This window comes from Lissotriton helveticus, chromosome 12, assembly GCF_964261635.1.
Source record: "Lissotriton helveticus chromosome 12, aLisHel1.1, whole genome shotgun sequence".
In the NCBI taxonomy this organism is placed as follows: domain Eukaryota; kingdom Metazoa; phylum Chordata; class Amphibia; order Caudata; family Salamandridae; genus Lissotriton; species Lissotriton helveticus.
Window position 1 is genome coordinate 242,195,666 of NC_136073.1, and position 72,089 is coordinate 242,267,754.

Below are 72,089 nucleotides of genomic sequence, written 5' to 3' on the forward strand. Positions count from 1 at the left end.
TCCAGGATACGTGATAAGTGCACCGAGATAGGAAAATAAGGAAATGCGGGAACACCCATTGTCAGAATGAAGTTACGGTTTGAAAGAAAAAACGGCGAAACTTCCACCTAAATCTAGAAAAGACAAGATGTAAAAAACGTACCCATCACCAAAGAACGGGCATGTGTAGAGAAGGAATAACATCGGTAGGTCCGAGCCATAACCCGGAAGACGCCGAGTAAGCGCACAAGCTCCCGTGAAAAGGAAAATGAATGGAAATAGAGAAAGGACACTTGAACGTGGGGTGTGCACAAAGCCACCGGTGTAGAGAAAAATGAAAAAAGAAATAGGACTGAGGGAGTATTGGGAGAGGTGATGGAAAATATAAATACAAGGAACCACAATCAAGAACCAAAATGAATAGGGTAGAAAAGGCAATTAAATGTACAGCCAATCTTGAAGAAAACGCAATAGAATGTGGCAAGAAACACAATGTAAAATGGAGTACAAACAACCACTGTCGGGAAAATATATGTGAATGTTCATAATGAATCGGGTAAAAAAACAATTGAATGTGCAAACCAATGTTGAAGAAAACACAGTAAAATGTGCAAATTTAGAAGTAAACACAGACAATAAATCAGGGGTTCTGTCATGAGTACAGGTTAAAGAGAGATCATGATGTAAAACAGTACAATATTTTAAAGGTGACAGCTAAGTTCAATTCTGTCATTAAGCCCCTTAGGTTGGAGGGCTTGTAAATAGTAAATCCAGTGAAGTTCACGTTGTAGTAGATACTTGCTATTGTCTCTGTGGGGAACTTTGCTAACCATCTCCAAAATTAGGTACCGGATTTGACTGGGGTTATGAGATTGTGAGATAAAGTGTGCTGCAAGACATGACTTCAAGTTCTTGGTGCGGATGCTGCTGCGATGTTCATTAAGTCTAGTCTTAATTTTACGTTCTGTTTTTCCCACATATGGGAGGCCGCATGGGCATTTCAACATGTATACAACGTTGGTAGAGTCACAAGTTGCACTGACTTGAAGATGAATAGGGGTACCTTTGGTGGGGTGGCACAGTGTGTTTCCAGGTATAATACTGTTGCAATGCCCACAATTATGGCAAGGAAGAGTCCCCTTGTACGTACTCACACTTTGCAAAGTCGGTTGTTTAAGGAGAGTTTGTATGTTTTTGGAGCATTGATATGCAAAAATAGGTGGTTTTTCAAAAATGTTATTGAAATCTTTTTCCAGATTTAGCATAGGCCAGTGTTTGCGAATCACTTCCTTGATCTTTTTGGATTGAATTGAAAATTTAGATACGAAAACAGAACGGTTTTCGTCTTCAGGAGTTATGTTTTTTGGTTTGAGTAGGTCATCCCTGTTGAGACACATGGCTCTCTCTTCTGCAGTTTTAGTTAGTTGAGTAGGGTAACCCCGCTGTTGAAATTTTGTGATGATTTTTTGACTATCCTGTATATATAGGTCATTTGTTGAAGCAATTCTTTTGGCACGTAATAGTTGGGAATACGGTAGATGACGTTTCAAACTGGGTTGATGAAAACTACGATAGTGTAAGTAGTTATTTCGATCAGTTTCTTTGGTGTATATAGATGTTACAAAACAATTATTGACCAATTTTATCTGGACATCGAGAAATGATATTTCAGATCTACTGTGAGTATGAGTAAACTGAATCCGGTCATTGATGTTATTGAGTGAAGCAATGGCATTGATCAATTGTGCTTCAGTACCTTTCCAGATCAGGAAAATGTCATCGATGAAACGATAGTATGAGCACAAGAATGGCTTCCAATTTTTGTCTTTCAAAATGTGTTGACTTTCAAAATGATACATGAACAAGTTCGCATATGCTGGAGCCGCACAGTTGCCCATGGCAACTCCAGACAGTTGCAAAAAATGCTGATTGTTAGAAGTTTTGAAGTAGCTGTGATGTAGAGTGAATTGCATAAGTTCGAGTAAAAAAATCTTTAAATCAATGGGTTTCATAGTTTGCAGAAGTGCTGCTTCCATGGCCTCAAGTCCCAGATTGTGGGGAATAGATGTATAAAGTGAACTCACATCAATAGTTGTCAGAATGATAGATTGGTCTGTGGGGATATTGATTTCATGAAGTTTTCTCAAAAAGTCTGTAGTATCTTGAATGTATGTGGACATAGCTTTTACACTGGGCTGAAGAGGTTTATCAATATAAAGTCCAATTGGTTCATGAATTGAACCACAAGTGCTGACAATCGGCCTGAATGGCGGTTTTGTGGGATGTTTGTGGACTTTCGGTAGCAGATAAATATAGGGCGTCTGTGGATGTTCTTTGATGAGGATTTTTTTGTCTTTTTCTGTGATTGTGTTGGCAAGGATTGCATTGTTCACTATCGTCATCAAGATAGTTTTGAACTCGTTGGTTGGATCCGAATTTATCATCATGTATAGATCTTGGTTGTTAAGATGAGAATCTAAATTTTCAATGTAGTAACTACTATCAAGGGCCACAATGGCGCCACCTTTGTCCGCTTTGGTGATTCTCAACTCTTTGTTGTTTGCTAGCTGTTTCAAAGCTTGTCGTTCATTTTTGGAAAGATTAGATTTTTTTGAAACATTGGACGAAAAAATCCCATGTAATTCACGTTGTATCACAGTTTCAAAGTTATCCAAAACTTTGTGGCTGGTGGGAGGGATAAAAGTACTTTTGGGACGGAGGACATTACGATTGAGACACTTCTTCACTAATGTATGTGTACCTACCAACACAAGTGAAGACAATACTCTCATGGGCCTCCGTCCCAAAAGTACTTTTATCCCTCCCACCAGCCACAAAGTTTTGGATAACTTTGACACTGTGATACAACGTGAATTACATGGGATTTTTTCGTCCAATGTTTCAAAAAAATCTAATCTTTCCAAAAATGAACGACAAGCTTTGAAACAGCTAGCAAACAACAAAGAGTTGAAAATCACCAAAGCGGACAAAGGTGGCGCCATTGTGGCCCTTGATAGTAGTTACTACATTGAAAATTTAGATTCTCATCCTAACAACCAAGATCTATACATGATGATAAATTCGGATCCAACCAACGAGTTCAAAACTATCTTGATGACGATAGTGAACAATGCAATCCTTGCCAACACAATCACAGAAAAAGACAAAAAATTCCTCATCAAAGAACATCCACAGACGCCCTATATTTATCTGCTACCGAAAGTCCACAAACATCCCACAAAACCGCCATTCAGGCCGATTGTCAGCACTTGTGGTTCAATTCATGAACCAATTGGACTTTATATTGATAAACATCTTCAGCCCAGTGTAGAAGCTATGTCCACATACATTCAAGATACTACAGACTTTTTGAGAAAACTTCATGAAATCAATATCCCCACAGACCAATCTATCATTCTGACAACTATTGATGTGAGTTCACTTTATACATCTATTCCCCACAATCTGGGACTTGAGGCCATGGAAGCAGCACTTCTACAAACTATGACACCCATTGATTTACAGATTTTTTTACTCGAACTTATGCAATTCACTCTACATCACAGCTACTTCAAAACTTCTAACAATCAGCATTTTTTGCAACTGTCTGGAGTTGCCATGGGCAACTGTGCTGCTCCAGCATATGCGAACTTGTTCATGTATAATTTTGAAAGTCAACACATTTTGAAAGACAAAAATTGGAAGCCATTCTTGTGCTCATACTATCGTTTCATCTATGACATTTTCCTGATCTGGAAAGGTACTGAAGCACAATTGATCAATGCCATTGCTTCACTCAATAACATCAATGACCGGATTCAGTTTACTCATACTCACAGTAGATCTGAAATATCATTTCTCGATGTCCAGATAAAATTGGTCAATAATTGTTTTGTAACATCTATATACAACAAAGAAACTGATCAAAATAACTACTTACACTATCGTAGTTTTCATCAACCCAGTTTGAAACGTCATCTACCGTATTCCCAACTATTACGTGCCAAAAGAATTGCTTCAACAAATGACCTATATATACAGGATAGTCAAAAAATCATCACAAAATTTCAACAACGGGGTTACCCTACTCAACTAACTAAAACTGCAGAAGAGAGAGCCATGTGTCTCAACAGGGATGACCTACTCAAACCAAAAAACATAACTCCTGAAGACGAAAACCGTTCTGTTTTCGTATCTAAATTTTCAATTCAATCCAAAAAGATCAAGGAAGTGATTTGCAAACACTGGCCTATGCTAAATCTGGAAAAAGATTTCAATAAAATTTTTGGAAAACCACCTATTTTTGCATATCAACGCTCCAAAAACATACAAACTCTCCTTAAACAACCGACTTTGCAAAGTGTGAGTACGTACAAGGAGACTCTTCCTTGCCATAATTGTGGGCATTGCAACAGTATTATACCTGGAAACACACTGTGCCACCCCACCAAAGGTACCCCTATTCATCTTCAAGTCAGTGCAACTTGTGACTCTACCAACGTTGTATACATGTTGAAATGCCCATGCGGCCTCCCATATGTGGGAAAAACAGAACGTAAAATTAAGACTAGACTTAATGAACATCGCAGCAGCATCCGCACCAAGAACTTGAAGTCATGTCTTGCAGCACACTTTGTCTCACAATCTCATAACCCCAGTCAAATCCGGTACCTAATTTTGGAGATGGTTAGCAAAGTTCCCCACAGAGACAATAGCAAGTATCTACTACAACGTGAACTTCATTGGATTTACTATTTACAAGCCCTCCAACCTAAGGGGCTTAATGACAGAATTGAACTTAGCTGTCACCTTTAAAATATTGTACTGTTTTACATCATGATCTCTCTTTAACCTGTACTCATGACAGAACCCCTGATTTATTTTCTGTGTTTACTTCTAAATTTGCACATTTTACTGTGTTTTCTTCAACATTGGTTTGCACATTCAATTGTTTTTTACCCGATTCATTATGAACATTCACATATATTTTCCCGACAGTGGTTGTTTGTACTCCATTTTACATTGTGTTTCTTCCCACATTGTATTGCGTTTTCTTCAAGATTGGCTGTACATTTAATTGCCTTTTCTACCCTAATTATTTTGGTTCTTGATTGTGGTTCCTTGTATTTATATTTTCCATCACCTCTCCCAATACTCCCTCAGTCCTATTTCTTTTTTCATTTTTCTCTACACCGGTGGCTTTGTGCACACCCCACGTTCAAGTGTCCTTTCTCTATTTCCATTCATTTTCCTTTTCACAGGAGCTTGTGCGCATACTCGGCTTCTTCCGGGTTATGGCTCGGACCTACCGATGTTATTCCTTCTCTACACATGCCCGTTCTTTGGTGATGGGTACGTTTTTTACATCTTGTCTTTTCTAGATTTAGGTGGAAGTTTCTCCGTTTTTTCTTTCAAACCGTAACTTCATTCTGACAATGGGTGTTCCCGCATTTCCTTATTTTCCTATCTCGGTGCACTTATCACGTATCCTGGATCTTCCATGGCTAGATTTTTGTATCTCACGAACCTATTAGCCTTTTTTACGAGCACTAAACTTTGCTTCACGTGATATTTTCTTTCTCACTATTTAAAAGCATATCTCTTTCTATTCCTATTCTGATGCCCCTATTAGGGATCCTGTATTTTCTATGGTTAGATTTCTTATCTCTTGAGCTTATTAGCCTTTTCACGAGCACCTAACTTTGTTCCAAGGGACATGAACTTTTCTCTTTCACTTGTTCATAAGTATATGGGGTCTTCCTTTGGCACCCTCTCACAAAACTTGTTTTTGAACACATTTTTGTGCTCTCCGTGTTCCTGTACATCGGCAAAACTACAGAGTGTTTCATTTCTCTTTTTCTCTAGAAATATATCCCCCTGAAGAAGTGCTGGTTCAGCACGAAATGCATTGGGGTTTCCATTGTACCTTATGTTGAATTGTGCCATGATTTGATATGGAGATATCTTTTCTAGAAGTTTAACCAACATATGAAGAAATATGTATTAATGAACTATCGCTTCTGGATTCACTTGAATTACTTTAATGAATAAAACTTTCATGAAGTTTGAAGATCACGTTATTCTACCTCAAGTTTATTTATGATCACGCACTTTTAGTGCATCCAGAGTGCTCAGGGCAGTTCTTACCCGGCGTAAGACTTCTCATTGTTCCTTCGTTATTCACACCTTTTGGAACCAGAAGGTGTTTTTCCTGAGCACCTAAAAAACTGTTATCAAGAATTACTTAATCACCCTTTGTATCCACGTTTGGGAGTGCAGCGGTTCTCCTCCAATTGTGCAATGGCAAATAAGCCATTCAAAAGGTGCACTGATTGTGCACTGCATAGAGGGGGTGGTGGCTCAGAATTAGTGAACCTCACAAAGTTGTCCTATAGAAGAGGTTTGCAGGTTCATTAGGGACCCCCAGAGACCCCCCCCCAAAAGACAGGTGAACTATGACAATACATCTGTATGTGAGGGATCCCTGCTGCCCCTCAAATGTAAGGCACAGTTTGCCTCCATTCAAAGATGGTGCTGCAGTATCAAACCTTAGCCCTGTCTTTCACTAATATGCCCTCCTAGGTCCAAATGTAAACTGTGAGAGTTTGCTAATGAGAACAGGGCATTTATGGTGTAATCAGGCACACCGAGTTAAGTATGCACCACAGCACAAACTCGGACACCGCACCTGATTTTTATCTGGGTCACAGGGCAGAAATCCTTCAAGTCTCACTAGTGACTTGCACCACCCATTAAACAGTTGTAAACTAACTTCCTTGGTTCTGCTGGATGACTTCTCTTTATATGTTAAGAAGCGAGTGCATTATGTGCATGTTGTGCTTGATAAAGAGCTATATTTTTAAAGAGATGGTGATGTAAATTTATGTCTTTTTTTGCAGCGTTTACACATTTGATTTTGGCAAGCATCACATCTGTCATGTACTATTAAATGGGGTATCAATCATGCCCTCTTGATAGTCGTATGTTCTTTTGATACTCTTGATAATAATATGCCTTTGTATAAGCCTTATGCAGTGCATATACTATTAAGTGCCCTTGAAACTCTTGTACCCTCAATACTATCATGCCCTTTTGATTCTTTTATGCCCTCTTGATACAATCATGCTTGTTTGATACTCAATGCCCTCTCGCTGGCAATATGTCCTCATGATACTCCCATACCCCCGGATACTCGAATGGCCTTTTGATACTATCACACCCTTTCGAGAGTCTTATGCACTCTTGACACTGTCTTACCCTGTTGGTACTCTTTTGCGCTCTTCAATGTATCAGGCCCTCTTTATACTCGTATGCCCTCTTGAAATTGTCATGCCTTATTGATTTTACAATGTGCTCTTGAACTCTTTAGCCTTCCTGATACTCCCATGCCCTTTTGATACTCCTATGCCCTATTGATGCTGGCATGCCTCTCTATGATCTTATATCCTATATATTATTAGTTTTTGTCCCCTAATCTGTCCTGATTAAACATGAGGACTCTCAATCTGACAATGAACAAATCCTTCCCTTTGCTTACTCTCATTGCCAAACGAAATACCCATGATTGTGACAATGTGGATCTTTTTACCTACTTTTGATTAGTTTGAGCTAGAATCATTTTTGTTGAAACTGCAATTTATGCCACAGATGGTGGATTGTCTTGACTATGTCATAACTCCATATTAAGCAGAAGACCCTGTGGCTACAGAATGGCACACTACCAGTGGCACAAACTGATACATTTACAGATTGGAACACCTATGTATATGCTGCCTACACTTTCATCTCATGTAAACTCAACCATACATGTGGTACTGCCCATGTAACCTAAGTGACGTCCAAATGTTGTCCCATGTAAATCGCTTTTCAAACATGCCAAGAGATAATGTCTGGGCGATACAAAAATAAAATAAGTAAATACTGTGAAGGTCAGAGATAACTCCATGAGCAAAGGCACTCTATATTAAGACAAACACTAAGCCACCTGTGAAACACTGATAAGGACTGTGCCTGTGTGGGGCAGACGCCTTTTGTCTTTTGTAATAAAGCCTTTCAAACATCATACAAACACAGAAAACCAAAGGAAGTAGCCATTCCTCTTGTCCTGTCTGTGTGTGTGTTTGACCTTGGATATGTACCTGTCCCTGACTTGTGGTTATGACTTTATTAAAGAGGTATCAGGATTTCACAGATATTTACATTTCATTAAGGTTATACAATAATTCAATAAAAAAATCATTTATACATATTAAAACATACCATCATTTTTGGATGTTGGTATAAAACACCGTAGCTTCGGTTACTCGGGTTCTAGCATAAAAACACACATTCCAAATGTTTTACTCAAAGTCTCATAAACCTTTACTGGTAGAAGGAACACTTCAATCAGGAGCGGCCAATTCACTAAGGTAAATATACATCTGTAGTTGAACTCATATGTAGATCTACCCCTACACCCAAGATAAATTGGTACTATTACCATTAGTTGAGGCCAACACAACTTTTGAATTACGTCTTTAGTGAGGTATCATTTTACTCAGGCGAACAAATGGAACGCTGGGTGGTAGGTTTGTGCCGGCATAGTGATCCCAATTAAAAATAGTGGGGAAAAAGTGATTTTTTTCAGCAAAACTTAAGCTTTTCACTGGATTCTGGGTAGGGAATTGGTGGGGGATCCACACAACTCATATCTACCCGGACCCCCCAGGGTGTCTGGGTTTAAGAAATGTGTGGGTTTGGTAGGTTTCCCTAGCTGGCCGCCGAGCCTGGAGCCAAAAACTCAGGTAACCCCCCCCCCTTCAATAACAGGTTGTTTTGTGATAGGTAATTTTGATGTCCCAACAATACTTTTTGGGCCCTAGCCTGTTGCGGGTACTTGGCCCACCCACACAAGTGAGGTACCATTATTATCGGGAGACCTGGGGGAACGCTGGGGGGTAGGAAATTTGTGTCAGCCGGTGATCCCATAACTTTCCCAAAACGGAAATACGAGAACCCAGAATCCCTTGCAAACCTCGAATTTAGCTGGAAAAAAATCACTTTTTTTCTGTGTGAGAAAGTTGTGGGATCATTGGACTGACTCAAATTTCCTACCATCCAGCGTTCCCTCAGGTCTCCCGATACAAATTATACCTCACTTGTGTGAGTGGCCCAAAAAGTGATTTTTGGAGGTAAATGTGATGTTTGCAGGGGATTCTGGGTAGGAAAGTTTTGGGGGTCCACGCAAACCATACCTCACTGGACTCCCGCGGGTGTCTAGTTTTCAGAAATGTGTAGGTTTGTGATGTTTCCCTAGTTGGGCGCTGAACCCTGGGCCAAAAACCCAGGTGATACCCCCCTTGCAAAACCAGGTCATTTTGTGATAGGTAATTGTGATGTTTCCTCAATACGTTTTGGGTCCTTGCCAGCTGTGGGCACTTGGCCCACCTACATGAGTAAGGTACCATTTTTATCAGGAGACATGGGAGAACACTGGGTGGTAGGAAATTTGTGTCAGCCCAGTGATGCCACAACCTTCCCGCACAGGAAATGTGCGAAAAAACTGGGGGTTTTCAGCTAAATTTGAGGTTTGCAGGGGATTCTGGGTAGGAACATTTTTGGGGGGGGCGGTCCATGCAAGCCATACCTCACTAGAATCCCCTGGATGTCTATTTTTCTGAAATGTATGGCTTTGGTAGGTTTCCCTAGATGGCCGCCGAGCCTGGGGCCAAAAACCCAGGTGATCCCTGATAATCGTGATGTCTCCACAATCTGTTTTGTGCCCTTCCCTGTTGCGGGCACTTGGCCCACCCACACAAGTGAGGTACCATTTTTATCTAAAGACTTAGATCACCCATCCTGGATACCCCTGGGTATCTAGTTTTCAAAAATTTATAGGTTTGAGTTTCCTTAGGTGCGCGCAGAGCTAGGGTTCAAAAGCTCCAGCTAGGCACCTTGCTAAAAAAGGTCAGTTTTCACTATAAAAATGTGGTGTGTCCACGTTGTGTTTTGGACCGTTTCCTGTCGCAGGCACTAGGCCTACCCATACAAGTGGGGTACCATTTTTATTGGAAGACTTTGGGGAATGCGGGGTGGGTAGAATTGTGGGGATCCACGCAGATTCCAGAACTTTACATCACAGAAATGTGAGGAAAATGTGTTTTCTTTTTAGAAAGTTTGAGGTTTGCAAGTGATTCTGGGTAACAGAACCTGGTGAGAGCCAGATAAGTCACCCCAACCCGGATTCCCCTCGGTGTCTAGTATTCACAAATGTATAGGTTTGCTATGTTTCCCTAGGTGCCGGCAGAGCTAGGGTTAAAAATCCACAGCTATGCCCTTTGCAAAACAAGGGGCCAGTTTTCACTGTAAAAATGTGGTGTGTCCACGTTGCGTTTTTTTGACTATTTCCTGGCATGGGCACTAGGCCTATCCACACAAGTGAGGTACCATGTTTCTCAGAAGACTTTGCAGAATGCCGGGTGGGAGGAATTTTGTGGATCCACGCAGATTCCAGAACTTTCCATCACAGAAATGTGAGAATTTTTTCTTTTTTCAAAGTTTGAGGGTCGCAAGGGATTCTGGGTAACAGAACCAGGAGAGATCCACTCAAGTCACCCTATCCTAGATTTCTCTGGGTATCTAGTTTTAATAAATGTATAGGTTTGCTAGGTTTCCCTATGTGTCGGCTGAGCTAGGGTTCAAAATCCACAGCTAGGCTCTTTGCAAAAAAAGGGTCTGTTATCTATGTAAAAATGTGGATTGTTCACATTGCGTTTTGGGCCCTTTCCTGTCGCGGACACTAGGCCTACCCACACAAGTGAGGTACCATTTTTTGGGGAGACTTAGAGGAATACAGAATTGTAGAGCAACTGTTATTACCTATTGACTTTGGATGCATTACTGCCTTCCAAATGTAAGACAATGTGTAAAAAAGAAGACACTTTGAAAAATGTCCTATAATTAGGGCTCCCGGTTTTATGGTATTTACTCTTTGGTAATTTCTGTCTGTATTTACCCATATTTATTTTTTGTTAACTTTATCTGTATTTATTCATATTTATTATGGGTTTTGTGAAAAAAGTAAAGCTGAAACTGGTATATTTCCACATTTATTTAACTAATAAATATGCTGTCATGCTTGAATGCCTGCAAGGTTTCAGTGATGTGAACACACACGGAAGATAAATCAATGCACATATGAAAATATGCAAATTTCAGTGTCAGCCTTGTGCATATCTACCTCTGTTTAGTAAAATTCCTTTCTTTTTTAACCCCCTTACCTATTAATCCACACAGTTATTGGCCTGGCAGTCATGGCAAAGTGTATTTAGAATCACTCAAGAAGCACCCAATTTCCGTTTTTATCCACATTTAAAATAAATACAACCAAGAACATAAATGCTTTTCTGTCTGTATTTATCTGTAAAAATCCATAACAATGAAAAATAGGGAGCCTTACCTATAATTCACATGCTAGTATGGGGACCCACAATTTTGGAGATATGCAAATAGCTACTGTTTTTAAACTCTATATTTTGTTTCCATTTCAGAAATACATAGGTGTCGTTCATACTGATTTTTCACTGTTTATATTTTCCCAACTTAATTGCTATATACCAGGGACACAATAAAAAACCATTGCAAAACACTGCTCAGTTATTGGCTCTGGGTTTGTCGGGTTCTTGGTAAACCTACAAGTTCTATATATCCCACAACCAGAAGGGTCCAGCGGATGTAATGGTATATTGCCTTAAAAAATCTGTTTTACTTAAAAGAAGTTACAGGTGAAAATGTTGGCATAAATGACTGTTTTTTTCAACTTATTTTCAATTTTCCTATTTTCAACTGTTAGTTTCTATTAAAAAAACCTTGAAGGATCTACACAAATGTCCCCTTGCTGTATTCAGAATTCTGTCTACTTTTTGTAAATGCATAGTTTTCCAGGATCCATTATTGCATTCCGACCCATTTCTACCATTAACTGGCAGGAGTTTGAAAGCACAAAAAATAGCAAAAATAGGCTATGTCCCAGTAAAATGCCCAGACTGTGTAAAAAATGTAGGTTTTCAGACAAAAGTCTGCCAGTCCCTGAAAGCTGGGAAGATGGTGATATCAGCACCACAAACCCTCCGATTGGTTTATAGGCTTCTTAGTCCTTCCTTATGATGGCCATGTCGTCATTTGTATCCTTCCATGGCTACTGGCCCCTATACTTCGAGTTTTGCACAGTATGTGTTAATTAGATTGTGAGCACTATTTTCTTCCTGTGTCCTGTACCTTCTCCCCACTCCCACAGTCTGTGCCTTCTCGCCCGCGGCACTCCCATTGTTTGTGCCTTCTCGCCCCCCTGCCCCCCGGCCGCACGCACTCCCGATTGCAATGCAATAGGTCTCGCGTAAATGCCAATCCTATTGCATTGCAAATGCTTGTTCAATTCATTTTCTTTTTTACCACAGACGTAAACTCTGTCCTGGTTCCATTATTGCCTTTGGTGCCTCAGAGTAAGAGGCACATTGTAAAGGCAATTACAATGCAATTACACGAAAACAACAAAAACAACAAATACAACACTGTACCCACCCCTCTGATAATGCGCTTCGGGGGCCCTGCAACAGGGTTGAAGTGTTGTGCTACAAATCACAACAGACAATCTTTATATTTTAATGGAGCCTTTAATATGTGCTACTGCCTTTGTCCCCGTCCCTACTCTAACTGCCCCTTTCCTGTCTCTGCTCCTCCTCTTCCTCTGGCCCCCTAGCTCCGCCCACTCCCAACTACTAGAATGCATCACAATCTTACATCTCCCCCCTTGTTAACGAAATGAACTTAACGTCCAACATATTTATAGTTCCTCGATCAGCCACACGGGTCCACGGGCCGTTCATTTGAGCTATGGAGACGCATCTCCGTTTCGTTGTGTGTCTTTCTGTCGCCTTGACGAGAGCATCCTTTACTACATGAGTAAATCTTTGCAATTGCACAACGTCTCGTGTGATCTGCGTATGCTCAGATTCGTGGTGATTTTCAATCAGCTTCTGGGTGATCCACTCACCTTCAGTGTCTGAGGTGAATGTGAAGGGCTCAGCTTGATATCGGCAGTCTGTCTTCCTTTGCAACTCTTGTTCGATTGACGCTCGATCTCCTTTCTGAGGGGATGTTGTTCTGGTTCTCTTCCGAGCACCCGCATGTACTTTTACTTCTTTTTGTCTTGTCCGGTTGAGGGCAACACTGCCCTCCTGTTCAGAGTAATGGATGCCAGACGGTAAGGTACTATCTGAAGAGATTGTCTTGGTATGGTTTGGGGACTCATTTGCTGCCTCTGGTTGTCTCATCCACTCCCGCTTGCGTTTGGGACTGGTGAACCCTTGGAACATCTGGGCATATGTATGTTTCTCTCTCATCCGATAATGATCTGTCTCTATTGACATGTCTGGCTTTCCTTGCAGATTGACGGGCTGGTCCTTTTCCATCCGGTGAGTAATGTCCACTATATCTGTTTTTCTTTTGTAGGCCCTTTGAGTCAGCCTCGCTGACCCCATCAGGGATGATGGTGCATTATTTATGTCTTGATATACTTGTGACTGACATGACAGGTTGTCTTGTGAAGTGATTGAGTATTCAGAGACATTGGTGTGAGGCATGTTGCTCTTGATGGGAAGAATGTCCCTTGGTTCTATGGTGTGTTCGGGTGGTTGACGCCATGGCCGTTGTTGGGACCATGACTCGGTTGAATCGGAAGAGTCTTTTGTCGTTTTCCTTTGAGAAAGTTCCTTTGAGTGTGTCCTGAATGGTAAATTTCTGAAATAGGTAGGCCGTGACGGGCTGCTCCTAGAGTCGGAAGTTTCTTTGGGATATTTCTCTGGGGACCTTTCTCGAATTGGCTTCGGTGTCATCTCACTGAGAGGTTGTTTGATAACCACATGTTTATGTCTTGCGTTTGATCCCAGGGTGCTTCATATCTGCCTCTCTCACATGATGGTAATGACCTCCTCTCAGTTTCCTCGTTGTCTCTGATGTCATGGATGCGTTTGTCTTCCCCTTTCCGGTGTCTGAGTGAATTAGTCCATCTTATGCGGTTGGCTTCTTATTCCCGCTTGCTTTGTGCACTGACATCTATGCTATGGGTGTGATGTGTTCTACTGCTTGATGCTTCCTCGGACGCATCTACAGAATTTGGCGAATAGCGGGATGCTCGGGGGTGCTCGTGTGCCGATTTCCGGTGTTGACATGATTGTTCTCATCTTCTGTAGTTTGTTTTTCTTGCCCGCTTGTTGGGCAGACTGCCATCTTGTCTATGGGTGCGAACTGTCCCACTTGACGCTTCATCCTCTTCAGAATAGTTTGTGCCATGCTTTGAATGACTCCTTGAGGTTGTGTCAGTGAGACTGTCACAGTCCTGGATTGTCCCGGTCTTTTGTATTGTTGACTCGGAGTATTCTATGTCCCTTTGTCTCTCCCGCTGTCTTATCTCTGGTCTGCCTTCACCCTCCCTCTTTCTGGTTTTGTTTGTTTCTTGGGTTTTGTTCCCAGACATGAGGGATGTCTCTTTCCTGGTATCTTTGTGTCTTGCATTCGGGTGCAATTCTTTTGATATGTCTCTTACTTTGACCCGCCCTCCAACTTCGGCCTTTCTGATGATTTCCTTTAGCGACCAATGCCCTCGAAGGATCTTGCGCTTCGTGTTAGAATTTGAGCAGCCTTCGATTATCCGGAGCCAAACTGCCTCCTCACTTGTAAATGTATTGAAATGGCAGCATGGTACCAAACTTTGCAACCGGGTGATGAATTTTGGCAATGATTCTCCTGGTTCCTGCCGTGCTGTGTTGAAGGCGATGCGATCATGATCCACGTCTACCTGTGCGTGTAAATGGACACGTAGCTTCTCTTGGAGTCTTTCGTAGGTCTCTGTGTCCTTTTCAGGAAATGTTCTGATTAGGCGTCGGCCCTCAGGACCTACCAGCTGGAGGAGTAGTATTAGACATTTTCTATCTCTTCGCTCACCAATTGCTTCAAGAAAATCGTCCAGTGATTCCAGCCACCGGTTCCATTCGAGACCCAAACTCCGAGTGTCCATCTGTGTCACTGGGGGCGGCACTTCAATGCAAGGATTGGATCGTTGTGCTGCTTTTCCCACCACCACGAGGGAGGAAGATTCTGATCGGCTATGGTCACAGGACTGTTCACTTTGCTCCCGTCTTCTTCGCTGACTCTTTTCAGCCGAGACCCTTGGTCTGGCCGTTTCCTTTGAGGTTGGTAAGCTTCGCAACTGTCTCGATAGGCGCCAGTGAATAAAACTTGGATTTCTTGAGTTCAGAATGGCCACCACTCAGCTACACTATGCGTGACTCATGGCTCGCTTTCTTTAGAGTCGCATGTTAGCTGCAGGTGATTGTTGGCTCTTCCGCGAAGGTGCCTGGCACACTTGACATCTTGTTCACTCATGTGTCTCTTTCTGGATTGGTGCAGGTTATCCAATCACTTCGTCGATGAGAGAAGGATTCCTTGACATTCATCTACTCACGCTTCTGGATCATTTATTTTCTTAGTTCCCGTTACTTTTAACTGTTTGTCTCCACGTGGTGCTGAACGTTTACTTTGGCACTTGTCTTTGCTCGTGCTCGTTACATTCAGGATCTGCATTTGCTTGTGCTCGTTCTATTGCGCTGTTTTCTTCGCTTTGTCCTTGTATTTGCTTGTGCTTGTTTCATTTGGCTGATGCGTATTCTTTCATTCCGTTTGCCACTTGCGTTTATGAATGTTTGCTCCTTCACGTTTCCTAACATTTGTTTGTTTACATTTGCCAATGCTTGTTCCTCTGAACCTGCCAAGGCTGGTTCCTTATTGTTCACTTGCAGTTATCACTGCTTGTTTTACTTCCTTTACCAAGGCTTGCTTGCTTGATACTTGTTTTGTCTTTGCTAATGCTTGATTGCTTATCTCTTGTTGTTGCCAATGCTTGTTTTGCATTTACCAATGCTCGTTTGCTTGCTTTTCCATTGCTTGTTTTGTGCTTGCAAAGGCTCGTATACTTGCCTCTTGCCTTTGCCACGGCTTGTTCGGTCTTTGCCAATGCTTGTTTGCTTGTTTCTTGCCTTTGCCAATGCTTGTCCTGCATTTACCAATGCTTGATCGCTTGTCTCTTGTCTTCGCCAATGCTTGTTTGGACTTTGCCAATGCTCGTTTGCTTGCTTCTTGCTTTGGCCAAAGCTTATTTTGCATCTACCAGTGCTTGTTTGCTTATATCTTGTCTTCGCTTGCTTCTTGCTTTTGCCAATGCTTGATTTGCATCTACCAATGCTTGCTTGCTTGTCTTCGCCAATGTTTGTTTGTCTTTGCCAATGCTTCTTCGCTTGCTGCTTGCTTTTGCCACTGCTTGTTCTGCATTTACCACTGCTTGTCTGCTTGCTTCTGGTCTTTACCAATGTTTGTTTGTTGTCTTTGCCAATGCTTGTTTCTGCAAGTTCTGCTTAGCCTGTCTCTAAGATGGCCGCCTCCACACTTCACAAGGGGATGTCTCTCCGGCCGCCTGACTTCAAGATGGCCGCCGTTCTGGAAATCTCGTCCTCCACGAGACTTGATGCCATTCACTCTCCAGGCTCACAAGTTTCCTCGGCACTTTTCTTTAGGCAGCACAGCCTCAGCGATTCCTCAGATGCTCCTTGGACACCAGAGCAGCCAGGTAGGATCGGGGTAGGCTCCCGATCTCTTCTCGTTAGGCACGTGCCGTTTTGCACGCATCGGGAGTGAGCAAAGTTTTGGCGCGCACCGGCGCTTCACATAAAACGCTTCCAGCGCTCGACTGCGCTTCGTCCTCAGGGCTCCACGCGACCGGACGATCACGGAGTAGGGGCAAATGCCGCTGGCCTTCTGATCTAGGCGGCGGTCCCAGGGCAGACACACGTGTCACAACAGCGCTTTCTTCTTTTGCGCTACACAGGACGGGACGCTTCTTCTCAGGGGTTTATAGGTGACAGACTGCACCATCCCACCCTCGTCGCCAGCTGTAGTGTCGTGCTACAAATCACAACAGACAATCTTTATATTTTAATGCAGCCTTTAATATGTGCTACTGCCTTCGTCCCCGTCCCTACTCCAACTGCCCCTTCCCTGTCTCTGCTCCTCCTCTTCCTCTGGCTCCCTAGCTCTGCCCACTCCCAACTACTAGAATGCATCACAATCTTACAAGGGTATGCCCTGTAAGTTCAATGATACACTATAACCATGGAATGCTTATAATATAGCGTGTAAACACATTCAGTGTCTGGCTGGTAGACGTACAACAGCGAGCAAGGTTTCAAATATGGACGTTATTTTAAATCTGCCAGGCACTGAGATCCAACCCAATATGTCCCCCACCGAATTCGTTTTTTTTCCTCTTTTAGGGAGGTGTTTAATATGTTAATGCCTTCATCTGTGTGGGGGAGGAGGATGTATGGCCCCTGTCACCTAGCGACGCATCTGTCCCGCTCCCAAAGACACCAGACCAGGCAGGTGCGCTGAGGCGCCACGACTCTGCTTCGCCCATGGCGTGCCCCATCGTCCTCGCCTCCTCCCCGAGCCGGGCTCTGGCTATGGGCTACCGGCTCCAGGGGCTCCCCAAGCTAGCCTCCTCCCACGGCGGGCGGCAGTACACTGTCACCGTGAGTCTAGAAGACAGCGGCGAGTTGTTCTTGGTCCCCGGGTGCAGCCCCCAGAACCGGCTCCGGGAGCGGAAGAAGCAGCTGAAGACCGTGGCAGGGCCCCGGCCGAGCTGCAAAGGCTCATCTACCTGGACAAAGGTAGGATTCAGGGGGGTTCATGGGGTACTGTACAGTGGCATCTGTAGGTAGTAGGGTCACTGAGGTGTGTACTTGGTTAATAATTATGAGATCGCTCAGAATTTTTGAAAGGATTTAAAAGGTGGTTTCAAAACCTTAATGCACTGTAAAGTCATCATCCAGTGTGACAGCAGTCCCCCCTCCTCCCAAGGCATAGTTTCCACTGGATCCAGAGCTCCAGGTTGTTTAGTGCCCGGGGACAGAAGCACATCTGGCCTACCTTCATTCTCTGTGTTCTGGTGCTGTACAAGTCATTACCACTTTATAAATGTAGGCATACAAGCATGTCCAAAAATGCAAAAGAAAAGGGATTGAGTGCGCTGATCTGTTTTCTCTAAACATGGTTCTAGCGCCTCATCAGGGCTAGTAAGTGGTATATGAGTATACCACCACACCATAGTATGCCATACTTGGGGCCCACAAATCTCTGCCAGTGCTCTCCACTGTGTGACCCTGTGCACATCATGATTATTCGCAAAGTTATAGTCCATTGGCACCTGCATACAATAATGGCTTTTGCATAAATACTACACAGTTTATTAATTATGACTGAGATTTGCAGAACTTCAGGCCTGGCCCTGCCCTGGATAAGTTGCCTGTGTTGTAAACTGTGCGTGCACCCAGTGAGGTCTAAGTTATTCTGCACACCAAATCACTTTGTGGAGCTAGTCATCCCCATGTCTAAGCTATTCCAGACACCATCGATGTGTGCAAAAAATTTAAAAAAAGTACTTCTGTAGATCCCAGACCTTCCTTCCTGCGCAGTGAACATTCTGCACAGCATGTAATTCTAGTTTTACTAACTTTATAGCTTGCAAAGGAGGCTACATTCGTTTGAGGTTGTGGTCCCACAGCTAGAGCTGCCAACTTTGGAGCAGGGGAACCAGGGGGCTCATTATGATGGTGGGCGGACATCAGTCCGCCCACCATCATCACGGTGATGGGACCGACCGCCAGACATGCGGCAGTCCCACCGGCCCAATTAGGATGCGCCCGCCATACTGGCGGGTGCATCTGGTATTTTACCATTGCAGATGGTGCTGCTGGCTCCAGCACTGTCCGCAATATTAAAAGGGCATGCACAGCATTTCCATACACCACGTGACAGGCACCACACGGTGCCTGCCACTTGGTGCAGGGAACTGCAGGGGGTACCCCCCAATGCACCCCCCACAAACGTCAGGGGCCCGCAACGAGCCCCCAAAGCCAATCCCCGCCCATCAATCACCCAAATCCTAATATGTTTTAGGTCGAGCCTGGGCAGCGCATACGTTGCTCTGCGAGGCATGCTGTATTCAGGTATGGCATAGAATCTCCGCCCATCTTTTCTATAGGCTCCTTTTACTGTCCTTTCAAAATCGTTGCTTATGATTAATAAATAGGCTTAGTAGTCCCTCCTTGGTGCCACCTTGTCTGCATTTGTAACCTCCCATGAGTACTAGGCTCTTCACTTGTGTTGTTACACAGTCTGCTTTATCGAAGCGGTGAGCATTATTTTCTTTAATGATCTAACACTATTCCACGCACGATGTGCTTTCTTACAAGGCAGCATGCTGCCCGCGTTTATATTTTTAATAGTAATGTATTTATTTCATTTACAGCGCAGTCCGCTTTCACTTTAGGTGCCGCACTTATTTATTTACTTATTTTACAGCGCGGCCCACCTTCACTTTAGCGGCAGCACTCATTTATTTATTTATATTACAGCACGGTCTGCTTTCACTTTAGCGGGAGCGCTAGAGAACCTTTCTTTATTTATTTTTTCTTTTTGAGTGAAAGCGTGCCTTACTTTGCTTGCACTTTAATGTTGGTAGTGCCCCTTTCTTTAGACGCTGCTCACTGTAAACTGAATACAGCGAGCAGCATCTAAAGAAAAGGGCGCGGCCACCATTAACCCCTTGCGGGGGCTCATTCCCCCGCTGTGCTGGGGGTAGGGGGGGTGTACAGCGCCCCGGTGCTCATGACGAGCTCAGCACGTCATGAGCCACGGTGGTCGTGTGCTCATGACGAGCTGAGCTCGTCATGACCACAACCGTTTGTGTAGAACGTTCGCACAGCAGGGGAATTAGCCCAGCGTGCAAGCATTCCAACGGTCATGAGCACACGAGCACCGTGGCTCATGACGAGCTGAGCTCATCATGAGCGTTCAAGGGGGTTAAAGTGATCTTGCAATTGCAATTGTTCGAGCTACTGGCATTATAAATAACAATGCCTTTTATATGTGTGTTGCTTTTAAAAACACATAAATAAAAGGCATTCTCATTTACAATGCCAATAGCTCAAACTCTCCCAAATGCGAGACCTATCGCATTGAAAATGCTTGTTCTGATACTTGCCTAATTTTGTCAAATAAGCAGTCCAATCAGACGGGCTATTCCACCTTTTATGGCTGGTCCGGCATGGAGCATATTGCACTCCATTCATAAAATTCCCATTTCCCAGATGAACGGTTACCTCCCTTGGGCCTAATCTTTAAATTTATCGTTTTTATGCAACCTTTCATGAGTCTAATGTCTCATGAGGCTTTCATCTTAGCAGACAGATGAGGTCACAGTGAAATAAGTCAAGGAATCATTCTCCAACAGGTCCATCATTAATGGATGAATATTGTATTAAATAAAAACCGGTCAGTGACCTACGGTGGTCCCTCTAGGCATGAAGTGGATGGAACAGGTTCAGCCTCGCCTGGAGGTATGGCAAGTAGGGCCAGCTCGCGGAGTGCCCTGAAAGAAAAAGGGTGGTACTTGAACTGCAGAAAGATCCAGGAAACATAGTGCTAGAGGGAAGAGACTGGGTGGGCTGGAGCAGCATCATGAACTCCACCCATAGATGACCTAGCAAACCCCAATGGCTTGGCAGTCCTGGTGGGTAAGTTTGGTGCTTGTGCAGGCATGGGCGAATACTCATGGGCTGAAACTGTGCTTGACCTGTGAGGCCTGTCGAGAGAGGATGAAGACATGGGAGAATGATGGCTCAGGAAGAGACAACCCTATTGTTCTGGAATGTGTGATTGTACCTAGGAACAATAGCATCCCCTCCAGGGGCGTAACAAACACCCCCGGAAAATGGAATGCATCAAGAAAAAAGCCTCGCAATATTAAGGAATCGCAAATTTTGCGATTCCTTAATATTGCGTAAGCATTTAAGGAATCGCAAATTGCGATTCCTTAAATGCTATGTATGAAGCATTTAAGTTTTGCGAATTTAGGCTAAGAAATCACAAATTACCACCAACTTGTAGTTGGTGGTAATTTGCGAATTCTTTTAAAAATGCACTTTTTGGCATTTGTAAAGGTGCCATGTGGCGCTCATACATGCCCTTAGGGCATGTATGTGCGCCATATGCGCACACATGTCAATTTCAAGGGGGTGCAGCAGGGTGTCCTTAAGACACCCTTGCACCCTTGAAATTATTCTCAATTTGCGATTAGCAAATTGCGAATCGCAAATTGGGAATAATTTCACATTCATTCCTATGGGCCTTCTGGCCCATAGAAATGAATGGGAAATTATTCCTTAATTGCGATTAGCAGTTTGCTAATCGCAATTAAGGAATTTTAAGAAATCGCTAAAAAATAGTGAATTTCTACATACATACCATTTTACAATTCTCAAATAGCGATTCTCAAAAAATCGCTATTTGAGAATCGCAAAAGGGTATCTTGATACATCTGGCCCTATGTGATTCTATCACAACAGCGTATGCAGTCAATAGATTACATTTCATAACATGGCTGCCATTTGTGAGGTAGAGGCCAGTAGTTCGTAGTCAGACTTTATGGCACTCGTTGTTGCTCTTTTTAAAGGTTTATTGTCCTTCTGCTGCTGCAGTGGGAGTAAATAAAAGAAACTGTACACGATTCAAGCCGCAATGGAAGTAGTGTAAAATTTGGAGGTTTGATGGAATAACCTTGTGCGCCAGAGTCTAAAACGTCAATAGCCATTCAGTGTCGGCTCTCCGGCTGTTAGCGGAGATAAGCTGTATAAAAGCAGATTTATTAATAAACATTAATGTTCAATTTTGTGTATTTAAGTTGAGATAAGGAAGCCACAAAAACCAATCTATTGGGTCTCTGACTGGTTGCATTGAACGCCTATGAAACGTGGTTAAAAAGGTTGAACAGCTCTTTCAGTCTGTGCTTTTCCTTTTCCAGACAATAGACAAAAATTTGCTTTTTCCCTAGTTGTTATTAATTTACAATGCATCAAATAATGCGTTTCAAAGTAGCCTGCAAGTAATGCTGCAAATGTTCAAGGTTCATGCTGCCTGCTGGTTTAAGTGTACTTTCATTCATTTTAATAGATCATTTTCCATCACATAATGTCATTTCCCCTTGTAAGTTGGTTAGAGGTTCACTTTGCTTATTAATTCTGGGAGGGTTTCTAGTCAAGTCAAGTCAAGTCATAAAATTTGTATAGCGCACTACATACCCAGAGGGTTTCAAGGCGCTTAGGAATGGGAGGAGGATTATTTGTCAAATATCCACGTTTTAAGCTGCTTTCTGAACGCTAGGTGGTTCTGGGTGAGGCGAAGGTAAGCGGGGAGTGAGTTCCATGTTTTAGCAGCCAGGTATGAAAAGGATCTGCCTCCCATGGTGGTCTTGTTGATGCGGGGTACAGTGGCGAGGGCTTGGCTGGAAGAGCGTAGTTGGCGGGAGGGGGTGTAGAAGGACAGTCGAGAGTTGAGGCAATCTGGTCCGGTGTCGTAGAGTGATTTGTGTGCGTGGGTAAGCAGTCGGAAGGTGATCCTCTTATTGACGGGTAGCCAGTGGAGGTCTTTAAGGTGACCAGAGATGTGTTCGTTGCGTGGGATGTCCAGTATGAGCCTGGCTGAGGCGTTTTGGATTCGTTGGAGTTTCTTCTGGAGTTTAGCGGTGGTACCTGCGTAGAGGGTGTTTCCGTAGTCCAGTCGGCTCGTGACCAGAGCGTGGGTGACTGTTTTCCTTGTTTCGGGGGGGATCCAGCGAAATGTTTTTCTGAGCATGCGAAGAATGTTGAAGCAGGAAGAGGATACGGCGTTAACTTGTCTGTTCATTGAGAGTGAAGAATCCAGGATGACGCCAAGGTTCCGTGCGTGGTCTGTCGGGATGGGTGCTTTTCCGAGGGCTTCCGGCCACCAGGAGTCGTCCCAAGCAGTGGGGGATGTACCTAAGATGAGGACTTCTGTTTTGTCTGAGTTCAGTTTCAGACGGCTTTGTTTCATCCATTCGGCAACTTCTTTCATTCCTTCGTGTAGGTTAGTTTTGGCGGTGTTGGGGTCTTTGGTGAGTGATAAGATCAGTTGGGTGTCATCCGCGTAGGAGATGATGTTGAGGTTGTGTTGTCGTGCAATGGCCGCGAGGGGGCTCATGTATACGTTGAAGAGGGTGGGACTGAGTGAGGATCCTTGTGGTACGCCACAGATGACTTCAGTGGCCTCGGACTTGAATGGTGGGAGGCGGACTCTCTGTGTTCTTCCGGAGAGGAAGGAGGTGATCCATTCAAGTGCTTTTTCTTGTATTCCGATGTTTCTGAGGCGCTGTAGAAGGGTGCTGTGGCAGACTGTATCGAATGCTGCAGAGAGGTCGAGGAGGATGAGGGCGACTGTGTCTCCATTGTCCAGTAGAGTTCGAATGTCGTCTGTTGCTGCGATGAGGGCGGTCTCAGTGCTGTGTTTTGCTCGGAATCCAGATTGAGAGGGGTCGAGGGATTTGTTGGCTTCGAGGAAGGCGGCGAGCTGGTTGTTGACGGCTTTCTCGATGACTTTGGCCGGGAATGGAAGGAGAGAGATGGGGCGGTAATTTTTGAGTTCGGTGGGGTCCGCTGTTGGTTTTTTCAGAAGGGCGGTGAGTTCAGCGTGTTTCCAGTCTTCTGGGAAGGTAGCGGAGTTGAAGGAGCAGTTGATGACGTCTCGGAGGTGCGGTGCTATGACGGAGTCTGCTTTGTTGAAGATGTGGTGAGGGCATGGGTCTGTGGGGGATCCTGAGTGGATGGAATTCATCAGGCGGATGGTGTCCTCAGTGGAGATTGGGTTCCAGGCGTTAAGGGTGTTCACGGGGGGAAGATGGCCAGCAGATGGTGGGGTGGGTTGGTTTCCGGGTTGGTTGTCAAAGCTGTTGTGGATGTCTGCAATCTTGTTGTGGAAAAAAGAGGCTAGGGAGTCACAGAGGGTTTGAGAGGGGGTGATGTCGTTGGAGTTGGCCGAGGGATTGGAGAATTCCTTGACGATGTTGAAAAGTTCCTTGCTGTTGTGGGCGTTGTTGTCAAGTCGATCCTTGAATGCTGTTTTCTTGGCATTTCGGATCAGTTGGTGGTGAGTGCGGGTGGCGCTTTTGAAGGCGTCCTTGGTGCTGGTGGTTGGGTCTTTTTTCCAGGCCTTTTCAAGGGAGCGGCAGAGTTTCTTGGACTTCTTGAGATCATCGTTGAACCATGAAGCTTTCTTGCTGCCAGGTTTGCTTTGACGTTTTTTCAGTGGTGCTAAGGTGTCGGCGGTGTTGGATAACCAAAGGGTGAGGTTGGCGGCGGCTTCGTTGGCGTTAGAAGAGAGGGCTGGGGAGTTTCGAAGGAGCGATGCGGAGATTTGGTCCGTGGTGATTTTGTTCCAGTTTCTTTGCAGGGTAGGATGGGAGTGGTTGATGGTTTTCGGCTTGTTGTAGGTGAAGTGAACGCAGCTGTGGTCGGTCCAGAGGAGGTCCGTAGTGTGGCTGAAGGAGACATGGTTGCTGGATGTGAAGATGGGGTCGAGTGTGTGACCTGCGATGTGGGTGGGGGAAGTGACTAGTTGTTTAAGTCCGAGGTTGGCGAGGTTGTCCAGGAGGTTGGTGGTGTTGCGGTCGTTGATCTTTTCAAGGTGAAAGTTGAGGTCTCCCAGAAGGATGTAGTCTTTGGAGGGGAGCGCGTGAGGAGTGATGAAGTCCGTGATGACTTCACTAAATTTTGCGCGGGGTCCTGGTGGTCTGTATAGGAGGGTGCCTCTGAGAGTGGTCTTGGGGTCGATGTGGATCTGGAAGTGAAGGTGTTCGGAGTTGACGAGGTTGGCGTCAGAACTGGTTGAGATTCGGATGGAGTTCTTATGGACGATGGCAATTCCTCCTCCTGTGTGGCCGGTACGGTCCTTGCGAGTGATCTTATAGCCTTCCGGGATGGCAATGGTGATGTCTGGGGCTGAGGAAGCGTTCATCCATGTTTCAGTAAGGAAGGCGATGTCCGGAGAAATGGTGTCTAGTAGATTCCAAAGGTCAATGGCGTGCCTGTGGACTGATCGGGTGTTGATAAGGATGCACTGTAGGTGGTTGGGGTCGGGAATCTGTGGTGTGGTCGTGGCGGAGATGTTGTCGGTACCGCTGAATTTGCAGGAGAGGCAGGAGAAAGGTCCATGGGTTTGTCCAGGGGCGGCTAGGACGCAGTTGGGAGCGCGGCCGGGGTTAAGGGCTAGGAGGGTGGTGGCATCGTAGGTAAGGCGGGGGGGCTGGGAGGGACGGGGGACAGGGGGTCTGGCGCTGGGCGCGGTCCAGGCGCGGACGGGCGTAGACGGGCTTACCTTTGGCGCACCTTCGGCGCGGATTGGGCGCGGTCGCTGCGCGTAAACGCTGCGCGCGGGAGAAACTGTCATATATGGATGGTGGAGGGGGAGGGGCGAGGGCGTCTCAGCTGGGAGGCGGGTCGGGCACACGAGGAGCACAAAAACAAACAAAATGGAGGCGGAGGGGGGAGGAGGGCGGAGCGCTATTGGCTAACGCGCAAAACAATGTAATTAACAGCAGGCACAGTCAATACTTCGAGCGCTAAGGAGGCAAAGCGTTACACAGGCAGGCGAAATTGAATGCAGCTGAAATAAGTCAATCTTTGGCAAAGCAGCGCTAAGGAGGCAAAGCGTTACACAAGCAGGCGAGATTGAATGCAGTTGAAATAAGTCAATCTTTAGCAAAGCAGCGCTACGATACCACGTGTCTGCCAGGGACACTGGGAGCGACCACTCGGACCGTCAGGAGGAGCGAGTCACAGCGTCTAGGAGCCGAGCAGCGCTATAAGAAGTCAGTGGGAGGGCGTCTCAGCTGGGAGGCGGGTCGGGCACACGAGGAGCACAAAAACAAACAAAATGGAGGCGGAGGGGGGAGGAGGGCGGAGCGCTATTGGCTAACGCGCAAAACAATGTAATTAACAGCAGGCACAGTCAATACTTCGAGCGCTAAGGAGGCAAAGCGTTACACAGGCAGGCGAAATTGAATGCAGCTGAAATAAGTCAATCTTTGGCAAAGCAGCGCTAAGGAGGCAAAGCGTTACACAAGCAGGCGAGATTGAATGCAGTTGAAATAAGTTAATCTTTAGCAAAGCAGCGCTACGATACCACGTGTCTGCCAGGGACACTGGGAGCGACCACTCGGACCGTCAGGAGGAGCGAGTCACAGCGTCTAGGAGCCGAGGAGCGCTATAAGAAGTCAGTGGGAGGGCGTCTCAGCTGGGAGGCGGGTCGGGCACACGAGGAGCACAAAAACAAACAAAATGGAGGCGGAGGGGGGAGGAGGGCGGAGCGCTATTGGCTAACGCGCAAAACAATGTAATTAACAGCAGGCACAGTCAATACTTCGAGCGCTAAGGAGGCAAAGCGTTACACAGGCAGGCGAAATTGAATGCAGCTGAAATAAGTCAATCTTTGGCAAAGCAGCGCTAAGGAGGCAAAGCGTTACACAAGCAGGCGAGATTGAATGCAGTTGAAATAAGTCAATCTTTAGCAAAGCAGCGCTACGATACCACGTGTCTGCCAGGGACACTGGGAGCGACCACTCGGACCGTCAGGAGGAGCGAGTCACCTAGAGTGAGTTTATGTAATACGATTTCTACAATGCTGGCTGGTCTCTGCCCCTGTAACTATAAGGTCAGCCTATTTTACCACCTCGTGATTCTCTGCTCCCATGAACCTACAAAACGGGCTGCCAGACTTTTTGGCCTGTTTATTGGTGACACGCTTCATGTCGGTCTTCTTGCTAACTTTGGATTTAGAGATTTAACAGACTTTCCCTGCCTTTTAAACTAAACACTTTCCATGACCGTTTGCGCTTTATTTTTTAGGTAAATCTCATGGTATTCTCTTGTTGATTTGAATTGACTAATCAATTGCCTTTCAATTTCAACGATGATTCTTAGTTTTAGATAAAACTTCATAGTTTGGACTTTGAATCTTGTGTTGTGTAGGTTTTCATTGTTTGCTAGTGCCCTCGTCCTGAGGGGCTCACATGGCCCCGGTCCATATATTCGGCCCTTTGCGTAAAAGGAGCTAACATATGAATTAGAGGGCATGCATGGGGCCTCGGTGCTCAACCCGTCTTGGTCCCAAAACATTCAAAATAGGAATATTCAGGGACTGGTCATTTGAATGAATGAATGAATTAAAAATGTATATTGCGCTTGAATGCTCAAGGGCGTCTAGGCGCTAGGTCATTTGCTATTAGTACACATAGAAAGGACTGTGGAGTTGGGAATTTGGGGCTGATTTCCAAACCCATATAAGAGAATGTAAAAGAGTACTCCAGTAGTACTACTTCCAAATGCTTTTGTGAATCATCCTTGTTTTCTGTATCATAACTATATATCTGGGCATGCCTCCCACAGACACAAAACTACCTATGGCCCATAGGCTGCCCCTATGGATGGAACTTTTCCATGCCTTTAAATTGGCAACTAATTGTAATAAAATCAATAATGAAAAGATATGTTGGGGGTTGTACTTCAGTGTGTCTGTCCCCTCCATCTGCAGGTCTGCCCCTTGTATCTAGCTGGTGTTAAGTTGGCAGTGAGTGTTGTTGATTTGCTTGAGGTTCCTCAGCCAGAAACTCCTGAAATATAACGTTTCAGCTCGATATTAAAAAGCCTGCAGCTTCTAGCAGATTCCAGAGATTCATTTTAGAAACTGCTAGCTACAAATTCCCATGTATCATTCCATCCAAAATATGAGGGAAAGACAGCCCAGGGCGCAAGAGCAGAATTTCACTTTTTATTAATATTGTCACCTAGAGGTTTAAGGCTGCTAGTTCATGACATTCAGATTCAACCTTAGCAGCTAGCTTGACTGAGCAAAGTTCCAGAATGGCTTGGCAGTGGTTTAACTTGCAAAGTTTTCACCTTGCAAAATTATCATTATTCTACCAAATACTACGATTAATAACTGAAGTTTACCAAGGTTTCTGCACATGTTTTTCTCTAAAACTGAGACTATTAGACACATTTTAAATGCTTGATTAAGATTCAGGCAGAGTGGTATCTCCGGCTGAAATACCACTTCACCTGATGACATGAGGTCCATTACTTGAGCACCTGGAATTACCAGGTATGGGATAACTGAACTTGACTTTAATGGCCGTAAAAGCCATCTGGTAAAATCGGCTGCAAATTGGGAAAACTCTGGAGGCACAAGTGCAGCCCACATACACGGATTCCCTCCTATGGTACTGCGAAGAAGCATGAAAGGCTTTCCCCTGGCTGGCAACACCATCCCCCGCTTAGACGCCTTTTCCAACCTGCATTGAACTCAATTGATGTATTTACCGCCTGCTCAAAATAGGTGGTAAATGGAAGCAGAAAAATGCCCATTATTCCACACACAGAATTTACCTGGTAAAATCAGGTCAGCATGTTATTCCCCATTCCCAGCAGAATTACTCGAAATCGAACATTGCAGGGGAGGAATTGCTGGTAAGAATAAGTCATTCTGGTCCTACTGGTCCTCTTTCATTGCCCAACGCGTAAAGAAGTCCAAAAGATTCTCAGCCTTTTGACTTCTTTGAAAACCCCACTTAATCATTACTGGAACCCAGGGACCATCACCGAATCATTATTGGAATCCAAGGACCCCCACTGAGTAAATACTGGAAGCCAGTGACCACGGCTTAAGAATTATTGATAATTTGAACCACAAAGCAATGTATAAAACATACAGAAACAGACACCCATCAAACAAATATACAAATGATGAAATATTTTACTGAATTCACAAACAAATTTAAAAAATCTAAACTTGAATGGGAAGGTTGGAGCTTTTCTAAATTCAATGGAGGCCACTCATCATTCATACTATATTCTGTGTGATGCTTTTGCTCCCATGAGACCTTAATTTTTAGCATCCAATTTCAAATTTCTTCACATTTACAGAATGCTATAACATTTTAATTTCTACATGTTGCTTCTTTATTTACATAAACTTTATCAAACTGTAAATATTATTTAATTTTCTAAGCAGTCGCTGACCCCCTTAGCAGGATTCACAGGCACCCAGGGGTCCCCAGACCCCAGGTTAAGAACCTCTGTTTTAGAGAGAGAGAAAAAAGACCACCAACATTCTTCCTGTCTCAAAGTCATGAGAAAAATAGGGGTGGGCACAGCTTACGGAATTGAACTCCACGTAATTCTGCAAAATGTTCACAAAAAACTCCATGAAATTCCACAGAGTTCCACTGCCCACCCCCTACGTACCCTTGGTATATTTGGCAACTCCAACTTTTGTTATCGTTGGCTTCCAAACAAAACTTTGTCCTCCCGGCACTTATTCTTTTACAAATGTAGTTGCAGCCTGCGTGTGGCCTGGCCAGTTATTGAGAGAGGCACCAATCCCCATTCCATTCTCTTGAATGCTTTGGTGAATGGCTTTGCTGGAATTCAGAATCACTTTCCAGAGCTGAAAATAAAAGAGGCCAATCGCCCTGCCTTGTCCCTCTGCGAGAGTTCAGCTCAACTCCCAGAGGAGCCTTGGGTCTGTTGCAATATCCCGCAGCAGAAATGATGAAAACTGGCAGGCGCATCACCAGTAAGCTCACACACAGCCTCCTTGGATGAACAACAGGGAGCAATGAACTGAGAAGGAATAAGCAATTAAAGCGGTTGCTAGTTAAAAAACATCGACCTAGAGTGGACATTTGCAAAAAACTGCTTCTACAGAAGGTTTTATCTTTGCTTGTTAATTAACTCTGGACTACCGAGGAAAGCGCTGACTTTTACAACAGTTTGCATTTAAGTTTCATGATGACATCCTATTCAGGTCAGGCTACGACCAGTAGTGTCACGACTAAGGCTCAAGTGACACTAGGCCCAGCCCTTCAGCAACTTCTACTTCTGCAACCTTACTCTGATAAGAAGTTCTAGAGCTCTGACACTTTTCACAAACTTTTAAATTTTCCACTCCTCCTCGCAGGGATCAGAGATATGCCCTCTGTGCCTCGTGCCCGCTAGAAAAGCAGGACTCGCATTTACCATGGCTCTGAGGTGCACTGTCACAATTACAAAGTTTTACTTGTACTCAAGGTCCTTAACCTCGGAACAATGGAAGTCCAAGTTGGCCCTCACTCCGGAATTACACGGTGCACGTTACCCCATTCTGTCATGGCTTGCTCTGTCTATTACAACAAATATGCTCCCACCCAGAGCGCCTTTTTAACTACATACAATAGCATTAGATAACAGACATCGGTTCACACCTGACTCACCTTAGTGCAGTGATTGAGAACATTTTTGAAGTCAGCCTGCAAAATGATCCTGAAGAAGGGCAGTGAGGTGGGTCCGGGTGGGTAGCGGCTCCAACTCCTCCAATGCTTGAAGAATGTCTGCATCACCAGGAAGGTGCAGAAGAGAAAATGGAAGGTGCACTTGTTGCAAAGTCTGTACGCAAACGTCAAGATTTGTTCCAGAGTTACTTCTTTTTAATCAATAAATCTTTTTAAAACTGGCACACAGCCAACGTGTTTTGTTCCTGATTCTTGCCAGAGGGAACTTCGTCAGGGCTCCTATATGTTCAGCAGGTCGAGTAACCAGGAAGGTGCCCCAGGGCAGGAAAGACCAGGATCCTAACAGAAGCTCCATGCTTGCAGTTTTTCTCTAACTGTCCTTCCTTAGTTGGCCACAGACGGACCCAACACTATGGATCTAATACTTTCGCACCCAGAACCCTGAGGCCGCTCAATTACAGAACGTCCTAAGAGACGTACAGCATGAACATGACATGTGAGGGGAAGAGCCTATGTCACAGGGGTCCAGCTACTGAAGAGCTAGAATGTTAGCCTAGCATTCAGAATGCATCAGTGATGGGCGCTATCATGACTATGGAGGTACACTTTGTACAGCATGTGTAGATTGGGTTGGCACAGGTAAACTCAGCCAAACTGTGGGCGGCAGAGTTTTTGCCAAATTCCATGTTACAAGCAGAGTGCGGAGTAGTAAAACTCAGCAAACTCCGTCGGCGGAGCGGGGTTTACCACACACCCCTAGAGAATAACAGCTTTATAGTGAACTTGTGAGAAGATAACAGTCACTGTGGAAATACTTGCACTTTAGGGAAAAGATTGCCAAATGTGTGGGGGGAGATTGTGAGTGGGTAAGCATAGGAAAATCAGGACATTTCACAAAAGATTCCAATAGTCGGTATCTCCGCAAGACCATGCTTGCATAATAAAAATTTGAAAAACCCTAATTTCCATGAACTATGATTTTGGAGCCAAAGGAATGATATACTATTGCTCCATAGTAGGTGTTAGAATGAGGTACAACTCACAACATTCAAGTATTATGTATGGATAATATACATGCAGGGTGAACAGAATTATGCGGGTCAGCATCCTAAATGTTTTCCACAAAATTATGTGTATACCGCAGTAGTCACATAAATCACTTTGTGGTATAATCTGCATATTTCAACCCAAAAAATGTTTCATGCCAAAACAGATCAAAAGTTACTTACAAAATCACCACACATTGTGCCACACAGGGGTGGCTCCTTGAGAAGGTTAACTGGTTACCTTTCATTTGCTAAATATTGTACTCAGGTGTAAAGGTGTCGATAACGGAAAACTTTGTTAAGCGCATAGTGAGTGCAGAGAACTCTGGAAAGGAAATCTTCAGGATTGTCAGATCCTCTACCAATCCTTCAGTGATGGAGGGAAATACATAGCCTTCCCCCTCCCTGTGCACAAACCTATCTGACTATTGTGAGGGAAAAATTTAGATAGTACACGCCTCATTTACAGCTGGGGCTGTGACGGTGGAGTCACATCCATATGGAATCATAAATTCCAATGGCACCTTCTCAGTATTTCTCCCTATAACTTTGCTGGAATCACTGGCCAAAATCCTAAGATGCAAGTCTGACTCCCCGAGGATCCCTGCCTCCCTAAGCTTTTTAGGTCGTTGGCACACGTGATTAACTCGGTATTAAATCACATTTGAATTACCTCACTGTCCACTGGCGTTTTCCCTGATGTTTGGGAACATGCTTTTCTACTACCCTTTCTTTGAGGAAAAAATTCAGAAAGCACACGCCTCATTTACAGATGGGGTGTGACGGTGGAGCCACATCCATCTGGAATCATACATTCCAATGGCACCTTCTCATTATTTCTCCCTTTACCTTTGCTGGAATCACTGGATGAAATCCTTAGATGCAAGTCTGCCTCTCCGAGGATACCTGCCCCCCTAAGATTTTTAGGCCGTTGACACACATGATTAACATGGCATTAAATCACATTTGGAATACCTCGCTATCCACTACCCCTATTAAAAAAATAAACGCTGACCCTACAGAGCTTAGCAATTACCGCCCAATCGCACTACTGCCTGCACCTGCAAAAATGCTGGAAAAACTGGTGCAACACCAACTTGCAAATTTCATAGAGGCACATGACATCTTGCATGACACTCAGTCCGATTTCTGGTCGGGATATAGCACCGGTGGAGGTGGCGGAATCTGTGAGAATGACTGTGGATGCAGGGGATTCAGCAATGCTGGTCCTTCTAGAACTGTCTGCAGCGTTCAACGCAGTTGCACACCCAATCATACTGGACAGACTCAAACAGCTGGGATTGCGGGGGGTAGTAGTCTCCTGGTTCCAGTCCTATCTTAAAGGCCGCTCTCAAAGGGTCTTTCTCCAACCCCATAAATCTGAACCTAAGCCACTATGGTCCGGAGTGCCTCAGGGCTCTACCTTGAGTCCACTGCTCTTCCATACCTATCTGGTGCCACTTACTTTACACTCTCATTGCATCTTGGGATGTGAAGTCAGTCTCCTAAGCGGATGACACCCAGTTAGTGTTTTTGTTCAAGGATCACTCTGCTGATTCGTTTGCCAGATTTAAGGGGTGTCTGAAGGACCTCTCAAGCTGAATGAATAATAACAGCTTTAAACTAAATGGAGGTCTTGTTCTTTGGGCAGACGTCCATTCCCTCCGCAGGTCTATGGTGGCCAGCAGAAATGGGATTACCACCATTACTGGCAAAATCGGTCAGGAACCTAGGCATCAAATGGTAATGGGTATCTCAGGTGCAGGCTTTGTCCATATCTACAAAAACGCACACTGAGATCCAACTCCCAGCACCTGCTTTGTGTACCTTGCTATGCTAAGTCCCGAATGGGTGGTAGGTCCTTCACAGTTAGGACTGCCAGGTTGTGGAACTCTCTGCCCTCCCATATGCGCTTGATTTAGTTCTCCTCTTGAGAATATGTAAATGTAAATGTAATGTAAATGTAGTATACTTGTAAAGCGCACAGCTGCCCCAGCAACGGGGCGTCCCGGCGCTGTATAACTCTGGGGAACCCGTCCTGGCTTTCTCTGTGGGATAGTCCCTTGCTGGGAGTCCCCAAGGTGGAGCCAGGCATCCCCGGAATTGGTGGGGCCGTTGTGGAGATTAGGCAAGCTAATGCCCAGAGTTGCCGAGTGGAACCCCTGATTAGAGTAAGCACTGAAACGAGAATTATCAAGTCCGCTGACCAAGGTCCACGACCCTGCCGCGTCGGGAATTGAACTCTGGTCCCAGGCCGACTTCTGCTCTCAGGCCTGCTGCCTCTAACCAGTGAGCCACACTACTCCACTAATGTCTTTATGATAGAAAGGCTTATGAACTCTATATACTATGATGCAATATTGATATTCTTATGTCCTCAATACTATCATGTCCTATTAATACACGTTTGTCATCTGGCTGGTAACATACCTTCATGATACACGTATACTCCCTTGATACTCTTATGCCCTTTTGATACTGTCATGCCCTTTTGATGGTCTTATGCCCTCCTGATACTTTCATGCACTGGTGGTGTTCTTTTGCCTTCTTGAAATGATCCTTCCCTTTTTATACTTTTATGCCCTCTTAATACAGCCCTCATGGTGCCCCATGCCCTTTTCACTTTATCATTCCTACTTGGTTCTCTTGAAACTATTTAGCCCTCTTGATACCCCTATTCCCTCTTGCATTCTGTGGCAGACTAGAGAGACTCGCAGTGACACATACAGGACTTAAAGTGGGTTTTATTGGTTTTAATATTCGCCTTCGACGTAAAGTGCTTCTATAATAGGGAAGTGGGCCTTTACTTTCTTTCTTCTCCGGGGAAAGACGACTTTGACGGGTCTCCACGCTTCGTCTTCTCCACTCCAGGATGATTGGGACGAGAACAGATTCCGTCCGGACGTTCCGGGACCCAAGAAAAGAAAAGATAGACCGACCTCAGTCTGGTGTCCAATTTTTACAATGTGTAAGGGAATGGGTAGTGAGGAGACACTCGGTGCACAAAAGCATAAACAAAAGGGATGTGCTGCGAGGTGCTGATAGTGCTCAGGGCAGGGAGTGACAGGAGCGTTCGAATGGTGACTCAGGGAGGTTTAAACCCCTTCCTTCCCGCCCAACCCAAGATACGGGAACGTACCTGTGTAAGCCACGCTTCCCCTGAAGCGTGGCTGGGCGATACGCCTTGTCGTTGGCCTCTTGGCTTTGCTGTTCTCTCGGCTGCGTCCGACTCTCTTCTCCTTCGCTACGTCCTCGTTCGGTCTTCACTCTCTCCTCCACGCTTTCTGATTCCTCTCCTCCAGGTGTCGAACACACCGGCGTCTGGGTGTTTCTGGGATTTTCTTTGTCTTGACCTGTGCGTCACAAAAGGGGGCTGGGCTTGTTCCAAACTCGGCCCAATTAAAGAAGCAGAGTTCGCTTTTATCCTCCGGCACAAACACTGCTGTCTTCGCTCGGTCCCAGGTTTAAGTCTGCTGTGTAGAGAGAGGGGAGAGGGCACCGTTGACATTTATACGGGTTGGACTCATGCCTGCCTTGGATCTGGGCTGTCTCACCACGTCACACACCATCCCCCCTGGATTTTCCCGATCGGGGAGAGGAAATAGGGAAAGAAAGACTGCACTACCGTTATCTGTTCCCTTGTGATGACAGACTCTAAAGGAGAATGGTTGTAGTAACAAAAACCATCTCAGTTCTCGCGGATTTTGTGAGATGTTATGGCTCATCCATTGAAGTGGAGCATGGTCAGTGTGTAGGGTGAATGGGTGGCCCTCGAGGTAATACCTTAATTTGTCAACAGCCCACTTTATTGCGAGACACTCCTTTTCTATTGTTGGATATTTTAGTTCCCTGGGGAAGAGTTTCCTGCTGATGTAGAGGATGGGGTGTTCTACACCATCAGAGGACACTTGAGATAAAACAGCCCTCACGCCATAGTCAGAGGCGTCGGTGTGGAGGATAAAAGGCTTGGTGAAGTCCGGAGAGGACAACACGGGGCTGGTCGAATGACTCTCTTTAGGGAGTTAAAGGCTTTCCACATGTCTAAGGTGGGAGTATGATACGATAGTGCTTTCAAGTCCTTTTTTAGTGTTTCTATAAGTGGTGCAGCTATCTCGGAGAATGAAGGTATGAAGCGGCGGTACTACCCAATAAGCCCGAGAAAAGCCCTCATCTCGTTCTTACTCGTAGGGAAGGGGGGTGTCTGCTATTGCCCTGACCTTCTCTATCTGGGGTTCGATCATTCCATGTCCCAGGACATATCCCAGGTACTTTACTTTCTGGTACCCTATAAGGGATTTTTTTGAGTTTACATGTAGGCCATCTTTTTATAGACTACCAAAAATGGTTTGCAGATGGTCTAAGTGGCTTTCCCATGAGGGACTGAAAATTATAATGTCGTTGAGGTATGCGGAGCTGAAGGACTGGTGTTCTCTCAATATTTCGTTCATGAGGCGCTGAAAAGTAGCGGGGGCTCCATGCAGTCCAAAGGGGAGGACATTAAATTCGTATAGGCCGTCTGGGGTTGCAAAGGCAGTCTTTTTCCGGTCCTCTTCTCGTAAGGGTACTTGCCAATAGCCTTTGGTCAAGTCCAATGTGCTAATGTACTGCGCCTCTCCGAGCTTTTCGATCAACTCGTCTATCCGAGGTATCGGATAGGCATCGAAGGAGGAAAGTGAATTCAATGCGTGGAAATCCATACAAAATCTTGTACTACCGTCGGGTTTAGGCACCATTACAATAGGCGAAGACCATTCACTCCGGGAGGGCCTGATTACGCCTAGCCATAACATTTCCTGGCCCTCTTTTTACACAGCCGATCTTTTGGCTGCAGGAATCCTGTAGGGACGCTGTTTGACAATGGATCCAAGTGGGGTTTCAATCCGGTGTTCTATCATCGTGGTCTTCCCGGGCAGATCTGAAAAGAGTGGGGAAAATGGCTTCAATACTTTGTGCAGGATTTCCTGCTCTGGTTGCCTGAGGTCTTCATTAACCACCAGTTCTTCTATCGTTGAGGATGGGGAGGACCCCGTGGGTAAGGTGAGATTAGTGGCCTTCGGGGGAGGTCCGATCCATTTTTTTAGGACGTTAATGTGATAAGTCTGTGTCTTTCCAGATGATATCTGAATTCTATAGCTCATTTTGCCAATAGTACCGACCACTTTATATGGTCCCATCCATTCAGCCTGGATTTTTTTGTAGATGACGGTAGTAATACCAGAGTCCCATCGCCTACCTCTAGTCGTCTCCTTTATCATAGCATGCCTTTTGTCTTCTCTGGCTCCTCGCCAGGTTGGAATAGGCCAATTCTCTGATTTTTCCCAAGCTGTTCTTAAGAGACCGGCTGTATTTTAGGATGCTTCGTTCTTCCCCTTGTTCTTCCGCCTCCCAGGCTTTTTTTGTCATTTCCAGTAATGTCCTGGGCTGGCGTCCATATAACATTTCAAAGGAAGAACATCCCAAGCTGCTTTGAGTCTGTCCCCTTATAATGTACAAGGTCAAGGGGAGTATGAGGTCCCAGTCCCTTCCATTCACCGAAAGCATCTTCTTGAGGGTAGATTTGAGAGTTCCGTTATATCGCTCCACCAGTCCGTCAGTCTGGGGGTGGTATACCAACGTCTTTATTTGGTGGAGGTCTAAGATTCTGCATACCTCCTGCATCAATCGGGACACAATTGGGGTGCCCTGATCCATTAGGATCTCTTTTGGGAAGCCTACTCGTGAAAATAATTCAATAAACTTCTCTGCTATAACCTTGTAGGTAGGGGTTTTCGGGGTAAAAGCCTTGGGGAATCTAGTGGCATAGTCCACTATGACTAGTGCATACAGGTTTCCGCGTCGGCTCTTAGGGAGGGGTCCTATCAGATTCATCCCGGCTCTTTCGAAAGGGGTACCTATTATTGGGAGCGGTTGCAAGGGTCCTGCTGCAGGGCGATGAGTACTCTTCTTTTGACAGATGTCACATGCCTGACAGTGTCTCTTTATGTCTTGATAAACCCCTGGCCAATAAAAATAACGCAACACGTTCTGTGTGGTTTTTTCGCTCCCTACGTGCCCCGCAAGAAGGTGTGTGTGGGAGTAGAACATTATCTGTTCTCTGAAAGAGGATGGGACTAACAACTGTAGGGGGTCCTCTTGATTTCCCTGTCAATACAGGAGCCCTTCCTTAATAATGAATAGTGGAAATGTGGGTTCAGGGTTGTCTTCGGTAAAATGTGCCTGTTCCCATGCGTTGAACAAGGTGGCATCATTTGCTTGTGCGAACTTAAAGCTCCTATCGGTGGCCCATGGTTCAGATGATATAAAAGCGGGGATACTTATGGGTTCTTTTGAGGCGGGGAGGTTTATGGTTTGGGTAAACAGTTCAAGGAAGTGGGGGTTGTCTGTCCCTATGATTATCTCTTCGGGGAGTGTCTCTAAAACCACCACCCTGACCACGTGGGTCTTACCCTCGGTTAAGTCTAGGGGTACGTTTGCCACTGGATAGCTTTTTATGTCTCCATGAACACACTTAATGTACACTAGAGTATTTGGTACCACTTGCTTGGACTTTACAAAAACCCCTTGAATCACCGACTGCTTACACCCAGAGTCTAACAGGGCCTTGATTGTTTTCCCATTCACCCGCACATTTACATGATATGCTCCTCCTAGTTCAGCGGAATAGAGAACTGTCTTGGGCAGGTATCCTACTTCCATGGGCTCTTCTGGACTCTTTCTTTGTGGACAAAGCCGAGCTAAGTGCCCCCAGGCCCCACACTCAAATCATTGAGGGCCCTTACAACTGGGGATATCAGGTTTAGGGGGACGAGGCACAAAGGTCTCCATATTTTGGCGTGGTTTCCTTTCAACCTTGATGGGTTGTTTGATGGGCTTTTCTATCTCCCAAGGGTGTAATCACGGTTGAGCCCTTGCGAACGTGGAGGCCATTTCCATTGCCTGGGTGGTCGTCAGGTTGGAATGCTGACACAACCACTTCTGAGTCCCGTAGGGCAAGGCTTCTAGATATTGTTCTAAGTAGATTTTGTCCATGATTTCCTCCTTAAAACTAAACCCGGGAGTAAGCCACTTATCGGCGGCCATTTTTAATCAAAAAAACAAAGTTGTAGGATTCTCCCCTCTCTTTCCTAAAACGCACTCGATAGGCCTCTGCGTTGAGACCTAAGTGATCCAAGATGATGGTTTTAATTGTGGCATAGGGTGAGTTCCCTGTGGCGTTCGCGACCTGGTAAGCCGCCTGGGCCTCCCCAGTTAAAAGGGGAGCTAGAAAGAATGGCCACTTCTCCAACGGCCATCCACAGACTAGGGCGACTCTCTCGAAATTGAGCAAAAATGCATTGGGTTCTTCTCCCACCGTATACTTTTGAAGGGAAATCCCTGATGGGCTGTGTTGAGGACGGGTTTCCCGGTTAGGGGTGCTGCTACTGGATCAGTCATTAGCTTCTGCACCCCCTCTATTTGGGCTGATATGGTGTTCTTGAATGTCTCTCTGTCTGCTTGGGCTGAGTTTAACTGCTGTTCAACTACCCATTCTAATTGTTCTTGTCCTTTGATAAGGTGTTATAGCAGGTCTTCCATCTTGGGAGTACAGATGGTTATCTTGGTGCCCGCATTCTCCACCACTTGTGGCGGACTAGAGAGACTCGCAGTGACACATACGGGACTTAAAGTGGGTTTCATTGGTTTTAACAATCGCCTTCGACGTAAAGTGCTTCTATCATAGGGAAGTGGGCCTTCACTTTCTTTCTTCTCCAGGGAAAGACGACTTTTACGGGTCTCCAGGCTTCGCCTTTTCCACTTCAGGATAATCGGGACGTGAACAGACGCGTCCGGATGTTCCGGGACCCAGGTAAAGAAGAGATGGACCGACTTCAGTCTGGTGTCCAATTTTTACAATGTGTAAGGGAACGGGTAGGGAGGAGACACTCGGTGCACAAAAGCATAAACAAAAGGGAAGTGCTGCGAGGTGCCGATAGTGCTCAGGGCAGGGCCCAACCCGAGATACGCGAACGTACCTGTGTAAGCCACGTTTCCCCTGAAGCGTGGCAGGGCGATACGCCTTGTCGTTGGCCTCCTGGCTTTGCTGTTCTCTCGGCCGCGTCTGCTCTCTCTTCTCCTTCGCTATGTCCTCGTTCGGTCTTCTCTCTCTCCTCCACGCTTTCTGCCTCCTCTACTCCAGGTGTCAAACACACCGGCGTCTGGGTGTTTCCGGGATTTTCTTCGTCTTCGACCTGCGCGTCACAAATGGGGGCGGGGCTTGATCCAAACTCCTCACAATTAAAGAAGCAGTGTTCGCTTTCGTCCTCCGGCACAAACACTGCTGTCTTCGCTCGGTCCCAGGTTTCAGGCTGCTGTGTAGAGAGAGGGGAGAGGGCACCGTTGACATTTGTAAGGGTTGGACTCATTCCTGCCTCGGATCTGGGCTGTCTCACCCCGTCACACACGCCTAATACTTTCATGTCTTCTTGATACTCTGATTTCCTCTTGATATTATCATGCCCTTTGGATACTCGACTTGTACTCTTTTGATATCATTATTACTTCTTGATGCTCCTATACCCTCAGGGCTATTCGTTTTTGTCACCTAATCTTTCCTGATTGTACATGAGGTCTCTCACTTTGACTGACAATGAACAAACCCTTCCCTCTGCCGGCTTTCATTGCGAACACTCCTAAATACCATGTTTGTGATTAATGTGGTACTTTCTAACTACTTTTGATCAGTTTGAGCAAGAACCATTTTTGTTGAAATCTGCAAATTATGCAGCAGATGGTGTATTGTGTGGAAAATGTGGTAACTCAATAATTAAGCAAAAGCCTCTGTGGTGGCAGAATGGCACGCTTGCAATGTCACAAATTGATGCTTATGCCCTGTGGACTACCTTCATCATATGTTGTCTACAGTTTTTTCTCTTGTAAAGTTAAGTATACATGCAATAATTCACGTGTAACTATAAGGATGTCCAAATGTTTTACTATGTGAATCGCTTTTCTAACATGATGCGGGATGATGTCTGCACGATATAAAAAACGAAATAGGTAAATACTGTGAAGGACAGAGATGACTCAATGAGCAAAGATACTCATATCAAGAAAGGCACTAAGCCACCTGTGAACACTGATTAGGACTGTGTTTGTGTGGGGGCAAATGTCTTTTGTCTTTTTGAATAAAGCTTTTCAAGCATCAATCACACACATCGAAAATGCAAGCAAGGAGCTATTCCTCTTGTCCTGTCTGTGTGTGTGTTATACCTCTTGTATGTACCTATATTTGAAGAGTCGTTCTGACTTTATTAAAGAGGTATACAGATTTCACAGATATCTACATTCCATTAAGGTTATATAATAATTCATATAGTTTTGTATCATTTATGAAAATTAAGACATACAATTATATTTTAATCTTGGTATAAAACACGGTAATTTCCGTCACTTTGGGTGTAGGATAAAAACACATGTTTACATTTTTTAACATCAAAGTCACATAAACGTTTCAAGGTTGCATAACTTTTAATTAGGAAGAGCCTGATTTACAAAGGTAAATTTACATATCTAGTTGAAATCATGTGTAGATCTACTCCTACACTTAAGATGAATAGTATTATTACTATGTGTTGAATCCAATACAATTACTGTTATAAGTTTTTTTTTTCCATTATGGCTCTAAATGAAGCAACAGTTGTGTTTACCAGGGGCTTATGTGTATTTCCATGTAACATTGTAAAAACATCTGCCTTTTGAGTTTTTAATATTTTTGGTTATATCAATATTGGGAATGTGTGTTATACTGTATTATTAATGTGGATTAACTGGTTACTAAATACCCTATGAAGTCGGAAATAAGTCTGGACGCCAATATTAATCAAAGTTAAGGACCCGATTTAGAGATTGGTGGACGGGTTACTCCATCACAAACGTGACGGATATCCCGTCCTTTGTATTACAAGTATTTCATATAAAATGGCACTTGTAATATGGCATGCAGGATATCTGTCACATTTGTGATAGAGTATCCCATCCCCAAACCTCTAAATCAGACCTTAAGTTAGAGGTCATGCTTTATTAGGGCATCTTTGATTAGGTCATGCTGCTATGGATGAAGTAGAAAGGGTTAGCACCATGGGCAGGGTTGCCAGAGGGCATATGCACAATCATCTGTAAACAGTCCAAATCTCTCTCATCTCTAGAGACCTGTAAACCTGACACTCCCTTTAGGGGCACCTTAGAGGAGGCCTCCAGGGCATTACTTACACTGTTAGCAGTCCTGTGTTTTTGTGTCATAGCAAATGTGTTCTGGGTTAGTTCAGTCAAAACCCAGTCACCAAGATTTGGGAGGCCCAGTGTAAGCCCATAAGAGATTATGATTGAGGTATCATAGTGGATTGAGAAGAAGCATAGGGGAGACTCTGGGTATATCCTGGAGAAAGATGTATGTTGCCTAGGCAGAAACGTCTAGTCTTCATCTGTAGAATTGTACCTGCATTCATTTTGGGCAGACACCCACAGATTAGGTGCTAGCTGTTTGACACATGGAGATACAGGAAATATGAACCTTCCATCAGATGAGAGACACAAGTGATGCAGCTTGTTTGAACTGGTATCTTGTGAACTAAAAGCAAATCTCAGAATTCACAAGCTAGATCTGTCAACATGAAAGAATTTGCCACTCCTCTTTGTGTGGTTGCTGTTACTGCACAAAGACATTTTAGGCATGGGCAAAGCGGACAATTGCCAAGGGCATCCATTTTCCATGGGGACCCCAATGAAGTGATAAAAACTGTAAGAAGTTTCTTCTTCCTCCTACTCCATCTATATGTCAACCTCTATCCCTCTCTCTGACTACCTCTACCTCCGACTATGTCTCTCTCTCTATCTACCTATTCTTACCTCACCACTATTTACTTTTTAATCTCCTTCTTATTCTCTACACTAACTATCTCTGTCTCTATCATCTCTCTTTCCGTACCTTGCACACACCCCTTTACTCCTCCTTCCTACCACCCTCTAACTTACTCTTAACTCCCTCTGTCTACACTTTCTCTCGTCACCTCTTCCCTCTCTACTATGTTTAAAATTCAAGACTGAAAATCATTATCCTTTAGACCAAAAACATCAACCCTGGTATACACAAGAAATCTCACAGAGCAGTGCCCATATGCAGACAGTAGGAGAAATGGGGATGAGCCATGCCCTCAGCGACATTACCTAATTCAAAGCACACAAATGTCCAGTCAACACAACCAATTCCAATTTCTATAAGACAACCTACAGAATAAAAGCTCACTTGCAAGCCATTAGGCACTGCATCAAGCTGTTGCTCGATTAGTCAATCCCTCAATCAGTCAACAAAATGCAATTTCACCAACCCCTCCTTCACTGATAAGAATGAAAACACCAAATTGCTAATTGTCAACAGCAAACAGACATTCACACCACCTCATATACTATCCCTTGCTGCACATCAAAGTGGACGACTTTAATCTTTTACACTGAATGTTACCATTTTTAACTCACTCAATGAAACCCCATATTAAAATGAGATGCTCCGTACATCCTTTGTTCAATCAGTTCAAGGAGATACTCTCACATCCATCTTCAACATCATCATTTCTTAACTCAGGCAAGGAACCTTCCCAGATGCCCTCAAAACAGGAAAGATCATCTTGATTCCTAAGTAGATGAACATGTACCAACCCGGAACACATACACATACGGTCTTGTCTTGCCTAGTTGTGCTTTTCCTACTACACCTCTCTCTCTCTCTTTTTTTTCTCTCTCTCTCTCTCTCTTTCTCTCTCTCTGTCTCTCTCTCACACACACACTCACTCTCTCTATACCTGTTCATGGTAATATATATCACTTCTCTCTACCTTATCAATTACTACATCTGCACCCTTCTCTCTACCTCACTTTTGTACTTGCCCTTCTCTTTTACTACAGTAGTGCCCCCTCTCTCAATTACCATCTACCTCTCTGTCTCACGTATCTTTCTGCCACATGTCACCTAATATGTTCTACCTCACCCAGCTTTCTTTATCTTCCTCTACCTATTTGTACATTTCTGTGTAAGTAACTCCTTTCTCTCCCTCTCAACTCTCTTTATCTCATCTGTTTCTACCTTACCTCTCTTTCACTACACCTCTATGCCGAACATCACATACTCACCCCTCTCTTTAGTACTCTCTATCTAATTATTCTTGATGCCACCCCTTTCCCTGCCCCTTGCTGATCATTTTTGATTTAACCACCCTGTTCCACTCCTCCAGCTACCTCACATCTTGCTCATCCTTGTCACACTTTACCTCATTTTTTCTCCCCCTCTCTAGCCCTCACCTCTATTTCAACCCTCCCTCTGTCTGGCCCCTCCCATTTCTCTTGTGGAGAGTAAGAGGTCACTGTCTAGGCAGAGAAGTGCACACATAGAAAGAGGAGGAGAGGAAAAAGTCAGGGGAAGAGAATTAAGGGGGAAATATCAGATATCACTCGATAAAAAATCCAGGGATCTTTGATTTTCCCGGTTACTGTCAGAGTGTCATTTAGGAAGGGAGATTTATTTGTGATTATGAATGGCAGCTCCTCCACTATGGCGGAGGAGCATCACCTCACTGCTTTTAAGCTGTGCAAATAAAGGAAACATAAAATGATAATAACTTTGAGTTGTTATCATTTTATGTTTCTGAGCTGCTTTGCGGCCGGGGCTGCTCTGCTTTTAGAGCAGGGCAGGAGTGGTTTTGCCACTCCTAAGTGCACATGACTGTTTCACATGCTGATTTCAGCTGTTATTATAGGACGTCATTTCTGAAAGTTGAATATATAACTTGTGTTCTAATAAGAACATTAAATTAGCTGGTAACACTGAACTTTGAGAACAAAATTGGCAGAAGCCTATCTTCCCTTCTAGTAGTATGATAAAAGGAAAGGAATGGGATTGTGGAAGCAACAGACAACTGAGATTATGTTTCATGAGGAGTAGGTGTGTTCTGAAGGACATTGTAGCATGATGATGTTGTATGAACTAGGCCCCTCGTGGTTCTGGGTGGACTCTGAACACAAAATACATAATATGTGAGAATGTGTTAGGGTGCGTTTAATGGGAAGTATGATGCAATCACAGAGTGTATGCTGAAGAAGAATAATGTTATTCTTGACCGCAGCTCCCGTGTGGTGTAATTCATCTGCATGCTCCTAGGCTGGGGAAGATGCTACAACTGTCAAAGAGTAGGGGATGAGCACCCGAGAAAACAAGACTGCTCTCCCTGAGAGTTTGCAACAATAAGGCAAACCGCTTGTGCATGCCACATGTGCCCAGAATCAATACAGAGCTGTCTGCGACCAGCAGATGTGGAGTCAAAGTCCAGCTCCCGCCCAGACACGGCTGCAGAAGAGATCGAAGGCCCTGCAGAGGATCATATTCAAAACACACTCCAAAACCACCGACAATGTGGTCGACAGAGATGCTGCACCATGCTCCAAATACAGAACAATTAATCAGGCAAAGCAAAAAAGATAATGAGACCAACAACAAGGTACAATCATTTACTCACAGTAAGTGGCAATTGAAGATTCTGCCACCCAGGTTCAAGCACAAGACTAGTGCTTGCAGAAGTTGTCGGTGCCACCCTGCATGGTGAAAGCAGTCTGAGCAGAAGGGAGGGTGAAATACTCTGTAGCTGTGTTCCTGAGGCCACCACCACCTTTCAACACTTCTCAGAAACAGAACATTAATGCCAGATGGGCTGCATGGATCAAAACATTTGATGACTTTATAGATGCGCTAGAGGAAAAAGTTGACAAGAAGATCATCAAATATTTGAACAACCTTGCAGGTGATGACGTGAAAGAAGTACTAAAGAAAATCTCACAGACTCGTGTAAACTTGCACCAAAAGTTGAAGGAAGCGTTGGAGGCTAAGTTCAATTCAACGCTGAATGTCGGCTATGAAAGTTATATCTTCAACCAAGCATGATAACAGGTTGGAGAAACAATGGCTGAGTTTGCTGAAAGACTTGATGCACTCATTAAACTTAGCAAGTTCTATGATGACTTCACTGATGAAGAAGGCATGCGAATCAGAGTTCATTGATGACTGCCATTAAGATTTGTTTAAAAGACGCATGCTGAGAGAAACACTCAGTCTAGAGAAAATGCTGATGGCTGCGAGTGCGGAATAATGAGCAGACTGACAAGCTGCTGATATGGAAGCAGGAACAGCACACAATGAATCAACATTGACCATGAAAAGCAAGCACAGACATAAACAAGATACATGTAAGTCAACGTCGTCAAAGAAAATAAAGCTATGCTTCCAATGTGGATTTTTGTTTCCCCATGAAGACAAATGTCTAGCCATAGTACAAGTCTGCAAAGGGTGGGGGAAAGAGAACCACTTAATGACTGTGTGCCAAGCCAAAGACAAATCAAGTAAGAAATGTCGGCAAGAGAAGAGGGACCTGAGAATGTTCCACAAGTATTCTCTCCACGCCCCTACAACTGAAAAGCCACATCAGCTATGACAAGTAGAAACCAGGCAAAATCAATTGTCATCAACCTCATCATACAAAGGTTCACTATTAAGTACCAGCGAAGAAGATGGATGTGTACTGATGATATCTACCAAAGGATGGCATGCACACATGGGGTTAGCTGCCTGTAAAGAAGATCACAGTCCAAAGAAGGCTCACCAAATAAAGCAACACACTTAATTTGGGCACTGTCCCCAATTCACATTGAAAGTGAACAATCGCCTAATATCTTTAATCATAGACAGTGGTGTATGAATTATTATTGTTAGAAATGGGGTGTCTAGTTCACAGTGGTTTGCACATTGTCGGGACTCTCACACCCAAGATAACCCCTGCTCACCCCCTTGGTCGCTTGGCACAGAGCAGTCAAGCTTATCCCAGAGGCAATCTGTAAAGTATTTGTATACACACACAAACTCAAAGGCTAAGATGCCCCCTTGCATTGAGAGGTAGGGGTTAAGACTGCAAGAATACGACTATGATATTGTGCACAAACCAGGAAGGATCAAAACCGTGCAGATTACTTTTCATGAGTGCCACTACCTTGTCACAGTTCAACCTCAAGTACAGCTGAAGCAATTCTCAACTTTATTGTGAGATCCAGCACACCAGCGGCTCTGTCTGTGGAACAAATCATTGCTACCACCGATGCAGATAAAGACATGACCATAATCAAAGCATTTATTTCCATGCAATCATGGAGGGGAAGTACCCGGCCTGTTGCCGATGATTTTGAATTCCAAAAGTTCAAAAATGTATAGAATGAGCTAGCAGTCACCCAAGAAGGCATAATACTGCAAGGTTCAAGAATCCTCATACCTGGAAGTGAGTCATCAAGTTGGCCCATGAAGGACTCTGTGGTATAGAAACCACTAAAACAGATGGAGTGTGGTTCCCTCGACTAGATGAGCGAGTCTAGAAGAGCTGAAGGTGTGCTACATTTGCAGTTGTTTATCTCCCAAGGTGATGCGGCACCCAGGGACATTGTTTGATCTTCCTGCCCATGCCTGGGAGAGAGTTGCAGTTGATGTTTTCTGGGCCTCTAGTAAATGGTCACCATCTCATGGTAGTCAAAGATGAATATTTGCATTTTCCTTTGGTAGAAGACCTATCTTCAACAACCCATGACAAAGCCATAGAAAGGCTTGACATCTTTGCAATGTGGGGTATCCCCCACATCCTCAAATATGATAATGGCCTGCCCTTTAACAGCAAAGAGTTCAAATAATGTTTTGTCCGACTCAACATCAAACAGTAAAAGAGTACACCCCTCTGGCCCCAAGCCAATTGTGTAGTCGAACAATTCATGGGCACCCTCAAGAGAGCCATACAACGAGAGTGAATTGATCGGAATCAAGCCATGTGCCAGGCACTCCAGGCCTAAAAATCAACTCCTCACTCCACAACTGGTGAGAGTCCATCTACCTTGCTAATTGGGAGAGTCATCAGAATAAAACTACCTCAATGGACCCCAGATTGAAGAGTGAATCCTGACAAGGTTCGGGAGACTGAAGCGACTAGGAAAAGGAAAATGAAAAGATATGCAGATCAACGTCGCCATCCCCAGGAGACAGCCTTTGACAAAGGAGACTGATTACTGGTTAAGCAGAGACAAAGACGGGAAATGAAAACTGCTGTTAATGAACCTTCACAGGTCATGGCGGGCAAGGGACATATGGTGGCAGTACATCGCCCTGGACAATCCATCACTCGGGCCACATCACATTTAAACACCTACAGCAACACTTGGCTGGTCCTGTCACCACATGGGGGACTCTGTCAGCAGGTCCGGCGGAAGCACCTGAGCTCATACAACTATTGCCTGATCAGGGATGGACCTCGATCACCTTGGCTCACCCAAGCCAGCTTAAAAAGGCGAGCCCCTCAACGACTAATTGAGGAAATGTGATTTTAGTGATGTCTATCACTTTTATTTAACAAAGGGGGAGTTGTAGGCACATGTGTGGTGTAATTCACCTGCATGCGCCTGACCTGGGGAAGATGCCGCAGATATCACGTCCACCTCAGTACACGTGCATTATATCCAATGACACTTGTAATAAGGTGGACTGTATATCAATCATGTTTGTGACTGAGCACCCATGCACCACACTCTAAATCAAACCCTAAGGTTCAAGGAGGTTTTAATACAAAAGAGGGATTATCTGTATTTTTTTCAATGTGGTATCTAGTTATGTTTATACAGTTTGTGTTTGCTTTTCTTAACCCCTTCCATGCTCATGAAGAGTCATAGTGGAGCTGTGCTCATGACGAGCTGGGCTCGTCATAACAGCCACGGCCTGCCCACGCGCGATTGATTCCTTGCCTGTGCGGGAGAATTAATCAGTGGGCGGGGTCGTGAAGAGCCCGGCTCATCATGAGCACAGCTCCACTGTGACTCATGACGAGCTGGGGGGTGCCCTCCTCCCCCTGCGCCGTGGGGAAATTACCCGCGCGGTGAAGGGGTTAAGAGTTTATTCTGTCTTTGATAATTTGTCATTGGGACATTATTACAATATGTCTATTGAGACTATGAGGTAGATTTATGCAAACACCTATCAGGTAGGGGCAAAGGCACAAAAGAGATGATAAATTCCTTGCTAGGTTTTATGATAGCCATCATGTTGCATTATGTGGCTTCATTAGAACTATCTACAGTACACCTGAAAAACCATAGCATTATAGCCCACCGCAGCGGGCTATACCGGCCATTGAAGGCCCGCTGCAGCGTTAAAGGCCTGAGCAGAAGGCGAGGGACTTTAACAAGGCAGCCAGACTTTAATAGCCGGCATAGCCCAGCTACGAAGGGCTATAAGGCTATTAGAACATTCTGCCACTAGAGGGCAGAATGCTCTAACAAATTAAACAAAGGCTTCAGGTAGCGCGAGGGGATTGAAATCCCCTCAGGCTCCCTGAAGCCTTTCTTCACAACTACAAAGAAGCATTGGAATGTTGGAGCTTCGGGCTTACAGCAGCCATTATAATCCCAGAGCTATTCCATTGGTTTAAATGGAGCTTCCAACCTTCCAATGTTCTAATAGATAATATGGTTACAGAATAGTGTAGAGTGTGCTTGCTGTGAACGTTGACTAAAAATATGACTGTGTATGCATTTCAAATTAGCATGCACCTGTGACTTTAAGAAATGTTCTCCGAATGAGTAAGGCATTATTTAAACCTCTTACTGAAATTGAATGATTGTAGCCATGTGGTTTTTGCTTTCTGCTAATTTTTGCTGCTTCGTTAATTCAATATTGTTTGTCCTAAGTAGGGATTTAATTAGTTTAAAATCTAGAATACATTTCAAATTGTTCTGAAGAGGATCCCCTAAACTTGTGTTGACTGGGGTCTCAAAAATCCTGAAGGTGTCCATGGCAACGAACCAGAAAAAACATTATCTGGCTGTTACAGCACTGTGAAAACCGATCTGTTTTCTCTAGGCTGAGGCTGGCAAAGGATGCTGTCAATAGTGCTAAAGCATTTATATGAATGGCCTGTTCTTTTGAAGAACACTGTCTTCCGGTGACCTTTCGCTGAAAGAGAAGCTCCAGTTTCAAAATTTCGTCTATGATTTGATGGCAGGATCCATCCTGTACTCTAAGATGGGGTTGTAGTGTTAAAGCCATCACAGACACTCTTTCCCGGTCTTCTTTGAAAAGGCTTTCCTGTAAATCACTTGATAATACATTTTTCAGGTGAAGGAAGTAGCAGCAGTGTTAAGATTGGCCCAGTTCAGTTTGGGGATAGGCCACGGATCTGCAATGCACCTTTTGACTTTTAAAATCACTCTTGTAGTTAGTAGTTCACAGTAATATTCTTAAGGAAGTTATTGTTGCTGTTTTAAAATATCTATTATTCTTCTGCTAGAAATAAAAAGAATTGTGCATGATTCCAGCCTCCTTCAGAGTTGTGTAACATTTGCGGGTTTGATGTAATAACCCCCAAAATGTCACTAGTCATTCAATGGTATTTCGCTGCGATGTTGGGTCCAAGCTGTTATTTGAGATGAACATAATTAGAATACCTTTTCAGTCCTTTCAGCCCAATCCGCCATGTCTAGGCCTTAAGTTCATCAGAGAATATGTGGTTTCAACCCCTTTTGGTGCTTTTTTTACAAACCTCTCAGCCTTAGTCAGAGAAGGCAGTTTCCCAGAGAAAATATGGCTTATGCGGGGGGATGTTCACTGAGTCTTTTGATCAGTAGCGGCTTGCACAGGTAACAGTGGATGCACAGGTAACAGTGGTGAGTAAGGAGGGGGTGGGGAAGGGTGAGGGGTGGTGGAATTCGACTGACGACGGGCTAAGTAATAATAAATAAATAAATTAAACCACTCACTCTGCTCTCGCTGCATCGCAGTGTCGGCGATGTGGCGATCACGGATCACTGACAGAATATCGACGGACCGAATATCGACCTACAAGAATATCGAGTACAGAATATCAAAGGACAGAATATCGACATCCTATCTCTACAAAGGAAAGTACAAAAATATTGAAACAAAAACATCGGAGTTTAAAATATCGTTTTTTTAAATGTCTTAAAAGTAATATAATAATAATTAAATAATAAAAATAATTAATAAAACATAGTTATAATTATTTTAAAAGGATAAAAATGATAAATAATACATTTAATATAAAACAATTAAACATACATATTTAAAAAAGTATATATATTAACCTAATAATATTATTACATAATTATGTCATTAAAATATAAAATGTTAGAAACATAATAGAAATTATACATACGTATATATATAAAATAAAAGAAGAAAGGGAGGTCTCCTCAGAGATCCAATAAGGGACAAGGAGAAGAATATTGTGAAACAGAGAGGTCCCTACAGTTTTACCAACTAATCATGGATTCAAACACAAGAGCAAATTTTAACATCCACTGACCACACAAAAATCACTAGTGCCACAAATAATATTACATAGTCATAGCCAAAAATTAAAACAGTATATTGATCGCTTGAAAATGATCTTTAAACATACAAATTGTATTCAAAACAATACATTGTTCTGTACAGAAGTACCATGAAACAAAATTAAAAACGTGTCAATTTTCATAGGCATATAAAAACAGAAAAAACAAGTTGTCGACACAGCGTTTTGGTTATTGGTTTTACACCTTCATCAGGACAGTTTTCTCGCATTAATTAATTTTTTCTTATTCCAGGCTACACCTTAGTTTGAAGCTCTCTTTTCAGGTTCCATGAATTGTGTTTCATCAATTAAATGGAGTCAATATCCTCTTAATTCAAAACCTGAAGGTTTCCTTGTTGACTCGATGTATATATGTACAAGGGAGCCACCAAGGTCTGTATCTTTTTCAAAGGATACTAGTATAAAATTTACAAGGCCTTGGTTGTGCTTGCGATTGTATGTCGTTGCACTTCTCAGGGGATGTCCTCCTTTTGTGGTTTTTCAATTAACCATCTGCTGAATAGAGTCCGGCCTCCCTGCTCCGCTTGTACTTCTGCCGCGTTAATGGATCAGATCAATATACTGTTTTAATTTTTGTCTATGACAATGTAATATTATTTGTGGCACTAGTGGTTTTTTGTGTGGTCAGTGGATGTTAAAATTTGCTCTTGTGTTTGAAACCACGATTAGTTGGTGAAACTGTAGGGACCCCTCTGTTTCACAATACGTATATATATATATACATAAACCTGTAATATACATATAAAAATAAAATATATATGTAATAAATGCAATAATTAATATTAATATGTATTTGTACAAACATATTTTACACTACATTAACTATAACAGTAGGGAAAAAGTTGGATAGCATAGCGGATAAAATTACTATTCCCACTCCAGAGAGTGTAACAGTAGGGAAAGTGTTGGATAGTGGAGGGGAATAATTTACTATTCCCACTCCACGGTGTGTAACAGCAGGGAAAGTGTTGGATACCAGAGGGGTTAAAATGACTATTCCTACTCCAGTAATTGCGACAGTAGGGAAAGTGTTGGATAGCAGGAGGGTCACACTCCACTGAGTGCACCAGTAGGGAAAGTGTTGGATAGCGGGTGGGTAAAAATTACTATTCCCACTCCAGTGAGTACAACAGTAGGGAAAGTGTTGGATAGCGGAGAGGTATAAATTAATATTCCCACCCCAACAAGTGTAATAGTAGGGAAAGATTTGGATAGTGGAGGGGCAAAATTTACTAGTCCTACTCCAGTGAGTGCAACAGTAGGGAAAGTGTTGGATATTGGGTGGGTAAAAATGATTATTCCTACTCCAGCAAATGCAACAGTAGGGAAAATTGATGGATAGCGGGTGGGTAAAAATTACGATTCCAACCCCAGTGAATGCAACAGTAGGAAAAGTGTTGGATAGCGGAGAGGTATAAAGTAATATTCCCACTGCAACAAGTGTAACAGTAGGGAAAATGTTGGATAGTGGAGGGGTAAAATTTACTATTCCTACTCCAGTGAGTGCAACAGTAGGGAAAATGTTGGATAGCGGGGATGTAAAAATGTATATTCCCACTCCAACAAGTGCAACAGTAGGGAAAGTGTTGGATAGCGGGTGGATAAAAATGACTGTTTGTACTCCAACAAGTGTAATAATAGGGAAAGTGTTGGATAGCGGGAGGGGAATAATTTACTATTCCCACTCCAGCAAATGCAACAGTAGGGAAAGTGTTGGATAGCGGAGGGGAATAATTTAGTATTCCCACTCCCCCCAAAAAATTAAAATGAATTAAGAAATAATTTATTGGTTAAAATAACTTACCTCCCACCATATTCCCCTATAAACAACACCACCACCAATATTGTAAAATAATACATAATTAACAAAATTATTAAACAATGAATTAATTAATTAATAACAATAAACAAACAATTTCTAAACCATCAATAATAAATTATATCACACAATTAACACTATAAAATAACTTTAAATAAATATTATATAATTTATTTTTTATTAAAATTAACTTACTTCCCACCCTACTTCCCTATCAACCCATGACTCACTCCCTAAAAAAATTACACAATTAACATATTCAACAATTAATTATTAATAATTAATATCAAATTAATAACTAGTTAACATAATTTTGAAACACAATTAACAATATAAATTATTAACTACATAAATCTGAATTAACAGAATTATTAATTAATTCATTATAATTAAATTACTTCTCACCCTACTCCCCTATCAACCCACAACCCACTCCTAAATAAATTACACAATTAACATATTTAATAATTAATTGTTAATGATTAATATCCAATTACAACTAATTAATACCTTTTTTCAACACAATTAACAATATAAAATATTAACAGCATAAATATTACTTAATACAATTATGAATTAAATGAATTATAATTAAGTTACTTCCCACCCTACTCTCCTATAGCACCACAACCCGCTCCTAAGAAAATTACACAATTAACATATTTACCTATTAATTATTAATAACCAATTAAAATGTAATTAATAACAAATTCATTAAAACAATTAACAATGTAAATTATCAAATACAATAATATTAATTAATTCAATTATTAATCAATTAATTTTAATTAAATGACTCCCCACCCTATTCCCCTATGAATCCACAACCTGCTACGGAACTAAAACACAATATATATATTTTTTTCATTAATAACTTCTAAAAATGTGTTATTTAACACGCACTCTCTCTCACACACATTTAGAATACATTTATTTAACCTTAGCGCGTATGGGGTTTTAACTTAATTCCCTGCCTCCACTGATTTCTGTGGGAGTCTGTTCCGTTCAGTACCAGTGGTTTATCCATCTTTGTTGATTGACTTATTCTAAGGCTTTGCTAGAGTACAATTGAGCCTCTTTTGTCACTTTGAGGGTTGTAGTAGAATTAGAAATGAATTTTGTGAATCAAAATTGTCATATGTTGTGGTTGCTTGTATGGCTTTTGCTGGTCATGCCATACTTGTGTCATTTTGTTCCATTAGGATTAACGGAATAAACGACAAACGAGGCAGTTTGAAGCAACGTTGAACCTGCTTGCAGCTCTGCACAGTTCCAGTGGTCCAGTCTTACAAAATAAAGCTCTTTAAAGGAGAAAACAAATCTGCATAGAATTGCAATAAGCACTTAGACCCCAGATTTATCCACACATCCAACTCATGATTATTGAATTTCATCCTAAAGAACCTGTTAAATCTGTGTACCTTGGTGATTTGCCAGAAAATTCACAGCTAACAGCAATGTTGCCTCTAATTTTGTTCCTCTGTGTGGGGCAAAGAAGGATATCTGTGCACCACAGCCCAGGTTGCGTACACCAGCATGCACCGAATCCCTAGGAAAGCAAATGAAGTGTGTAAACTACCAAGTGCTTAATGTGTGCTTTGATTTGATTCCAATTACCCTCTCAGTCACCATAGAGAGGCCAACATCTTTAAATTCATTTGTAAGGTGGTCTGTCACCTTCAGCAGTCTTGGGGCTTGGCCAATTGAATATTTAAGATCCACGAGTGTGGAATCCATTGAAGAAAGGATTTATTTCCATTACTTGTTTAATTTCAGAAAATCACAAGCTCTGGTACACCTTTTGGAATGATAAAGGATAATCAACAACTGTCTAGAACAACAAAGAGCAAAATAGAACTAAATGCTCTCTAGCAAATGTCCATTAGGTGCAGGTGATCAGATGTAACAGGAGGTACATGCAACCTGAGATGCTATTTCTCACTCACATTCACTTTTGTGCATAAATGCTCCTACAGACTAAACGCAACTCAACTGGAGCACATTTTAACCTCACTTCTAACACCAAGCATACTACAGTCAGGTCAATCTAAACAAACACTGCCAGGTATCCCGCACTATTACAAAGTTACTTACTTGAACATCCAGAAAACTCTTTTGGGGTGTCATGATAATGCAATATTAAGTAATAAAATACATATGCTTTCTTTAATTCCATCAATTTAATTAGATCACTTGAAGGTTAAGGTGCATTTCTATGAAAGAAATTCGGGAAAGGGAATTCAACATCTATGAGTGTCTAGAATAAATAAGGAGTGTGATACAGGCTGGATACACTGATGGAGCATCAGATGCCTTCCAACTCATCCCTAAGTATATTATTTATTGTTGAACAGACACACAGCAACAGTCCCTCTCAAATTGGGTGTAATGTGCAAACTAATGACCATTAAATAGACATTTCTGTCTCTGTATAATGCACAGTCAATAGGGCAGGCAGGCATGCAGCTGGTGCACAGCTAATAGTTACATTACCAGTTCGCAAGCACACTCTGCTTAGAGGTTTGAACATAATAATCTCTGGCACCACAACCAAAGGGGGATTTTGCCATTTGCAATCAAATGACATAGAACTACCTGCATTTACAAAAGGAACCATGGTTGGACTGACTGATAGGGCAATCAGGAAGTGCCCGAAGGACTAGCCTGACAGGTCAGTGTTTGGGCCAGTTTTTCTGCTGTTTTTGGGCCTGTTTGTTTGGTTTGGTGAGCCAGTTTTTACTATATTGATTTCCCTGATATAAAAGAAAACATTGCCTGCAGCAGCTCGCATCTATACAGTCTTCCATACCTTGCAAAACACCTACACAGCATGCCCTTGAAAGTAAAAAAAAAGCCTTAATTTGCAAAGAGAGGCCTTATTTTTAGCAATCAAATTTCAATAATGGCGGCCACTTTTATTTTAGTGCCTGTGCCTATTTTCTGTCCCAGCCCGACCCTGAGAGGAACTACCCTTGGTAACGGAAATAAAAATAGTTTTACTTTTAACCTCAAACCAATGCTGCTTGAAGGAAAAATTTAGGTTGTCACCTGTTTCAAGTTAGCATCTCACCAGGTGATAAGACTCCCAGCCCTGCCTACGGTTTGTATTGTGTGCTGGTCACTGACCTCTAAGTCAAGGGCAGGGCCACTGGAATTACATGATTGTACGGCGGCGGAGTTTTTTCGCATAGTTGTGAATTTGCCACATAATCCATCATCTGCTCCATAATCTAACATTAGATTGGATAGGCATAATCCATCATCTGCTCCATAATCTAACATTAGATTCGATAGAAGCTCAAAAAAAGGAGGAGGTCTCGCCATTATTCACTGTAACAACTTTACATTGCGGACAGAACGTGTCCCTGTTACGACATGTGAAGCAGTCAACTTCACCAGCTCAACTCCTTACTCTAATTCAGTTAAAGGCACTCTTCTTTATCGCCACCCTGGTCCCCGAAGTGTTTTCCTGACCACCTTAGGTTGTCTCCTTGAACCAGTGGCAGGGGAAAACAATTTTACCATCTTGGGAGACTTTAATATCCATCTGGAGGCTCATGATAACCCCGACACTATGGCTCTTTGGTCCGAAAGTGAAGCGGAAGGCCTTAGGCAACTGGTCCCATCCCCGACTCACTCCCCGGGCCACACATTAGATGGCCTTTTTTCCAACCATAACCTAATCACTCTAGGAGAAATTCTCCCTTTGACATGGACGGACCATTCTGCGGTCCTTTTTGACATTAAAACAAAGAATAGCTCTATTCTGCCCACTAAATCTCCGGCCCCTAGAAGTTTTAAAGCTTGGAAGAGTACTGATGTGGCCGAATTTAAATCTAAACTGCTTGCCTCTCAGATACCTGGTATCTCGGATCCCGAGATAGCAGCCATCAATTACACTAACTGGATTCAGGATACAGTTATTGTAACGGTTCCTACAAAGAAAAGGTCTACCAATAGGGTTTCTAGTTCTGCCCCTTGGTTCAATCAAATTCTTAGGCTTGAAAAACAAAGTTGTAGACGGCAAGAACGTAAATGGCGATTACACTACAATCGTGCTGAAAGATTATGCTACAAACAAAGGCTGACCAAATATAAACAGTTGGTCATCTTTGAAAAAAGTACATTTTACAGCAGTCAATTTGAATCTGCACACGATTCAGTTAAACACCTTTATCAGGTTGTCACACACCTATCGGGACAAGGTACATCCATTTCTGTGGATGCCACTCAAGAAATGTGGGACTCTCTGGCAACTTACTTTCAAGGAAAAGTCAGTGACATCTATTCGCACTTCAAGACACAAACTACTGTTGTGAACGTATCTAGGACCCTATTTAAATATTCCCGATTTATGCCCTCATGTGGTTATAACAAATTATACCCTTATAAAGGAATAAGAATCAAATCCATATTTAGCCATAGCCAATGCAGTCCAAATACGGCAAGGTTACTCCCATAGACTCCTAGAAAGTACAACGCGTTCTTTAAACAAACCAAGCCTCCAGCAGCCCGGGAATTCCCCCTGCTTTTGTTTTGATTTGTACAAGAACTCCTGGAGTCCAGAAAGAACTGTAAGTTCTTAGTGACGTCTTATGTCCAACCTTACGTCAAACTCGGCACCTTCCAGGTATAAATATACCAGCATTTGCCTTAAGCAAACACACGGTGGTTTGGAGCAGAGCGGCTATCTACTTGCCCGACGCCCAGCTGATGCGAGTGCTGAAGGAAGCCGACCCTCCCATTGACGCACTGAGAGAGACGCTGTCTTTTCTCCTGCCGAGAAATCCAGCTCCAGTGTTTCCAGTCACCCTTGCGGGTTGCTGGGAAATCGAGTCCTGAGAAAGAGATACAAGACCTCCTTCCTTCTATAACCAAGGTACGGAGCTGATTAGATCCTTAGAGAATTCTTGATTCAGATTCTTGGCAAAAACTAACTTAACTTAAACTGCAGCTCACTTACTCCTTCCCACGTACTAGGCTTAGGTTAGGTACACTGGGGTAGGCGTATCTTAGAAGCACCAGTTGAGCACGTTTAGTCAATGATTTTATGTATGTATATATTTTATCCATTTTAAGTATCATATGGCTCAGAAACCATATCAATGCTTTTACAGTATTATTTCATAATACTACTTTTACTGTACGCACTTTACTTCATGATAAGTATTGCAATTGTGGCAATTCACTTCTCTTGCATGAGAAAGAAGACTGCTCAATAAATAACACATTTTATTGAAAACGCCTGTCTCTCTATTTCTCTGCACTCCTGGTGAAACTAAGCATGCACGATTTACTGAGTGAAATAGCTGTCTATTGTTTTCACACGACTCTGGAGATATACTCCTTGTTCTGGAGGGAGAAAAGTTGTCATGTTTATGCGGTTGTCAGAAACTAATCCCTTCTTGTCTAATCAGGAAAGTTAACTCCTTCCTGTTCATTCGAGAAAGTTTCTAGTGACCTCTGAGCTAGCTGGCATTCATAATTAAGTCTAACATATTTAATAGAGACCTAGTCGACCTCAGTCCTACGTCTAAACTATCGTTTATGTTATTCCAATGCGCAGAGCCTATTGGGAATATAGGAACTACACTACATGGCGCCAAACGTTTGGTAAGGCGATAATCTAACGCTAGATACTAGAGTAACTCAGTCGTGCTTTTCACACAGACCCCTTTTTCCCGTAAAAACTCCAATAGACGTCTGGAGTGGGTAAAAGGTTAATATCTGCCAGAACTTAGTAGGAAGAGATTCCTATGTATTAGTTTTCGGTTTAGTCAACGTTGAAGGATACAGTGTTCCAAAATATTGTGCACCTAATCTTTGTTTCCTCGAAACTTGCTCTGCAACAAAAAACTTTCTGTCAGAAAAATGGGAGAAAGTGATGATGAAAGGAAGGGAGCTAGAATAGCAGCTCAACTTTTAGCGGATGACACAAGTCTCCAAAATGAAGACCCGAATGTTATAATCATTCCGGTAAATGTAAGAAAAACTATAACTTTTAAACTTATAGAAAATGGACTATCATCAAGAGGTGGTACAGTCATATTTGTGGTAGAGGCCCATGAATATCGGCAGACAGAGGTATTCTATTCCTGGATACATTTTCCAGTAGCACATGCTGTGATACACAAATTCCATTATTACAAAATAGAGGAATCTCCAGAGGAATACACCCCTTTCGAGGACGTTGAAATTCCACTAACATACCAAGAGCACCTGCTCTGGTTTAATGGCGCCCTAAAACATCAAAATCACATTACCAGGCTCGGTCCACTAGGTAGACCAGGAGCCACATGGCCGGTTCTAGCCAGCTACACACCACATCCCGACATTGGAAAAATGTCAAGCAAAGAACTTTTAGTTAAACTTAAAGAATTAGCAAAGGCACAAAAAGAATTAGTTCAATTGGCAATTGACGGTACAACCTGCCACCAGAAATTGAAAGAAACAGATATAGCAGAAGAACCATTTGAACGTGCCAGAATCATAGAAAAATCCTATGAAGAACTAGGTAGAGATAGTTTGGGTGGGAAACCACTAAAACCACAACTAACTGAAAATCCTGAAAAAACCTTTATTAAGAATAATCTCAATACTTCAAAAAAGAGGTGGGAGGGTAATAAGCAAACTACTCCCAGAGAAAAACAGTTTCAGTCCAGAGGAAGGTCTCCTCAGCGGAGAGATAGATCTCCAGAACGAGGAGGCAAGTCTCCCCAAAGGGAGCGCTCTGAGAAAAGATACAACCTTAGAGATAGGGATAAATTGAGAAAACCTGACAGATATCAAGATCTTGATACACGTCCCTCTCGATCTTTTCAGACTTCCTCACAGAAATCGGAAAGAAGAGGACGGTCAGAACACAAAGAAGAGCACGTCAAGTCCAAAGACAAGGAACCTGCTCATCAAAGTAAAAAATTACAATTTCCAAAAAAGAAGGTAGCTAGTATTAAAATAAAACATGCCGAGGATTCTGAGGACACAACTGAAAAACGGAGAGTGGGCCCAGACAATGCTAGACAGCGCAGCAGAAGTGATCATAGCTCGCAAGATCATGATGAATCTTCTGGAGACAGTGGACACGAATGAATACATTCAAGTGGAAGCTGCAGACACCAGAGTTAGCAAACCCCATAAATTATATGAAATAACATTACGTATAGAGGGGGACAAAACTAGGAAAATAAGAGGTCTCTTTTGGGATAACTTATCTAAAGGCTATGATATCCTTCTAGCAGAAAAAGACTGGCCACCAGAGTTTGTCAGGGAGTGCCCAAATGGCGAAGAAATGATTATGCCTGCCTTCTCAAATCAAATTCCAATTAATAAAAAATACACATTTGCAAGAAAATGGGCAGTGACCCAAGCCCCTGCTAATATAAAAATCATGTAGGATGGGATGAGGATTCTCCTCACCATAAAATTCAGTTAAAAAATCAACCTGCTGCCCAAAGGCAGTATCCTGTTAAACAAGAAGCTAAAAAGCAAGTCAGGGAGATCTTAGATCAACTTGAATATCAGGGGGTAATTGAAACATACACCTCACAAATGAACAATCCTTTGTTTCCTGTCTCCAAGCCAGACGATTCATATCGTCTAGTTTTGGACTACAGACACCTAAACTCTTGCTGCAAAACATTTGCAGTACAAAACTCACACAGTGCAGCACTAATGAATAACATTGTGCGCAAAAAATATAAAACAATATTAGATATCTCAAATGGTTTCTTTTGTCAAAACATTGCACCTGAAAGCAGGTATTTGATCGCTTTCTCCTGTATGGGGGCACAAAAACTATTTTGCCATCTCCCACAGGGATTCAAGAATAGCCCAGGATTATTCTCAGCCAGGGTAACAGAGTTACTACAAATGTATGATGATGAGGCATTATCTTATGTCGATGACATCTAGCTTACTGACGACGACCTGGAGACACACTTGAAAAGAGTGAACACCATAATACTTGGGTTCGCAGCTGAAGGGTACAAATTCAACTTTGAAAAGTCACGAATTGCTCACCTAACTGTCCTGTTTTTAGGATATGAATTATCAAGTGAAGGCAAAAGCCTAGCAGACAACTTCTTAGAGAAGTGTGCAGTACTCCAAGCACCAAAAACGCTGAAGAACTTACAATCTAGGTTACAAACTAGGTTTCCTGAATTTCGGAAGAACATACATTCTAAATTATGCAGAGAGGGTTAAACCTCTCTATGAATTAATAAAAGCTGATTTCAAACCAATTATTTGGACTCAGAAACACACAGAAATGTTACGATCATTACAAACAGACATGTTAACTAAAACAAAGCTTCAAACACGCGCAAACGAACGCAACCTTGTAATCCGAGTCATCCCAGGAAGATGCGGATTCACGTACCTAACCTCTAATGAGGGAGAAACGGTACCAATAGCTTATAAATCACACTTGTACACACAAGCTGAAATGAAATTCAGTTCTACTGAAAAAATTCTAACTGCGGTTCAAACTGCTGTAGCAAAAGAAAGAGCCCTCGCACAAAGTAAACGAATATTAATCGTTACATCGGTACCTGCCCTGGAAGCAGTAACAAGAGCAAGCATTCCGAATGCTAAAGCTCTATATCCGAGATGGATACAATGGGTTAATTCTCTTGCTGCACCAGATGTAGTATACGAATTTGATCCTAATTTAAAAACACAAGAATTTCTTCAATACAAATATGAATGTCATCTGCCGACCGAAATCCTGCCTCTCGAACATTATGGCTGTATAATATATACAGACGCTTCAGCACAACCCCCAGTTGGGGGTAAACAAGCATATAGTGCTGCGTGCGCGATTGTTAATGGTCGTTGGCACGATGGAAAATTTAGACCACTAGTGACTAAAACTCAATCTTTAGGAGATTGTACAGCTCAGCGAGCTGAACTACAGGCTTTTAAGATGGCGCTTGAAAATACCGTCCGCGAATACCCCACACTAATAGTGTGCGATTCGTATTATTGCGTCCAGTCTTACAACGAATACTTGCAGAACTGGGTTCAAAACGGTTTCAAAGATGCTAAAGGTGGCACAATCAATCATACGTTGCTTTGGGAACAAGTAGTTCTTTTACAGAAGGAACTACAAAAGACTCACTTGATACATACATTGAGTCATCAACGTGATGGCGTTCACGTTGCAGGGAATTCATTGGCTGAAGAGGCCGCGAAGGCGGCTGTGCAAACGGCTTCCGTAGCTGCCATTACCCGGTCAAAAACAAAAATAGACAGCGAGATAATGCTAGCTGTCAGTGCTTCAGTAAAAGACAGTGGTAAGACACTCCCGAAAGGCTTTCCAGTAAAGTACTCATACAAAACTGATGCAAATAATGTTCCTTTTGCCGTAATCCCTGGAGCGGGGAATAGAGCAATTCCTAACATGGAACACAGGTTAGGACTAATTTTAGCGGCACATGAAGGGCTAGCCTCTGCACATGCAGGTGTTTCCGCCACAGTATCATTATTAAAACACAGATATTGGTGGCCACGCATGAGAAAACAAACTAGAAACTATGTTCTAGAATGTGAAATATGCCAAAGAATGAAAGTATCAACAGTGAAACGACCTGCACAGACGCCCCTTCTAATCTCAGATAAACCATTAGCGTGTGTTTACCTGGACCACTGTGGTCCCTTACAAAGGGATGGCAACTATAAATATATCATGGTCGCAGTGGATTCCTGTACGAGATTCATTTGGATGTGGCCCCAGCGCTCGGCTGATGCCAGAACTGTTATAAAGGATTTGCGAGTCTTTATCGGCACATACGCAATTGGCATGCTACATTCAGACCAGGGTCCTGCGTTTAGCTCTCGAGCTTACAAGGAGGCCATGGCCAGCATGGGCATTGCATTGCGGTACTCTAGTCCATTCCATCCCAAGGGAAATGCGGTAGTGGAGAGAAAAAAACGTGACATAAAGCAATCTATAACGGCGAGTGTATTAGGTTCGGGTGATGGGTGGGTCAAACATCTAACAAGTGTCCAATGTAGTCTTAACAATCTGCCAAGAAATTCTTTAAGAGGTATCACTCCGTACGAACTTTTGTTCGGTACTAGAATGATTATCCAGGATTTAGATTGTCAGACTTCAGTGGTGAAAGAAAACTCCTTTGATATCAACGATCGTTTGGCTGTTTTACAGGACTTAAATGAAACAAGAAGAAGTCTAAGTAACAAAAAGCTAAAGCCAACGGCCACTGAAGAAAAACCACCTGTCCCAGCAAGATCTGTCTGGGTTCCAAAGATTGGGGATCTAGTCAGAGAAAATATCGCGGTGAAGAAGGAATTGGGCCTTCTTACAGAAAAGCAGTAACTGTCTTAGCTATCAGCGGAACAAGATCAGTAGTACTACCGCCCCTTGCTGGTAAAAAGGAGAACAGAGTTGTATCAATCGACCTGGTAAAACCACAATCATGTGGCCAATAATAAGTAGTAGGCCCAGTGGACTCCCAAGAAGTAGCAGAAGACCAAACTTTGCTACAATCCAAGACGTTCAAACTGCGAGACTAATCACTTTTGATAGACCTGTAGTAAATAAAAAAGGACAATGCAACAAAGCCATGGAACTTGTGCCTCTTGAAACCCAAATTGCAACAGTTTGTCAAGAAACACCTGTCTTCAATGATGTAGCTTCAGACTATACTAATGTGACAAAAGAAGATTCAAAGACTAAAGAAAATCCGGAAGCAATTCCAACAATTGACAGAACTGCATCTGGCTACTTCATCAATTTTGATGACTTTTCTGATGATCCAAGTGAACATGAAGAAACACCAGCAACAAAAACTTTCAAAGAAAAAATGACTGAACTCTTTCATCAACTCAAAGAAACATATCTGATTTCACCATGGATTGAATTATGGATTGTGTTAGGTGTACTTTTCCTCCTACTTTGGCTCATCTTAATTTTATGTTTGGGTAAATTTATTGATGGAAAATATAGTACAATGGACACAGCAAGTCAGAACATCAATTTGGTCCTAAAGCCTCACAGATGATCTCACATCGAGAAAAGAGAAATGTCATCAGTGAACATCACAGCCATTCCAATACCTGGTGGTGTAGCATGGGACAAAACGGATTACGAAATCTATGGCCAGATTGAGCTCTTGAAATATCCACACCAGTTCAAGGATTCCTTAAGTGACTTTGTGACACCAAGTACTTTCTCTGATGATTGGGACTTTGAAAATATTAATAATATGATGTCAGATTTAGAAATGTCAGCAAAATTCAACAAACATGATTATTTGCAGGGTTCATCAAACTATGAAGAAATGTACTGTTATAATCATTATGGTCATCACCATTTGCATAAATCTGCTAATCCTAGAAATGTTTTTACTTATAATCAATGGGAACATTGTCCCACACCGCCGAAAGGCAGCTCGAAAACATTTTATGAGAAATTCCCATACTTCTCAGGATTTAATAACACTGATCCAGCAACGTTTTATTTTAAAATAAGACAGGAATGAAAAACATGTTGACAAAAACTAAATTGATTTATTCTGAAAACTTTTATGAAAAAATGTCTACATTTTGTTTTGAATTTTGGAAAAATAATATTGAAACAAAAACCATCTGGGGTACAAAAGACTGGCAGGTACACGGTCTAGAATCATTATTTAGAGCCTGCATGATCCCAGAACAGATAATATTCCTGAATGACACCATTCAACAAACAACCTGTCTTGGCCTAGCCAAGATAAAAGACTTAAACAAACCGTCTATTCCAAAGCCCATACCTGATAGTAATAGCACTACAGATGTGGAGATAGACGTATCCCATATTTTACACCAAAACAGAACAAATCCTGATTGGAAAAAATGGTTGATCTGGCCCACAGACACTAATAACTGTCAAGCTAGATTCCTGAACAAAATACAGGGGTTAAAGCATAACAGGCCAGACCTAAGATATTCCCAGAGACAACATCCAGGGATAGTTACAACATACAGTGTAGGAAAGCTATGTCTCGAATGGCTACAGAAATCCACACTGGCTGAAATTAAGCAACACTTAACTTTACTTAAAGAAGGTGCTGACTTGCGAGATTTCATAATGGGGCCTTGCAAATAGCGTCAAAAACGTTTCATATACGGGGCGGAGCCAGCAAGTGCGGAGAATGGCCGCTTAGTTCCCGGGCTCCGCCGGCGCCACCACTGACACCTGCAAAATCTTGCTTCGACCACGTTCCTTTCCCGCACCCGACACCCCTGCTGTCGCTGGCACCTCTGGTGACGGTCCAGTCCGTCCGCGGGGATTCAGAGTCGGCACAGACGCCGGCTGGAGACTCGCACGCCGGAGCGACAACTGGGTCCGCAGACCGCGGCCTCAGGTGGGACTGCAGTCCGGGATACGTAAGGGGACGTGCGGCCGCTGGGGAAGCACTGCCCGCCGGCGGGCCCCCCTTCTACATAACGGGCCACATTGGACGCGGCGGAGAGGGAGGGCGCCACCTCGAGGATCCGGAGGCTTCTGCCCGCTATAGCTGACCACCCGCACAGCGACAGGAGGACCAGGATCGCCGGGGCGCAGAGGGCCCCAGGCCGCCATCTTAACGCGATCGCGGCCGACACTGAGGGAGGCTGCAGCTCCAGCGCCAGGAGCGTGAGGCGTACACGGTAGGAGGGCGAGGGAGCGGCGGGTTACTGAGACTGAGGTGGCCTGCCCCCCCCCTACAGTCTATCTTCTGGGGCGAGGAGACAGTGCTGGCTACAGCGAAGGCGGTGACCCCTATGAACCGCTCCACTGCTTGACCGGTCGCCCTCTAGGTGGATAGACCAACGCCACTTCATTGGTTGAACGAGGCTGTAATTGCGGCGGAGGGTGACGCATTGTGTCCTAGCTAAGAAGAGCGGTCCTCCTCTACACGCCATCTGGACCCTGAGGGGTGTGCTCTGACCCTTATATCGCTGAGAAACTTGCGAAACCCCCGGGCGCAGGGACGAGTGTCTACGCCACAACAGCTCTCTTGTCGCTGGCGCCTTCTTGCCAGCGGTGCGAAGCGGGCACAAAACACCGCCCAGCATGGGGAAAGGGGATAGGACTCAGAGCAAGCTCCCCTTCTCACAGAGGCGACTCCCCATGCAAAGTACCTCGGCACCGCGTGATGAAGTAGAGACGCATGCGGGAGACGCACGAGAAGCTGACTCGGACATAAAGTCTATGCTCCGCTCCATGGAGCAGAATATCCAGTGGAATATAGCGGCGCTGGGAACCAAGATGGACGCCATGTCCTACCGCATGGACCGCATGGCGGAACGCCTCGACAAACACTCGGAACGCCACGACATGGCTGAACGACGGATCACAGAAGTGGAGGAAGGCCAGACGGAGTTGGACACGGCGAGACGGCGGGCGGAGACACTCATCAAGACACTCCAGGACAAGACGGAGGATTTGGAAGCAAGGTCAGGTCGCTGCAATCTACGCATCACTGGCCTTCCGGAGAACACTCAGATGGGGAAGATGGAACTCTTCGTAGAAAAACTGCTCATCACCCTTCTAGGTGACGGAGTGTTCTCCGCCATGTTCGTCGTAGAACGTGCACACCGCACGCTGGGCCCCCAACCTAAACCGGGGTTCCCTCCCCGTCCAGTCATAGCTAAGCTACTAAACTACCGAGACAGAGACACGGCGCTTAGGCTGGCACGCACCAAAGGGGACCTACAATATGAGGGGTCTGCGATTTCCATTTTTCCGGATTTTACGGCGCGGGTACAGGAGGCAAGGAAGCAATTCGCCCCTCACAAGAAACGCCTCAGAGACATGGGTCTCGATTATGCAATGTTGTACCCGGCCAAGTTGAGAGTGAACAGACAGGGGCACTCACATTTCTTCACGGACCCAGCGGAGTTGCAGAAGGCCTTGAAATCGTGGGCCAGGGAACGGAAGGATGGCCTATCCGATAATCAACAGAAAGCGGACGGCGGCCCAATGGATGAACAGGATTGAAATGCGTATCTGATGTCTAGGGAACAGTGAACTCAGGAGGTGGACTTTGCTTCTTGAGTTGGGACGGTTCTGGCATCGTGGATGATCCCCGCAGAGATGGTGTGGCAGATAAGTGGAGCTGGGGTTTAAGGGTACAGATGGTCAAATGTGCACTTACCTTAACACATGCTCTGCTCACTCCTGGCACATTTGCAAGATGGCGGATTGTGGATATTACATGTGGGGTGGCGGGGGCGGGGGGGGAACAGGCACGAGATAGCTGGACGAGACTCTGCAACGGACTACGGGTCGATGCATTGATGCTTTATTGGTGGCGCTGGGCGGGGGGGAGCTGGGTGCCGGAGCTGAGGGTTGAGCACAGAGTACGAGCTGCCTTGCTACCATCGCCCCCGAGCGCTATGCACATAGGGTTGTTGAATTTGTTGTGGGGGAGGGCTGGGTGGGCTGGGGACATGCAAGGCCGAATTGGGGAGGGTCTGCTGTGGGAGGTGGGTGGGACGTTGGGGAGTGTGTTTGGGTGCATGTTATTGCTTTCTTTGACTGCTGTTGCGCTACTAAAAGTCTCTTGGTTATATCCTGCGGTGCACACTACTGCCATTTACCCACTGCACTGCCTGTGCGACTCTGTCCCTCCGGGACACCAGACCCCTTTTCGACATAACTGCAATCCTCCATTCCCCAAACAAGGCTATGGCTGACGTAGTGTGGTGGTGGGCTTTACTACCCACTCACGGGGAACACTTACGTGGGTCAATCCGCGTTCCAAACTCGTGTTGACATTCCTCGAGTCGGACCCTGAGGGTCGCTATGTAATATGCAGGTGTAGAGGTAAGGGACATGACTTAATGGTGTCTAATGTATACGGTCCGAACTATGATTGCCCCGATTTCTACACTGCGCTGGCCCGGAAGTGCAAATCATATGACTACACTAACTTGCTCTGGGGCGGGGACTTCAACTTAGTACTGGACCCAGATCTAGGTAGGTCAGCTACCTAGCTACATCCCGATCCAGACATATTGGTGAGGGAAAACTATGGAATCGCCTATAACAGGCTAACCGAGGATGTGGACAGATGGTGTAAGCTCCCGGTGTCTCTGGCGGGTCGCATCGCACTCATGAAAATGATTGTACTCCCGAGGTTTTTATTCCTATTTAACAATATTCCGGTGATACTCTCTAGGGCCTTCTTTAAAATGCTGACGCAGACTCTAACGCGGTTGGCTTGGGGAGGTAAACAGCCACGGGTCCAATGGCAGGTTCTAACGCTTCCATATGAACAGGGTGGCCTGGGTGCCCCGGATATGGAGAGGTACTACAGGGTCGCACAGGCGACTCACCTGCATACATGGGGATCGCAATATTCCGCATGTGGTGCTCGAGACCCTGTTTACGGACCCCCTCCCCCCACCGGCTACGGTTTTTGAGCCGGCCACGCGTCGGGTAGGATCTCTGGATTCGATCTCATCGACTAATCACGCATGGCATTCGTTGGCCAAGAGACAGGAATGTGCACTCTTATACTCCCCACTTGCTCCGATTGAGTGGGTTGTCTGGCTGGCGCCACTGCGGGAGAAAGGGGTCACGCGCGCTCTTAAACAATTAGGCATATCAAAGCTGGGAGACCTGTTCAAGGACGGGACGGTGGTTACGTGGGAACAGGTTGGCCCTTCCCGAACCTCGGAGACATTGCTGCACCGTTTCCACCTACACAGGGTCCGCGCAGCGTTTCATGAGCTACTTGGTCCGACTATGGCCGAACCTCCCGAACTTCCAGAACTGACATATGTTATAAAAACGCCTTCGCCGAGCCACTTGATTTCGTGGCTATACAAGTCAGGACAGACTTGTAGGGAACAATCGCTCCCGAAAGCCCGATTGGCGTGGCAACGAGACCTTAACACTCCGATAGACGACTCAATGTGGAAATATTGCTGCCTCACCACTAGAAAAGTTTCGCTCAACGCCAGGCACAGGCTTATCCATTTTAAATTCCTGCAGCGAGTGTACTATACCCCTGAACGCTTACACAGATACGGGCTCCGACAAACGTCAGAATGCGAACGTTGCCACACACAGGTGGCTGACTTCATCCATCTAGCGTGGTCTTGCCCGGGTATCAACAAATTCTGGGAAGACATATTTCAAGAATTAGGGCAGATACTTGAGCTGGAGCTCCCGGTCGACCCGGCGCTGGCATTACTGGGCCACACAAAGACCCTGCCACCGGCGACGCGTCGCCTGGCAGATATGGGGTTGCTAATGGCTCGGAGAGCGGTGGCACAATGCTGGATGAGAGGCCCGCTTCCGACTAAACATAGGTGGGCCAGGGATATGCTGTTCGGCTGCACTCAGACGCAGCTCTATAGCGAGCTCCAACCCCCAGTTAGCAGACCAAAAAAATGTTGGGACCTGTACCTGACATATAGATCCACTAAGGATGCTGCGGATACAGCTCAGGAGGAGACGGTGGTGAGGCAGGAAGGGGAGGAGAGCACAGAAGATCAGTTGAACAGTACCCTATATCCCGAGTGGGACGGTTGATGAGGCATGGGGATCCTGTGGGACACTAGAGGGGCGCACGACTTATAGCGGACACTGACACGGGGGGTACACAATGCGAAGGGTCTGGAGGGAGGGGGTGGACGGCGGGAGGGAATGGGATGAAGTGGGCGTAGAGTTGGGCAGAGTGGCACACTGAACCTAACTGGCAGAGTAATGGCGGAGGGAGGCACATAGGCAGTCCGGGGGTAGGGGAGGGGGTGGGTGAGATTGTTGTGGGAGTTCAGTTAGATTCCAGTTAGGGTGGCAGACACATACACTCCGCCGTAGGATTCACTACACCTCTGCATTCTTCGCTCCACTTTCACTTGGGAAGGGGGGCGGGGTGACGGGAGGCTGCAGGCTTGGGGCACGGACTGGGCGGTATGCTCCGAGAAGTCGTTTATGATATCTTCTGTACTGTGATTGCCCTAGTTTGCTGCCGGCCCCAGGGTTGTAAGGCGTAGAGCTGTGTATGTGTACTAATGCCAAATAAAAGTTTATAAAAAGAAAAAAAAATAAACGTTTCATATACGCCGGTATATACGCTGCTTACAACGAAGCTTGGAAAGTAATGCAAATTGAAACTGCTGAAAAAATACGAGAAATTGATCGTATTAATTTGGAAAAATCACTGTCTATAGTGGAAAATGAGTTAACGACTCTGTCCTCCAGAATTTATTCACTGGACAGCATTGTATCATCTGCTATTGATATAATAGAGCAGGACTTGCTAATGTTACAACATGGCCAGTCCCAATTGCGTTCTATTGTACAGTTAGGCTGGACGTTACAAAATCTGCGTTCGGGCTATGTAGCATGGCGTCTAATTAACATAACGTCATTATTTTCTATCTTTAACCTTACTGATAAACAAATCAGTTTGGCACAAAAAGGAGCAGACTATACGATTCTGAGCATTGAAAAACTTGAGAGATTACCATTGACAATGTCAGAGAGACCTGTCAATGAATGGATAATACATGGTACAATTACAATTCCGTAAACAACTTTTCAGTTTCAGTATTGCCAAAAGTATATACCAGCAGTCCTGTATGAAAGGTTGGGTAAAGGATACATCAAGTCAACCTGGAATTTACCTTATGCACATAAATGTTATAGTGAAGGGAAAAAATAAGTATTTCTTAGTGGTAACAACTGTAAAAAATCACTAAGCGGTACACTTCTGTGTCAAGGTATTAGCTTGCATGGAGCCTGCGAAGGTTCATCAAATAACCTTTCATGTCACCTGTATGGCACTCCTGCAACACAGATAGAGCCTTTTTTCAGACAGCTTTCCAATGGCAGCTGTGTTATAATAAGTGACCACAGCTGTTGTGGCATGGTGCCAGGAAAAGCCTATCTCGTGAGCGTTACTTCCAGGGTCATTTGCTGTATGCAAGTATTGTATCCAAACAACAAACAAGACAAGGAGGCAGCAATATGGCCTTCTCTGAATATCTCTTCTATTCGAATTGATACTTTAATAAGAATGAAGTCTATTCTTTTACAGACAACTGTGCCTTTAACCTCGTCCAAAGAGACGTATGATCTGCAAGTTGCAAGGACAGCGGCAGAGATACATACCCTATTATCGACAAATTGCCCCGTGCATTTCGTAGAAATGTTAAGCCAAATTTTAAACATGTCTAATACCAGTGGCATCGCACATGTATTTAAGACAATTTTTTCGGGACTGTTAGCACCCTTTGAAACAGTTATGGGCATCTTCCAGAATTTTGAGCATTCTGTATTCGGCGGCCTGCCTCTTCTTTTGAGACTCGTAGCAGGAATTTTATTTTTGTTCCTTCTGCTCCGATATGGCAAGTCAAGCCACAGACAAAACTCAGGCTACAATGGAAGGAAGGATCGTGGCTATACGATACCGAGAACGGATCACTAAAGTCCTCGGCTTTGCCCGGCTAAGAGAACTGAGTACTATCTGGTTTCTTTCATTCAGACCAATCTGGCAAGATTGCATCTTACCTTGCTTCGATGTCTGCTATGCGGAGAAGAATGTGTGTTGGACGTCTGTCTTACACTACCATCAGCAGTACCTATGGATATCGATACTTTGCTTGGTTCGGTAACGGCTCATACAAGGTGTTGTCCCCAGCTGCTACCTATTCTGATGACGGCATTCGTTGAGACTTCACCATTACGATTAGGTGGCGTTGAAGTACGAGATGAAAGCATCACCACACAGGTACAACCTTCTGTGAGCATTGCTGATCCAGACATCGATGATGGCAATGATTCTCACATATGCACTATTACAGCTTTTTCGAACTTGGTCGAACTTTCACCTACTGTTGTAGACCAATTTTTCGCAAGCCTGTCTGATATGATGTTCTCTCCTAACAACGAGAATAACTTTTGAAACAACGAGCCCTGAACTCTGAATTTGACCTTCAGTTTTGATAAACAACACTACTGAAAACAATTGGAACTATATTTTTCTGGCACATGGTACTCTGCTTAAAGTAGAACTATTCTTAGAGAACAGAACTTCTATTTTTAGAAACTCTAGAGACAATATTTTAACTTAGCCTCTAGCACATGTACAGTATTGTATAAATATGTGATGAAATGGTCTCAACCTTCTTTTCTGTATTAAGAGCCATTTCATAAATGTAATTTTCGCAATTCATTCAGCCAATATTTATGTATACATTATCTGAATGATACCACTGCTTGAAAACCGTACAGTACAAATACTCATTTTCGTGTATATACCATATACCATTTCAAATGCAATTTATGTATTTTGGGGTGGGTTGGAAAACACATGCATCATTATATGTTTAGTATTGCTTAGTATTTAGTAATGATGGACATTATACGTGGAGTGGGTGTTGTGAACGTATCTAGGACCCTATTTAAATATTCCCGATTTATGCCCTTATGTGGTTATAACAAATCATACCCTTATAAAGGCATCAGAATCAAATCCATATTTAGTCATAGCCAATGCAGTCCAAATACG